The 71,595-nt window shown below is 41.1% G+C and overlaps 2 protein-coding genes and 3 long non-coding RNA genes across 6 annotated transcripts; 2 read left to right on the top strand and 3 right to left on the bottom strand.

The window, feature by feature from the left end:
• Positions 1–3,430: 3,430 nt before the first annotated feature.
• Positions 3,431–16,494, top strand: LOC137851088 (uncharacterized). Its single transcript, XR_011092992.1, has 2 exons — positions 3,431–4,037; positions 12,925–16,494. It is a non-coding gene; the product is annotated as an uncharacterized lncRNA (long non-coding RNA).
• LOC137851087 (uncharacterized) lies at positions 11,988–15,286 on the bottom strand. Of its 2 annotated transcripts, XR_011092991.1 has the most exons (4): positions 15,143–15,286; positions 14,382–14,675; positions 14,182–14,267; positions 11,988–13,964 (listed from the first exon to the last, which is right to left on the bottom strand). It is a non-coding gene; the product is annotated as an uncharacterized lncRNA (long non-coding RNA). The 2 variants fall into 2 exon arrangements; XR_011092990.1 differs by lacking the exon at positions 11,988–13,964 and having other exon boundaries at positions 14,133–14,267.
• LOC137851089 (uncharacterized) lies at positions 15,302–23,926 on the bottom strand. Its single transcript, XR_011092993.1, has 3 exons — positions 22,901–23,926; positions 17,761–17,952; positions 15,302–15,437 (listed from the first exon to the last, which is right to left on the bottom strand). It is a non-coding gene; the product is annotated as an uncharacterized lncRNA (long non-coding RNA).
• Positions 23,927–40,251: 16,325 nt separating this feature from the next.
• MRPL15 (mitochondrial ribosomal protein L15) lies at positions 40,252–48,744 on the bottom strand. The gene is made up of 5 exons (XM_068671866.1): positions 48,586–48,744; positions 45,246–45,403; positions 42,737–42,902; positions 42,104–42,227; positions 40,252–40,831 (listed from the first exon to the last, which is right to left on the bottom strand). The coding sequence occupies exons 1-5, from the start codon at positions 48,682–48,684 to the stop codon at positions 40,494–40,496; spliced, it is 885 nt and encodes a 294-aa protein (XP_068527967.1). The 5' UTR covers positions 48,685–48,744; the 3' UTR covers positions 40,252–40,493.
• Positions 48,745–51,741: 2,997 nt separating this feature from the next.
• Positions 51,742–65,655, top strand: LYPLA1 (lysophospholipase 1). Its single transcript, XM_068671864.1, has 9 exons — positions 51,742–51,882; positions 52,168–52,199; positions 55,314–55,379; positions 56,773–56,820; positions 57,921–57,991; positions 58,599–58,672; positions 59,415–59,516; positions 60,150–60,326; positions 61,828–65,655. Exons 1-9 carry the CDS (start codon positions 51,814–51,816, stop codon positions 61,879–61,881), a joined length of 693 nt encoding a protein of 230 aa, XP_068527965.1. The 5' UTR covers positions 51,742–51,813; the 3' UTR covers positions 61,882–65,655.
• The last annotated feature ends 5,940 nt before the right edge of the window (positions 65,656–71,595 follow it).

Below are 71,595 nucleotides of genomic sequence, written 5' to 3'. Positions count from 1 at the left end.
AAACAAACTAACAGACAACAACAACCTGCCTCTAGGCTTGTTGTAGTACCCTGGGCCCTCCTTCTCACTCCAGCTCAGTTTGAATTGCACCAGAGATTTCTAGCACTCACAGAACCAGCAATGGGGTATTTCACCTGGATGCCTCTAACCCTACTCCTAGCTCTGCAGCTGTTGCAAGATGCAGCAATAAAGTAAGCTCCTCTTTGCCCCCTGTCCTGAAGGAAAACACTTTCCCCAGACAAAATGCTGGCCTTGACTTTCAACAGTGACTCACAGCACTAACAATAAGTCAGTCACCTCCGCCTTTTCTGGCCCTTATCCTCATGGTGCCAGTCTTGCTGTTAGATCCATTCTCCAATACAGAAATAGTTCTCACAGTAGGTTGTGATTTCTCATGAAGAGACCTGAATCAGACCACGGACTACAAGAGAAATACTGAACACTTCCTTTGTTTTCTAAGGGATACATGAAAGAAGCAACAGGAGGCTGTGAGGTGCTCGGGTAGAATTGTTGGCGATGCTACAACCATGAACCAGCCAATACAGTTTACTTCAGTGTATGAGAAGGTTGACTAGCCCTAACAAATAACAGACATCAATATCAGATAATTTTAACCAAAAAGCTCACCAAGGCTTTTGCAATTTTGGTGCAGAAATTATTTAGAACACTTAAATTTTAATTTCCACTGCTTCTACTCACATATAGTACTGAAAAACATGAGCCATAAAGCCCAAGATATATATTTCTGTAGTGATACTCCATTCTGCTACCAAGTGATTCTTTCGCAAAGGAGATATCAGACAAGCTGTTGTTTACACTAGTGCTCTGATAATTCAGGCAGACTTATCCCAGTTGCCTTTGATAGCCAGCGTGGGGTGAAAGTACTGCAAAACCTGGTCGTAGTAAGTTCTGGGTCCCTCTATACCAGTTTGTACCAGGAGAGGGGAAGGCAAAGATGGGTGCTGAGATTTGCATCCCTGTTAGAAGGTGCCATAGAGCTGGTGAAACCCTGCAGAGGTGGCTGAGATTTATGCTCAAAGCCTTGGCAAGGATCTCCCTTAACCTTTAGGAAACCAGGTCTGAAAACACTGTGCAAACAACACAATCAGAAGGCAAATTCCCATTCAGCTAACTAATTCTCTAAAAATAAACATACATCAGTGCTTGGTCTCATGCTAGCTAGGTGCAATTGTACTTGTCCTATGGATCTATAAGAAAGATGTTTAAGATATGTATTTGACAGGAAGGATGGCCTAATTTCCAGTAATATTTTCCTTGGCTTGAAAAGGGATGTGGCCAGACACCATAGAGAAACAAGTCCCTTCCAGTGGGACTTTAAGCCTCCCAGGCAAAGCAGATGAGTCACAGTGTCCCCACTCTGGTCTCCACCTTGCTGGCTGTGCGTGCCAATCCACAGACCCTATGTCTGCCACCTTTCCAAGCACCTAATTTACATGCAAAATTGTCTTCAATCACAGGCAATCAGGCTGCCTGGTAACAGAAAGGGGTGGCCATTTAAAAGGCAGACCTATATTTTTCACTATTGAAAATGTAAATACCCAATGTCATTTTAAAGCGCTGTAGAAGGGGAGGGATAAGTGGGAGTTATCAAAGGACTCAGAAATAACTGTAAAACCTGGGACAGTCTATCTCTAGATCAGCCCATAGCACCCAAATTAGCAGTGAATGTGAGCAATGATAGGGATCCCAAGAGCCAAATGAAATCTCAGCTGTTCCAATTTTGAGCTAAGTTTCTCATTTTCATTTCCTGATGGCTAAAAGGCAACAGATTTGCTTCCTGGAGTTTCCACAACTTCTACTTTTAATTTACATCTATTGCATTAACAGTTAGACAAGGGACATGTGCAAATACACTACTTCCTCCTCACCCTTACGCTTGATCAAACCACGGTCACGCTGAAGGGCTTTGTAGATCATTCTGATGGTCACTTGGCCCATCACACACGCAATTAATTACTCCTACTGCACAAGTTCCCCTCCTTGAAAGGTCAGCCTCCTGTTCCTGCTTTAAGCACCATGCAAACCATCTTGTTAGGGTAGCAAGAACAGGCTTGTCCAAAGGACAAGCATGAACTTGTTCGCTCAGTAGCCCTTCCTTTCTTCTTCTCCCCTACCATTAGCATTGCAACTTTACTGCAGCAGACAGAAGTGTGAATCATGATCCACTCAGCCTCTGGGAAGATTTGTGTCAGATGAGCTCAGTAGCATTTGCCTTTGATTAGACCCATTACTGCTACAAGGTACTGCCTGGCCACACGATGGGTTTTACTCTTTGGAACTGCAGCACCCCAACACCTCAGCCAGGTATGAAGTATTTTTCCAGCTGAATGAGTCCCCAGAAATTGCTATAAACAGCTACAATTTAAACACATATTTTATATTAAAATCACCACTGACGTTTTTTGTTTTGGAAAATTTTCTTTAGATTTTGAAAAAAAAAATAAAATAGAAAATCTAAAATCAGCTGGAAAAATGGACAAACAAACCTCTACAGATTTTGGTGCCTTGAAATTTCTATTTTCAGTGTATGAAATGTTAAAAGGTTACCCATTTTCAAATGGTCAGTTTTGTTCAGGTGTTGCAGGGGGAGCTTGCACACTTTGAAACAACAGGCATGTTTGTTAAAGCAGCTACTTTGTTTGTGAGACATTTCCAAGACCAGAATCCAAGGCAGAACAGACCATTTCTGGTGAAAACCTTTGCTATTTTTTGTCACCTTCATGTGCCATAGTCGTACAGGAATGCCAGCTGTACACGAGTTTGCTCACTGAGGAAAATCTGTTCAGGTAGCAGAGTACACTATGTACAGTTGGGATATTGTGTCCTGCTTTTTCTTACCTCTTCCAGACCTGCAAGCTTGGCTATCAGCCCACAGCAATAGGAGGTGCCTAACTGATTGCTAACAACAAACAGTACTTTTGGATCTTTAATCACTGGTAGACCAAGTACAGCATGTGCTGTAAGCTGCACTTTTTATTCACAGGGAGAAACTGTCCAAACAGGGCATATAAGGTATGCACAAAAAGCAACTAGACAAAACCAGGTTGTGCTCACAGAGCTCCAAGCTTTAATCTCACCTCAACATTATTTCAGGGAAGCATCTGACAGTGACAGTTTCGAAAGCTACCAGCTATCAATAGGACCGCTTCAAGAACCCATAACAACCTCAGCTTTACAGCAGACAGTAGGTAAGCTGGTCAGTGATCTAAATAAAGTAGATGAATGAATGCAACCGTCTGTCACATGTGCATTGTGTGCAACAAAGGTAAATTTAAGTTGAGCTAAGGATGTTTTAAGAGCAAGTGTGCAAAGCTGAGCTTCTGAATAGGTATTATGTCCTATCAAGGACTCATTGTTTAGCAGATCCTATATCTAACAATGCCTCATTGTGAAGGCTCCAAAGATCAGTGCATTAAATACCAGTTTTTCAGACCCCTTCACATTTTCAGTGTCTTCCAGTGCTGCAAACACTTGGATATTCTTGCTACATTCGTACCTGTATGGGCATTTATTAGCTGTGTCTGCATTATCCTGTGAGTGGGGGAAATAGCTCAAAACAATGGGTTTAATTCTGCAAGAATTTTATTCTATCCCATTCCACAAAAATCTCCTTTTTGGGATACTGGAAAGCTACTTCACATGTGAGAAAAGAAATCTGGATTTCACAAATGATTCCACCTGGATGGCTGCTTCAGACAGAGACGCTGTGGAAGGCCCTGCGATCAACATGCATTTGGGTGTCCAGGCTCTGTGCATGTGACTGGAGGGAGGATATGGCCTTCCACGCGAGGAAAGATTCCGGTTCATTATTCTCTGTGTAGGAAGTGGATTTATGTGATGCCGTCATGAGCAAGGGAGGCAATCACTACTTCCTTGCTGATGACTGAATCTACGTGTATACGCTGTAATCTGATTACTGAAATGGGGTAGAAGGCTGGTGATGGGATCAGCAATGGAGCAGCACCGTGGTTCAGGAGTGCCAGCCGAGACATCTCCACGCCGCTGCTTTGGAGAAGGTGAGACCAAGCTCTGGATTTGTAAAACCAACGTGATGAATTGCAGCAAATGTTTTATTCCCAATACTTCCAACACGAGGCATTTCTCAGATCTCTGACAGGTAGGAAGAGGGTGTATCAATAGCCCTTCCAGGCTTTATGGTAAATTAAAATACAGATTTGCACTTTTCTTCTGGCACAGCTTTCAGCAAGGGAGCCCTTGGAGGCAGGTTGGAGGAGGAGAAAGGTGGAGTGAAGGGGGAGGAGATCCTTGAAACTAGTCCTTGGGGATTGTGTGGGGATGTTTCCATGGCTCCAGCAGCTCTCTCACCTCTGCACAGGTACAGGGAATCTGATGGGTTTCAGAGAAAAATAAAACCACTGCTGCTTTTCCAGGCAAAGAAAGGTGAAAGAGGACAGCTATAAATGCCCCTTCCCTGCCACTAAAAAATATTAGTTAAACGTTGTGCAGCAAGTTTCCCTGGGTTTGTCTTTCATGCTAGTTATTTTCAGTTTTGCACCCCAGACTTTGTGAACCTCTGCTCCAGCTGTGTGCCACCAGCACCACAAGCGCAGAGCATGCAATCAGCCACCAACACTATAACCAGAAGAAATGCTACAATCCAGTTTTGTCACGGGACAGCCATCAGTTTGCTGGCAGTTTGAGCTAATAGCTCTGCTGGCTTCCCGAGCAGCATGCACTACACTCAGCATTTCCCTCATAGCAAAGGCATCCACTTGAAATCTGTGCATTTTATGCATGCCTGAAGCTCTTCCAAAAAAGCTGAAACCAGTGAATTAATTATCACATTTTTTTTACATGTGCTAGATTTGCCATTTTCAAGAACCTTTAGAGTGTAAAGGGAGTCGGGATGTGTATAAGGACACACACATATAAGGATAAATTTAAGTTCAAAAGGTACGTCTGTAAAACACTGGAAGTCAGTGCAGAATGTGGTCACATCAGCTGTGATATCAGCTGTATCAAAGCACAATTAAGGTTAAGGATGTTTTCTTCATCTGTGTCTTCTAACGTTTTTGTCAGTGTGTTAACTCACTGCGTTACTGTGTTAATACAGTAATTAATTACAGTGTTACAGTGTTAGTACTGTGTTACTGTGTCATTGTGTTAATTTAGAAAGCTCCTCCCTTGTAGAAAATATCCCCATTTTGGAAAATCAGTGTGGGAGAACTATGGCCAATTTCACCCTTTCTCCACTTCCAATAGCCTAACATTAGTGTGAAGAAGGGAAAAAAAAAAAAAAAAAAAGTATGAACATGTCTGTGTTCAAAGGTATCAATCCCCAGTACTCAATTGTTTCAGACCAGATTTTGCTCCCAGGTTAGTACCGGTGAGAGATATGAGATATCGAGCCCAGTGCAATGTAACATTTAAGTTCGGCATCAATTCTGAACTTTGGTTTGAAATGAAATGGCAGTCCTTCAGAGCTGCTCCACGCTGTAAGTCAGCCAAGGTTTTTTCCAGCCTGGGCTGGCTTAGAACAGCTGTGACTGTGATTTAAATTTAGTCAACACAGAAATGCTCTCCACCATGTCTTCCCATGGCAGTCAGTGGCCCTGAATTTCTGGCACCCTCCCTCTTTCCCTCAAAATTGCAGTGTTTTTATCTGATTAGCTCTAAGTGATCTTGATAACTACTCAGATCTAGTTATTTCTTGAGTTCATTGCTTGGAGATCAAACATTACATCACAAGAACTTAATCCTGTTCCAAATGAAGCCAAGGACAAAACTCCCACTGACTTCAGTGTGTGCAGGGTAAGGTCATAAATCGTTGAAACATTGAGTGTCCAATTTTCAAATTAAAACATAATGAGCTTAATAGTCATGGATTTAAAGGCTGATACATTTTGTGTCTTGTACAAGATTCTACAGCTGGGTTGTAAACTCTTTTTAAACTTCAGTGCTTTTGAGGGAGGGTCGTTTTCTAGGAGCTCACATCATTATCTATCCAGGCCAGTACACAAAACACACAATGGAAGTGATACTGCCCTGACTGCAAACAATGTCTTTGGAAAGCTTCAAACAATTTCTTAGTAAACAACTGATCAGGGTAATTACATTTTCTAATCTGAAATGGGGCTGTGACATTGTTTCAGGTAACACATGAATCATTCTAAAGGGTTTTCCTCTGCTAGAGCTGGCTAGCTTATCTGAGCAAGCACTGGTCTGAGGATGGGGACCTAAGCCTGATGAAGTATTGTACTGGCACTGCAGGTAGTGGCTCCGCCACCTGCCTCCAAGACCCCTCCAATCTGCTGCTACTGTTGGGCAGACAACTCGCCAGGTAATTAAAGGAAATTAAGAAATAGTGGAGCTGTGCCTAATGCCTCATGATCCCAACTCATTCTCTCTAGATGAGGCGTCAGATGGGACAGCCTTGCTGCATATCTGGATGATGCTGAGTCCAGGTGAGAGAGCTGTAGCCTCGCTTAGCAGGAGAAGGCAAACATGGCTTTGATGGCTTTGTGCTTGCTAATGAACACAAATTACCTAAAACACAATGAGTGCGTCTCCCACCATCCTTAAGCCAAGTTGCAATGTAATGAAGTGGCTGTCAAATCCTCACCACTACATGGGATTGTGTTAACAAACTAGTCCAACGTTACTACACAAAGCATGATTAAATACTTGCAGAAGAAGCAGCTCTAGCTTTCTGCCTTGTTTGGGTTTGTTTTTAACAGTAGTTACAGTAGAAAAACTGCACTATGACCTGCCCCTGCAGTATTCTTTTATTCTTCAATCTCTTATAGATGCAATCTGTCCACTGCTTAATTTTATTTATCATTGGCTTGGATATCTACCAGCTATGATTGTCATGATTAAATCAGTATTAACTTAATTACAAAGGGCTTTACTTAAGATAAACAATAAAGAAGTGATCCAGAACAGTGAGAACTGCAGTGCTGAGAACGTCTGGCAAACGCCCTTCAAACACTTTAAGCTACCTTTTTTTTCCCTCACATATTTTGTTTTTAATGCAGATGTGTTGTTTTTGTCAAATCCCAGAAATTAGGTCAGTCTGTCACCTCGGAGTCTGATCCTTGAAGCCAGCCTCAGCAATGCCTTTGACCGCGATTTCTCTTTGCTGCCTTAGGCAACTATAATTTTTGCTTCACTCCAAACTTGATGCCACTGATGGTCTGCCATGAGTCAGACACTGAGGGTTTTCCTTATTTCCTCTTTGTGGTGAAATGAACAAAGGGCTTCAGGACTTGGCATGCTTCCCATGTACATCTCCTGCTCTGAGGTATTCCCATTCTGCAGGATGGGCACACAATCAGATATAACTGTGATGATGGGAACAGTTTCATCTCCACTCACCTCTGTTATTTGGCCTTGAAGGAGTTTAGTTATGATTTGGATACTGAATCTGTCCCAGCTGAATTCAAAAGCAGAACTCCCATAGATTTTAATAAGTATACCAGGCCTTTTCTAATTAGTACAGTAACCACATATTCCTGACACAACAACTGATGACCTAGCCTTTTAAGAAGCCTTTAAAAAAATTTCAAACACTTCCACACACTTTTAGAAAGTACTGCATGAGATGCATGTCACATTTAAATAGACAGCAAGGGACATATCAGAATTTCAATCAAAAAGTTAAGAGTTTTCCACAAACTATACAAAATTTGCCTAAGAATTTAGGAGACAAGCTAAGTTTTTCAGAGACCATGGTCTGTGTATTCAGCTGTTTGATTCTCAGTCTGTGGCCAACCACTATCTGTTCTCCAGGGAGAAGCCTAGAAGAAATTCCACTAGGGGAAGTGTAAAAGCCCTGGTTTCACTCAAAATCCTACCTTCCCAAAAGACTACATTAGCATTCTCCTGAATACTATCAACAGAAAAAGAGACATGGCATTCAGTAAGAAATTCAGACCAATGTGTTTATTTTCTGCCACCTGTGCTAAAAAAAACAAACAACTTCTAGACAAATAGTTTCCTAAATTCCCATGTGTATAGGCCCAGAAATTTCTCTTGTTCTCCAAAGCACAAGAAAGAGAGATTCTCACACCCTATCGAGAGCTGGAATAAGGTCCTGTTTCTGGCACATTTCCATGGAATGATATCAGAAAGGTCAGGAGGAACTAATTTGTCCATTATGATGACAATGTCTTATACGTCAACTCTTCTGTCTAGTTCACCTAACTATTAAATACATTCTTCAGAGGATTGAAAATAGTTTGTTTAGGGTTGTGTCCTTCATATTCCCTGTTATTTTCCTCATTTTGCCCAATGAGACAACCACTCACAATATTCTGCTCCTTTTTGACCTGACACAACACAGTATGCCCAGCCCCATCTGTAGAGCATCAGATAAATCCTGTCTGACACTACACACTTGTGTACAGGTTGATTATAAAGCACTGTGATGCTGTGATGCTGTGATGCAGGTCTGTTTGAGAACCAGTTTTATGGGATGTAGGTTAGTTTCTCATCTATGGGCTCCTGTAAAGAGTGAGAAAGCCGAGACCTTTGCTCTGGAGAAAAGGATGATGGATTTGCTGATGTTGCGTAACACTGTACATCCTTTCTGGGTGACAGAAGCTTCATAAACTTCAGCAGAACAAATGCAATGTCCTTCACATGGTACAGAAGAAGCCCCTGAAAGAGTGCAAGCTGGAGAAGGGCTGGGGAGGGTGCAGCTCTGCAGGGCAGGACCTGGGGTGGTGATGTTGAACACGAATCAGCAGTGCGCCCTTGAGGCAATGAAAGCTAACCACATGCCAGGCTGCATTAGCAAGAGAGCAGCCAGCAGTTGGAGAACAGTGGTTATTCCCCTCCAACTGGCATTTTTGAGGCCACATTTGGTGTACTGTGTCATGTCCAGTTTTGAGTTCCCCTGTAAAAGGCATTGGCAAGCTAGGCTTAGACCAATGGAGGGCCACCAGGACTGTGGTGCAGGGCAGTCAAGGATGGGATGGGGAAACTGGGTTTGGCTAGAAAAGGGTTTGGAAGAAAAGGCTGGGGGCTGGGAGGGGGACCTGATGGTAATCTTCAACTACTTGAAAGGGTGCTACAGAGAAGATGGAGCCAGACTTCTCTCAGAGGTGTGCAGCCAAAGGAGAAATGTCAAATGGTCACAAGGTGCTGCCAGGGAAATTCTCAACAAGTATAAGAAGGAAATATAAAGAAAGAAATAAAAACAGAAAACCAAACCAAACCAATCAATCAACCATAAATAAATAAATAAATAGAACAGGTAAGAGTGGTTAAACACATCCAGAAAGTTTTGGAATCTCCATCTGCAGAGAATTTCAAAACTTGAGTAGACAAGGCTATGAACAACCTCATCTGACTTTTAAGTTAGCCCTGCTTTGAGCAGAGAGTCAGACAAGATGACCTCCAGAGGTCCTTTCCAATGTAAATTATTCTGTTATTCTATAAATAAGGTAGAGATTGTAAGGAAAAGGACCTAAATCAGATTCAGGAGTGGCATGAGTCTTTCCTGTGGTGAGAGGACAGGCCTGCAGGCTGTTGCTACTGCTGACCTCTTCGGAGCTGAATGATTGAAAACCACTCTTGGATGCAGCAGAGCGTGTGTTCCTGGCAGAGCCCTTGCACTGAGCCATTCCCAAGTTTCTGTAAGCAGTGGCCTTATCTGGGTGGAGTGCTGTCAGTCAGGTATTTTTTCCTTCATTTTTCCCTCACCCCTTGTCATCACAGTGTGTTAAAACTAGTCTGTTGCAAGGATTCACCAAACATCCACATTCCAAGACCAGGAGTGTGATTTTTGCAATAATTTTGATTTTTTAAAACATTCTCTTTTCTTGGAAAGTCATGTGTACCTTTGATGAAAGCAGTGTTGCACAAGTAAAATGTACCAATTACACACAAATTCATAGTTCCAACCTGAAATAACACCAGTCAGCAAGAGGGGAAAGAAAAAAAAAAAAAAAAAAAAAGAGAGAGAGAGAGAGAGAAAGAAAAAGAAGGACTCAGACTAGAAATATTCTCATCTATTTCTTTTAGCTTAAATTCTACAATTCTATAATAAATAAAAGGCTATATTTATAGATAAATAAAAAGCTAAAAAGCTATATTTTAACTATTCAGATGACTTCAGAAAGTAATAGGTTGGAGTGACAACATTGTTCATGTTGGTTGATTTAAACTGGTGGAATATATGCTCTAATTACTAACAAAAAAGACCATGACTATTAAATTAATTAGACTGTTTAGGATTTTATCTTATAAAGTTTGTCACTCAGTTGTTTAAAGTCCATGAATTTTCACATTTTTAAGAAGTTCCTCATTTTTGTTTTTCCATTATAGAAATGTCATTTTTTGTTAAGAGTCTCACATTTCCCTAAGTTCAGAATTTGACATTGACATGCCACAGTTAGTCATTTTCACTTGTGGGAGAAAAGACAAGACAAGCATTTACACTATAAAATCAACAGCAGCCTCAAATATAGGCTCACGATGGGAAACTCCACAGTCCTGGACCATACTCAGTCTGAACTGCTGCCTATTAGTCCAGATGGAGCTCAAACTCCCTTAAAATATCTTCTGGGGACCATCATATCACATTTGATCTGTCCAGACGGTGGGAAAGGAAGCTCAGGTCAGATCACAGTGCAGGTGTGATTGGGCTTTCCCCTTAGCAAACCACAGCTGAAGCAAGCCCATGGCCAGTGAGAGCATGGGCATAAACCATGTGGATGGTTGACATTCTGAGACTAAGGTAGGGTCATGGAAATGGCCTTAGCTGGCAGTAAAAGAATCTGGTCAAAATTTCAAATGAGAAATGTGTCCTCTGTTAAAATGTTTTCTACTTCATCAATTTTGGCTTCAGCTTTATTTGGGGTTTGGTTCCTCCTTAGCCCTTACACTTTTTCCTTATATTCAAGTGCCTTCTCTCTGAAGTCCACTAAGGTGAGCACATTCAGATCAAAAACAGCCTTGATTTGCAAGGGGGCCAAACTCTAAGCAATTTCTTAGCCTTTAAAACAGGTAACTCAAAAGACATGAGGACATTACATATAATAAGACTCACAATGAAAAGACGGCTAAAGTTAGCTCATATGTCCTCAACTCATCTGTAAGTAGCCTGTGGTGTTGAGCAAGTCACACACATTTTAGTGCATGCTGCTGCATCCCAGCCCTTTTTCAATGCATGGCAAAAACTCCCAGAGATTTCAGTAGGAGTACGTTTCAATTCAAAGTTGGCAAGATTGGAAAAAATACAATAAGGCAAACATATTTTAAAGTCTTTGAGTTAGAACAAAAAGCATCTTAGAGGATCTATATCAAAAGTGAAAACTGAGGCTGAAAGTTAACTCCAGCTTCATGCGTACTTCTAACCTTTACACCAGTATACGGACCAGTTTCTTTAAATACAATAGAAACTCTGCCACTTTGAAGATAAGCCCTCACAGTTTGCTTAAAACAATAATTCTGTACTTTCTTTCCTGTTTCTAGATTTATTTTAAGTATTAGTATAAAATGTCAGAGTCTGATAGCAGCCAGATCAGTTTGTATAAAAATCGACTGCCTGTTTGTAGTATATTACAGGCTATATTTGACACAGGAAAGCACTTAATCATGAATGCTATCAGCACACCACACCCATCTTTGTAAGTGCCTTATAAGCTAGATTTATCACTGTGAACTTGAACTGGATAGAGACAAGTAATAAGGAAAAACGCAAAGCCCTTCTGTGGAGGTAGGGTTAAAAGTGTGTTATCCACGATACACACACTCAGAAGGCGTGCTCGTGCCTGTCAGCTGCACTGAAACATCAGGCTATTTCACTTTGTATTGATGGACTTCTACTGGAGTCATCAGTCCCAGGTAAACAGCGTGCAAATAAAAGAAGAAAAAGTCTGTCTCAAACAGATGATTACACAGTTTCTGCCATTTTAGGTATCTTACACCTTTTGGCTCATTTTATTTGCACAACAGAATAGACAGACCTTCAAGGACTTAAATAAACAACACAATCCTTTGCCAAGTGTCAAGTATCTTTTTATTTCACAAATCTAAACTTTCATCTTTATTTTAAACTTTGTTCTCTACCATACCACTTTTTGGATGTGCACACTCCAACGAGAGAGGGAGCTGAGCTCGGGAGGCTGAAGAGCTTGGAGAGGGGAAGGACTCAGGAGGCCACAGGGGCTGCCTCAGCTGCTCTGCTGCTCCTCTGGCTGCTGTTGGACCCCCGCTCACTTTGTCCTGCTGGCCAGCATGCTTTACACCAGCCAGATTGCTGGGGCCAGAGCGTAGAGTGATGCAGCTGCAGCCCCATGGGGCTGGGGCTGGACCAGAGATATCCTTCTCCCCTTGGCAGGACTTGTCAAGAAATCAAAGTCATTGTGAGAGAAGCAAGTAAAGATGCCACCAAAGATTACAGCATTTGCAAAAGCTAACTGGAGAGTAAGCTGTGATAATTACTTTGAGATATGCTGTGTACATTCACATTTTCTGCACAGGCTCACTATGGAACACATTTGGGCGCATGAAAAGGAGCTCGGTGAGCTATTTATGGTATTTATCCTCAGCAGCCCAGTTAGGAGCCACATTTTCAAATCTGGGGGTATTGCACTGGGGTATTGTCTTGATTAAAAGAGAGGACTTTGGGCTGGGTTTTATTAGTATATTAGTTAAACGTGAACTCAAACATTTTTCCTTGAAGAGTAAAACAAAACGTTTTTAAACTATATATCCTCAGAACTTAAACAATGCTTAGTGAAATAATGCTAAACCCTTGAATGTTTTGCTAGTAACTGCACCTGCAGGAGTGCTACACATTTGTTTCTCCGGTGAATCACATCACACTTTATGCCTCTATGCCTGAATAGGAAAGCTACTGAACAGCACACTAACATCTATTTCAGCAGTACAAGAGAGATGCTAACAGCAAAACTCATACATATTCCTTAGGCAGAACACTGCTTTCTCTCTGATGAGAAAACACCCTGGATTTTCCATCGGCCAGTGTTGTGTCTCTTCTGAAAGATGACTCTCTTCATGCCCCATGGCCTGGTGAAGGCCTTGCTGCAGTGACTCAGCAGGCAGCGTGCCACCCACCGCGCTCAACCACCCACGCTTCCTGGAGTGCCCATGACCCAGGTGGAGTCCCCAGGTGGCCCGACCTTGCCAGCATGGGATGAGGTAATTCAGCTGCAAACTAAATAACCACTGAATCAAATTCCAAGGGATATAGCAGAGGGACATATTTGGGATTTTGATAAATGAAGGTCATTCTCATTTAAGACATGATTCTTACCCCACCACACAGGGCAGACACCCATCCATGCAAAAACTTCTTCATGGACGTTGCAAATAATCAATTTTTATTAAATTTGTGAAGACATCTTGTACCCCTAATGATAAGTGTGAGCACTGAAAACCAGCATGACACTAGGAAGCGTGTCCTAGGAAGTATGTCACTTACCTCATCACTCTAGCCCTAACTTTTGTAGTCACAAAAGTCATTAGTGAGCACACAACTGATTAACATCTTAAAAAAATACAGATATGTTGCTGGCTGAATCTGTCAACAAAGACTGTGGACTGCCAATTCATCCATTAGCAGCAGCCATCCACATTTATTAGATCTAAATACAAAACAAAGTACAGGAAGGAAAAAAATCCATTAATGAGACACCATTGGTATTCAGCGCTGCACATTACATCAGACACTAAATCAGAAAGAAAGAAAATCAGGATAAGGTGGATGTAGAGCTGTCAGCATCCTCACTCAACTCACTCCAGGTCAGTGGCAGTAACAATTAGCTTTGGGAAGAGCTGGGCTAAGATGTGGAAAACCTCATAGCCAAAATACCTAGAAAGCTCAAGCAGAGGTTAAATACAAAGATTTTGAAAGTTTGAGAATTCAATGGTAGGTCTCACCTTTCAGGTTATATCTAAGCTTCCCCAGAGCATTGTTTAGAAAATAATTCAGTAGTGACACATGATACCTGGAGGTACACAAAACAGCAAAATCACAGACAACTAACAGAAAAATAAAGGCAGTACTTATGTAGGACAGCTTAAATTAGCTATTAAACCAGCAGCACATAGATGGCCACCAGATGAAATGGCAAAGGTCTATTTGTTTCATACAGGTAACATTAGAAAGAAGGATTAATCAATGCTAACTTAGGAAATTGCTGAGCCAGCTCAGCTACTACTTACTCTTGGATTCCTAAACCCACCACCCCTGCTGCAAGCTGCTTTTCAGGGTTTTGTGGAAAGATTTATCCTTAAGAGTACATTGTGACCTGCAGTTAATGACACAGAAACAAACAAACAAGAAAAGATTACATCTAATAATCATTCCTAAGGTTACAGGGATTGATTGGTCTTTTTTTTTTTTTTTTTTTTTTCTTTCTTACTTTAAAGTGAGCTTGCATCATCTTTTTATCTAATCTCTTCTGGTGTGGAAAGCCAATATTCAAAATGCTTCTGCTTTCATTACAGAGAAACTGAAAATCAGCTGGAAAGGGACTTTACGATATGGATACGTGGGAAATCAGGAGCCTGAAATGAAGGCCTAAGAAGTTCTTCACCTTCTACCTACTGCTCTTACCTTCTTCCATCTTGCCATGCAATACTTCAAAGAGCAAAAGCCTCACCCATATCCGGAGCTCTTACTCTAAAATTCAGGAGATAAAGTAGCAGTGATGCCCCTAAAAGAGAAACACAGGGCTGTTGAAAGACATCTTCATTGGTGCATGTACCAAACCAGGCTCCAAAACCCACATAAGCCCTGAATCCACATCACTACTTCAACACTGATGCTCTGCACCCTGTTTGGTGCTACAGACCCTGGTGCCTACCCCAGGCTGCAGTGCACCAGCATCAGCTGCTGGGTGTGCCGAGGAATTTGTTCTTCACGTGAGGTTGTCAGGCACTTACAGGAGGACTGCTTGTTCCTGCTGCTCTGGCACACACACTTCTATCCAGCTAACCTTTTAAATCCCTCCCAGGAGCAGAGGCAGCTCACTGAACTGCAGAAGCCTGCAACCACTCCTCTGATGGCACTCACTAACCCATAGCTGCAGGAAGCAAAACAACAGCAGAGGTCCCTCTTTGACGTTACCTTTCTCTCTGGAGATGGTGGCAGCTTCTCTGCAGACCACCCACGTCTGCTCACCCTTCTTATGGAGGCAGCCTGGGTCCCAGGGATCAGAGACACCCGGTGGCACCTCCACAAAGAGCCCACAAGAAGAGTATGTGGTTGGGTGTCTGCACAGGTTCATGGCCAAGTAATTCAGTGCTCAGCAGTCAGTACGGTGTTAGCGATGGCAGAGGCTGCTAAGTCCTTTTGGAGAATGCTGGGGCTGCCCCATTTGCAGAAATCCTTCCCACTCCATTTCTCAGCTTTCACTCCCATATTGTTATTTCTGTTTAGCCACAGAGTCTTCCAGGGACAGGCAAAGTCCAAAGTCCTGATGTTAAAAAACAAACAAACAAACAGAAGAAATGCAAATAGAAGGTGGGGGGGGAGCAAAAGGGGGTGTAAAAAAAAAAAAAAAAAAGAAGAAAATATTTGGAGGAAAACTAGATCTTTCTGCCCTACAACACAGTCAAAACAAACCACACCCAAGTCCCCCTCTACTTTGTAGTTCTCTTTTAAGTAGAGCCATGCCCAGCAGCTGGAAGCTGTCTGGCTGTTTGGACTTCATGCAGGGATGTGCCAGAGATTCCCTCTTACTCCCCTGGGTGGGATGTAAAGAATTCCTCTTTTCATTGCTGGCATTCCTACGGCACTGAGTCACTTTATAACCCAGACAATAATGTCCAAGTCTTGTCCAGACACTCTGGGATAGACACTATGATTTTTTTCTAATGATACAATTATGAGAGTGTCCATTGGCTATGAAGCTTCCTGGCCAAAACCTGCATTAAAAATAGCATAACCCATGATCTCCACCTGCAGATAAGGGACATACTTTGGTGTCCCACCTTTCCAACAATAATTAATCAAGACCGAGGAAGGGCACTCAAATTCACAGCATAGCTGTCAAAGCAAATGAGCTCCTGAAAGACTTGGCAGTGAGCAACACAGTTGGTCAGTTGTTCATTCCTCCCAGTAGCAATCAGCATAAGCACTGAAGTTTGTTGTGTTTATTGTTCTTAATTGTAAGCACACAAAATCCTTTACCAGCAGTTTTAGAAGAACATCTCATCTAGTGTGTTTGTGCTGCAGTGGCAGGGTAGAAATAGATTTTATTTATGTATTTATTTGTTTTTATTGAGGCCATTAGTTGGAAATACAAACATTAGTCAAAACCAAACATGGGTCACAAGCTCCCAAAGTTGTACTTCTACTTTGAAGACATTACTAGATAGCTGAAAACAAATATCACTATTGTTGTTATAGTGTGAGACCCTGATTGAAGCAAATGTAAACAAGACGAGGAGGGGAAAAAAGAAGTGGCTATGAGCTTAAGTTTTGAATTTAGGTTCTGTTTATTAAAAAATAAAAGAGAAATAAAAAAGTGGGATGTTTGTGATTCTGGAGCAAACTACAAAATTAGGGTTTGAATTTTTTACCACTTTCCCTCTGTGAAAAACCAGGCTGAGGTTGTCGAATTTGGTTCACGTTGATGACTGTTGTTCATCTGGGTTATGGGTCTGTATCTAACCTGGGAGAGTGTCAGAGCTCTGTGTATGCCGGAGGCACACAGGGTGTCAGACCTGTTTCGCAGTGTGAAGTCGTCAGCCATGATTGAGTTATGGTTTATTACACTACAAAGATCTCAGCAAACTTCTTTCCATACCTTTGCTCACCCAAAGCTTTCTCCTTTCTCTACAGCCTAATAGAAAAACCCTTTCTCCTCTCAAGATTGATTAAATATGTGCCAGCTTTTCAATAACCTGGGTTTTAGATATTTCAGTCAGCAATTTATAGTTTCCTTTTTACCCCCAAACTCTGATGAAGAAAATTTGGAATTACAGGACAGGAGATCAAATGTAGCTTGCAATCTGTGCTGACTAAGGCTATCTTGCATTCAAAAGTAGATCGAAGGAAAATAAGATAACTAATTTCTCCACAATGTAAATTTTTATTTAAAGTAGTTTACCAGTGTTGTAGCCCGTGAGTGAGTGAGAGCTTCTCTACAGAGCAATGAGTACTCTGATGATCAAGTCAGACTTTGATTAGTACTTAAATTCCTGGTCTTAGGTCTCAGGACTACTTCAAAGTGCCTAAGTCTCTCTGGTTTTACAAACGCACACACACACACACACACACACAGAGAGAGAAATAAATAAATAAAAATAAAATTTAAACAAATAAAAACCACCCCATTCACCAAAGGTCTTGGTTTCATCAGTGCAGAACAGGAATCTTTTAAAACTGCCAGAAAGTTTAGCAGAAAGCAAAGATAAATTTTGTTCCACCTATCCAATCCCTATCCTACCCTGCAAAAATTTCCTGGAGATCCTACCACATTTCTGTGCAGGAGTTTGGATTCTGGGTCACTGGGAATGTATCTGCATATTTCACACACTGATAAGAGCTCTGCTTTCTGCAAGAAAACTAGGTGCAGAGTGTCTATGGGATAAAATTTGGAAGCTATTTTACTATAAAAAGATTTGTTTCTGAGTGCATCAGCACGTGCTAAAAGGATGTGGTGCATGGCATGAGCTGACTTTCACAGCAGGCATCGCTGGTGTCCAGCGTGTTTCTAAGCAAACCATTGGCTTTTAGCCAGGTAAGAGCACATTTAAAACACAAGAAAAATGAAATCACTTACTGGAACTAACCTACGGATTCATTTTCGGTCACTTTTACCAACTCGGCCCAATGTTCAGGCAACAAATGACTCCTTTTCCTGAGCCGGCCGGGATGACGAAGTGGCAGCTGAGGCCAGAGGCAGCCAGATCTGCAGAGCTGGGGGAGCAGGGGGAGCAGGTCGCGAGGGAAGGTGAGGAGCTTGCTGCAGAGTGGGGCTGGTCCTGCTGAAGGAAGAACTGTTTATTTATCTATCCAACCTCCCAATAAAGCACACAAAAGATAAGCCAATTGTTTAAATAATGTTTACTCAGCTAATGCAAAATAATTTTTATATGTACCTTTAGAAAATCCTAAATACATTCTTGCTGTAAAAGATACTACTGCATGCAGCTAAGATAACCCTTTCTTTGTACATCAGTATCACATTTGTTTGATTTTTTATTTTCAGAAAAATAAAATCAAAAGCCAGAGTGCAATCCTATCAGAAATGCAAGAAGGGGTTGTATACAATATATATAACAAACCTGTGTCCTTCACACAAACTTTTCCTGCAATTCTAAGCAGCTCTATGCACCAAACCTGGAGGTGCCATCACTGTTGACAGGTCTAGGACATCTGATTCCACTGGTGACAATTTCAAAAGTCATTATACAAAGCCTCTGTCTCGTCACACTTCACAATGTATAAAATATAAAATAATAATAAAATAAAATAAATAAAGAAAAGAAAAGAAAAGAAAAGAAAAGAAAAGAAAAGAAAAGAAAAGAAAAGAAAAGAAAAGAAAAGAAAAGAAAAGAAAAGAAAAGAAAAGAAAAGAAATAATAAAAGAAAAAAATAAAAAGAAAGATCTTGTTGTTGTTGTTGTTGCTTTTCTTCTTTCTTTCTAGTGAATTTCCTAGTACCATTACACTGAGCATGTATTTGATCTGGTATTATTGTATTTGATCATCTATTAATGATCAAGGGGCTGGAGCTCCTCTCCTAGAAAGGTTGAGAGAGCTGGGGCTGTTAAGCGTAAAGAAGAGAAGGCTCCAGGGAGATATCACTGCAGCTTTTCAATACTTAGAGGGGGGCTTATAAAAAAGATGGAGAGTGACTTTTTGCTCAGATAATGACATGACAAGGGGGAATGGTTTTAAACAAAAACGGGAGATTTAGGTTAGATATAAGGAAAAAATTTTCACTCAGAGTGTGGTGAGGCCCTGGCACAGGCTGCCCAGAGAGCCTGTGGATGCCCCATCCCTGGAGGTGTTCAAGGCCAGGTTGGATGGGGCCCTGGGCAACCTGATCTAGCGGGTGGCATCCCTGCCCATGGCAGTGGGGTTGGAACTAGATGGTCTTTGAGGTCCCTTCTAAACTAAGCCATTCTCTGATTAAGGGAGAGGTTTGTATTGGTAGATTCAGAATTATGCAGCTCAGATACTCAAAATGCTCCACCATAATTACTGCTACTATACTGATAGCATCTGTCCACCAATATTCAAATGTAATAAATAAATACCGGTTTCATTTTTTCTCAGACACAGAGGTAATATGTTACACCAGTGACCCCATTCCATAGGGAAAATGTGATTCATGGCTATAGCCTGCTTGTATTTCCTCCAGTTTCTCCTCTCTGTCTCTGTATGTTCACATTTGATTTTGATGCACCAGCCAACATTGTTGTCATTAAAATTCAGCTAGGCTTTCCCATGAAAGCCCTCTATTAAAAAAAAATAATAATAAAATATTTTTTTTTATTATATGTATGTAAAGATTGTGAAGATGCTGTCCCACTATTTTTATTTATTTATTTATTTATTTCTCTTATTCCTATCTGATAACAGCATACATTCTTGCTGTAAAACTCTCAAGGCAACTCCAGACAAATGTTGAAGAGTGGCTGGCTCAGAAATCGTGTCTCCTTCATGGATTTTGTGAGCTCACAAAATCTGAGTAAATTGTGCCTGAGCTGAGAGCTGGCCAGGCGAGGGTCTAGGTGCTTCACCCACAGCACTGTCATTCTCATGGAAATGCAGAGCAGTGCCTCAGCAAGAGGCTGCAAGAAACCCTAGATTTCTTTGATCAGGCTCTGATGCATTTAGTGCTGACAGCAGCCTTAATGCTGGGCGTTGCTCTAAACACTTTGCAGCACTTTACCAGGATGGTGGTTGCAGTCCTGTCCCCTGAAGGATCTCTTTTAGTCAGGTGACGTGGTGTTTCTGTGGGAGTCAACACCTCCTATATGCACTCATCCCCTGATAGCCAAAACAGTTATACCTGTTATATACTTCTAACCACAGCAATTTCTGCAGGCTATCGTTGCAGCCTTTATGTGACTCGGTGCTGGCTTCAGGTTGCTCTATAGACAATACCATAGGAGCATCAGTGGACATTGCACTGAGGACATGTTGCACTAGAGTCCTCCTCTGTTGGTAATGAAGATCACAGTCTCACAGAATCATAGAATGGTTTGGGTTGGAAGGGGACTTAAAGATCTGGCCACTATATTCAAAACAACAGAGAAAAACTGATAAATCATGTTTTGAAATGGAAATCCAATTTTTGCAATCACTGGAATATTTCTCCAGTCCCCAACTTCTCCTTTCTAGAGATGAGTTTTTTGTGAAGCTCCTCCATGTAAGCACTTTAAAGACAGCTCTACCTGTATTTTGCTTTGTAGCTCTGTCATGCTTGCTTCTCCCCCCTTTCTTGCGCATGTGTGTGTGCTTTTGTTACTTGTATTGTATAAGGTGCCTTGGGATATTCGCATCCTGTGCATTGTGTGGCATTGTGTTGAATAGGAGGTACAGAAATTAAAAGCAGGTCTCCTCCTACCCACATATGCCTTTTCTTTGCAGGTTTTCCTGGAAGTTTTGTGCGGGGAGGGAAGGGAAGAGGTAAAATATGACTTGGCTGAGACTGCCGGATGCTGAATCAGCTGCGATTGCCTCACGTTTTCCTTTCTTTTAAAATAAGGGGCACAGTTTTCAAAAATGCCCATCTGATTTCTCTGCAGGTTCTGCCGAGTCCATCATCTCTCAGTAAGTCACTTTTTAAAAACTGTGCATATGCTTCTCAGTCACATGGGCACCCTCTGGAAACAGCTTTATAATCCCTTGCTTGTAGGTCTGGAGACTACGTGCTCTGGGGTTGCAATAACCTGGTGCAGCCACTGCAGGCTGGCACAATGCTGGTGTTCACCTTCTAAATAGTTCCTTCAAAAGAGGAGAAGATAGTCACGCTCATTAACTCAATAAAAAACCCCAAACCCACCGAATCCCCAAAACACACAACCTCTTTGAACATAGTTGTACCCCTCTGCAAGGAGCTGATGCCTCCAGTGCTGACTCCCTGCTACTCATGCCTACACACACAGTGTGCCCTAACGAGGGTGGTAGTGACAGCTGCTTGTCATCACTGAATAGAGAGCACTGCAGGAACAGCAAATGTGCACAGCATCAGAATCCTATGGGGACCCAAAACAAGCCCTTTTGGCAAGATTTAGACATCCTGGGGATTGGGATAGTTGGAAAATGCTGTGAGAAGTGAATATTTAAATGAGAAGAGAAGAGAAGAGAAGAGAAGAGAAGAGAAGAGAAGAGAAAAGAGAAGAGAAGAGAAGAGAAGAGAAGAGAAGAGAAGAGAAGAGAAGAGAAGAGAAGAGAAGAGAAGAGAAGAGAAGAGAAGAGAAGAGAAGAGAAGAGAAGAGAAGAGAAGAGAAGAGAAGAGAAGAGAAGAGAAGAGAAGAGAAGAGAAGAGAAGAGAAGAGAAGAGAAGAGAAGAGAAGAGAAGAGAAGAGAAGAGAAGAGAAGAGAAGAGAAGAGAAGAGAAGAGAAGAAACAGTTTAACTTCTTGTTGATTATGAGTGGAACAGCTTATATTTGGGTCAATTCTTGTTTTGTTCAAATTCTGTCTTATAGTAAAGGTACTGCTGATTTAGAGACAGAAATCAGACATTGGTAAAAAGTTAACAGCAGCTCTCTGGAAGGATGCAGTCTGCTTTTAGCAGGTGCCAGTTAGCATTTTCTTTCCAAAGCATCCCTATCTTTAAAAGAAAGGAGGAGTCTGCTTTTTAGTCAAGGAAACTGCAGTCTTGTAGCGTCCATCCACATGGTGTTCACCCTTTGACTGCTTCCCCATCATGCAGTAACTCACTCAGATAAAGGTTCATGCAGTCTTGCTCGCTTGCTGAGGTAGCTATTGTGATCCCCTGTTGAAACCCCAGCAGAAGAGCAGAGACAAGTGATGTGCCCGTGAGGACTCCGCACCCTGAGGTATATAAGGAGAACAAGTGCCTGACAAGCAAGGTGAGAACAGCAATTGCCAGTTGGTATCTTCCTTCTTTTTAATCAGGGAGATGACAGGACAAGGGGGAATGGTTTTAAACTTAAAGAGGGTACATTTAGAATAAAGGAGGAAATTCTTTACTACAAGGGTGGCACTGGCACAGGCTGCCCAGAGAAGCTGTGGATGCCCCATCCCTGGAGGTGTTCAAGGCCAGGTTGGATGGGGCCCTGGGCAACCTGATCTAGTGGGTGGCATCCCTGCCCATGGCAGTGGGGTTGGAACTAGATGGCCTTTGAGGTCCCTTCCAACCTGAGCCATTCTGTGATTCTGTGATTCTTTCTGCTTTGCAGAGATGTATATGAGATGTATATGTACATGTATATCCATCTCACACGTATCCATCTCATATGTATCTATCTCATACAACCAGCATTCGAGGCTTCAGTATCTGGATTTATAGGCTCTCCTAAAGGTTATTAATTCTTCCTACACTGTTCCCAGTAAGTTGGAGTACCTTATGATATAACTTCCTCATTAACATCAAGAGCTGTGATTATACAGTTGTGTTACCAAGGGCTTCAAAGCCACGAAGCCTAAATATAATCTTACAGTACCTTGTTACAATACAAAGCACATCCTCTAATACATTTTTTTTTGTTTGCATAAAATGCAGCACAATAATGGTTCGCGTGACCTTTGCCCCCCTGTATAGCTCACTGGAACATTGTTTGAAGAGCACACAGTCTGCGTTTTGCAGGGCACAGGTGCTCGGTTGCACCCTGGCCGCCGCGGCTCAGCCCCACGGCGCAGCGCACCGCTTCTCCCCCCCAGCAGCTGCACTCAGGGGACTGCTTTTGTGGTCCACCAGGAATTTCCTGTGATAGAATATCAGAAACCTACTGGTGACTGGTAGGAGGTGACTTCACAGGGCAAAAGTTCTCCCTCCACAATAAACATTCTCCGTGTCGCTGTGTGGATTTCCTACACGGGCCTGACAGCAGTGAGCTGCTTGTCATCGTGACAGAGAGAGGCTCGGGGAAGGGATCGTGGCTGCTTGCAAGGTTTTATCTCCAGAGAGGTGAAGCTGAGCCTTCACTCTCATTTTTGCAGTACCTCCTGGAGAAGAGAAAGAAATAATAATTGAAAATCTACTGAAAAGACTATATAAAATATAGATATCTACAATCAAATGCAGAGCATATACTCCACATCCCATACCCTGGCACTGTGATATACATACTACCATATATGTCCTATCTACATACTATACAATTATATATACTATAGATAGTCAAAGAAGCAACACAACAATTAATTATTATTAATTAACAATTAATCTCTATACACAGTTTTCCTTGAGAAACAAACAAACAAAAACAACACACAGGGATGTTTGGCTACCAGACCGTGCTGTGAGCTGTCACCTGGTAGCTGGCAGCCTGAAGCTGTCACAACTCTCTTGGCCAAAACCAGTCAGAGGACCGAACGACGGCACCCAATTCATCTGGCTGGCTGAAGTAACGTGCGACTTGGTCAGGCTGCAGTGAAGTTTACTGACTGAAATAGCTTTGGGGAAACAATACATTAATTTCCTGTGGAAAATACATCTATTAAAATTGGACAGTCGCCTTAGTTGAGTCCAACATGGTAAAACAGCACACTGTAGGGCTTGAAAGAGAACACAGCTCTGTGTTGGCTTCAAAGTCAGAAAATAGTGAAAAGCACTATCATCCTCAAAATCAGGGCCATGGCAAAGACTTTCTTAGTACAGGCAGTGATAGAGAGCAAAGATTTCCAGAAAATATCTTTAAGCTGTCTCTCCTGCTCTGCAGCATACTTCAACACTTGCACACATGGTCTCCAGCTTCACTATGGATTTTCCAAGCCAGTTTTGTGTCCACTGAACAGGATTTTACACAAAGCCAGTTTTGTGTCCACTGAACAGGATTTTACACAAGGCAATGTGTGTTGATTTTGCTTCTGAAATCTCATCATCAACTAATGGCCGTGACCCTGGTCAGCCCTTTCACTGGGGCTGGACAGAACAAGGCACTTACCTGTCTCACATCCCGTCTTGCTCTGCAGCACTGCATCAGGAAGAGGGTGAGGAAAGGTGGTGAGAAATCTGTAGGAATGCCCAGCGACACTGGAGATGTTGATGTCACACTCTGTGTTTGCTGCTCCTGTAGCACTTCTACATTCAATAGTATTTATTTGCAGCATCACACAAAACACTGACTGGTCTCATCAGAGCAATCTGTGCTTGTATTTGTGGGTGTGAGGACAGGGAGTCAGCACTTCAGCTCCAGTAAATGTAGCCATGCAGTGGAAAAAAGCCCTGCTGTTAAGAGTTATTTCTCTTTATATTCTCAAATAAACTTTTCTTTTCCCCCAGCCATGTACACCCTTCCAAATAGCATGATTTCTACCAGAGCACTGAACATTCCCCCCAGAGAGCTCAATTCAAAGAAATAATATCCGCCTCATGCCACAGTCTGTTAATGATGGATTAAGAGAAGAGATCCCATTATTCGGCTTCAATATACTAACCAAACTTTTAGCGGCAAATAGATGTTCATGCTGAGGGAAGACTAAATCCATCTGTCAAGTGCTTTTTTCTTTTTGTGATCAAGGCTGATACTTTTAGTCTCAGTGACTGAACTTCAAATCAGTCACTATGTACTCAGGAGGAAGGAACCAGTTTGGTTAGCTTTTTTTCTATTTCACAGCAAGCAGAACACTGTATTCCATTTCTGTGGACCGTGACATCCCATGGCATATTAAAAGCCTTATTCAAACTGCAAGACAGCCATATTTTACACTCAGCAGGAGACGGTAGCAAGAAGTATGAGGCCAGGGTTATTCTGACTCTGGACAGCTTGTCAACCTGGGTGCTAGGAACAAAGCTTAGGACATTCTCTGCTTGCTCATATGATCCTGAAATAAATAAGTAGAAGATTGTCTCAGCAGGGATTTTCTTTATGTTACAAGAGTCTCTGCATAGATGCAGGGTTGAATTCAGAATGACTGAATCTGCTCTTGTGCTTTTGTTCTAAGTCCCCATCCGTTGTGCAGTATTGCAAAATCCGTGGAAGTGCTGAGGTTACCTTTGAAATAAACATAATCTTATTTTCTTAAACAGAGCAATTAAACAGTAAGATCTCAGTTAAGTTCAAGGACCAGGCTTCCTGATACCTGGGAACTCCTCTTTTAATTTGGGCCACATCTCACTTGGTGATTCATAGTGCTACCTAAAAAAAAACTATATAAAATTCATTTGGTCATGGAAAAGCTTGGGAATTCCTTTATTACTCTGTTCAGATTTTATTCTGATTGATCTTTTTAAAGAGATGATGATTTCTTTGATAGAAACTAGAAGAATCTCTTCCAAAACAATAAATTGCATTCATTGTACTCAAACACAAAAATCTCCTGCATCACTCACCATGTAAGAGCATAGTACCTTATATTTCTAATGCCTACCCATTTCCACTGTGCTGAAGATAGGGCTTATGTATTTCCACATGTCAAGAGCTCTTTCTCTTCTTTCACAGTCATTTAAGATAAACAGAAATTGAAAAAATCTCTACAAGTCTCTCCTTGCACTTTGACTTTAAGCTTTTAAGGCTGGATTTAAGCAGGGCAGAATCTGCTCTGAACATGCTGAACAGCATCAGTTTCTAGGTACTATTGCTCATGTGTATGTCATGTAAATTAGAGCTATAATCTGTAAGAAATAGAATCATCCAAGCTTGGTTATGCATTTGAGATTCACACTTAAGATTCATACACGGTAAAGGGATTTCCTGGGCAACTTGGTTCACCTTATTCCAGAATGCTCCAGGATGTTTTTTTGTGTCCTAAAGCTCATTGCAATTGGTAGAGCACAAGCAATCAACAAACTTTGCAGTGATGTTAGCCTTTAAACATGACAAAAAAAAAAAAAAAGGAGTCTGTTATTTATGCCATGCAGAAGATGAATCCCATAGATGCTGATTCCCTGCTTGTACTAGCAAAATTCAGTCACAAACCTTCCACTGAAGTTCCAAGATAAACTTAAGGACAAAGCTTTTATGCAGTGAATGTGTAGAAAAGAGGTCTTGTGTTGGAGCTGGGCTCATCACTCCCTGGATATGTTATTGGAGAAAATAAAGCAAAAATGAATAGAATAAACTGTATTTTTTCTCTTGATTGGTGCTCCTACTATGCTCTGTCTGCATATGGAGGAATACCAAAACCAAATAAAATGGCTCCTGCTTTGGAACATTTTTAAAATTAGCAAACTTAATCTGGTTTTGCCGTGTGTGGAACTTCTCTTTAGTGAGAGGGCTCTGGAACATCACAGGTGCCTCATCCTGTGGGAGAGCATGGGGAAGACAACTGTGACTGTTGTCAGATCTTAGCAGCCCATGTTGTCTCATTTCTGCATGGCTCTAACTGGAAGAGCTGCAGCCCTTAGTGTGCCTTAAGGAAGAAAATGGAAAGCATGGACTTGGCATTGTAGTTCCCCTCTGACAAGATATCTGACCATAGTGGAATTTGGGAAAGCAACAGAGCTTGTGGAAATATCAGGTTGCCAAAACCCAGAAGACAAAATCTTGTCCTCAGCAGAGCTAAGAACACAACAGTCCTCCAACACACTTATATTGCAGTACTATGATAAAAAATATCCTGAGTTTGGGGAAAATCTCAAGATATAATTTCACTATCCATTCAGATCTTTGCTGAACACCATATGAAAATGAAATAGATGATACTTTAATGATGGTAAAGGCAAAATACATAGCTTTCTGTCCTAGCTTAACACTGACTACTGACAACCAGAAGGTGACACAGCTGTATTCCAGAAATATGCTGCTCTGACTGTTTGTGATACTGGAGACCTCAGAATTGGTCACTTTGTGCCTGGGGCCACAGGATGCATTACTTGACTGTAAGGTGAAAGGGAGAATAGACACATTTCCCCTACCATTGGGGTACTTAGAGTGTCTCTTGCCGTATTACAGACACTGAACACACATCACAGAACTCGTTTCCCATGGTACTTCAGTTGTAGAAATGCACATGAAAATAAATGCTGTTCGTTTGTGTTGCATCTGATTCCTCAAGGCTACACTGCTTTCCCACCTGGAAGACTAAACCACAGCATACCTTTAGTTCTCCAGTTTGTAAGCGGAGCTCTAGGGGAATAAATTTATTCCCACAAAACAGTAATCGCAGAAGAAATTCACTGGGACCGTGTATCATGAAATGCAGCATAACATACTTCTAGACACCTCGAGATCTGATCCAAACTTAATATGTTTAATAAACACTTTTAATTGCCATTTAAATGTTGCAGAAGAAAAAAAAACATATCTTTACAAGGTACCTTTGCATACTGCCTTGTTCCTGCTTCTTTTCCTGACAAACTGAAGTTTACCACAGCTCAGTTATTTCATTGTAACAGGAGTATTCATCTTTCCCCTTTTGACTCACAGATATCCTCAAAGATCGCAGTTTTTAACACCAGGAAATGCAAAGGTAATAGAGCAGCAGCTTCCCCATTTACTAACCATTATCTTTTAAAACTCTCCTTGCCGTCCCCTGAAGTTGTTGCCTCATTAATCTCCATGCATGACTGAAAGTGTTAAAAGCTTTTATGATCAATTAATTACAAAAAGACACTTCAGGGCATTTCTGACTTTTTAAGCAGCACTCTCTGCTTTGGTGCAGAGCACATTTTAAAGTATTAAAGCTTGGGAAAACCTAAAGCAAGCAAATTTTCCTCTCAGTGCCTTACCCCAAAGTGCACTAAGCACTTGCAGCCGGGAGCTGCAGCCGGCCCAGGATCACCGGGATAACACCTCCCCCCAGCGGTCCTGGCACTTGTTTTTTCCAACTTATTTTTTTCCATGTTAAATTATGGGGAAAAACAAACAAACGAACCAAAAAAACACCCAAACCAACCATACATAGTTCAACCTTAGTTCTCATTTCTTGTGAAACAGTGGAGTTCACGGGTATAGTTCTCATTTCTTGTGAAACAATAGAGTTCATGGGTATATCTCCTGCTGCATAACTTCATGGATCTTCCTGTAAACAGGGATTGCTGACACTATATTTGCACAGCCCTGCAGAAGCCTGGGACAGGCTTTGGGGCAGGATTTCAGAGTGATCGCCTCATTCCCTGGTGGCACAAACCCCACGGAAGCTGGAGGCTGCTGCCCACCCCCTGCTTCCTCCTCACCCCTTGCCTCTGCTCCCCAGACCCCCACCTCTGTCATGCTGGTGTTTTAGGAACAAGCACATTTCAGTGGCTACATCCCCAAGGGACACACTGGGAAGTCACCAACATTGCGGCCAGCCCCTTCCTTGAAACACTCTGGCCCCTGCAGAGCTGCTTCACCTCCTCGCAGCCAGCTGGGCAAGGAAGGCAGGTGCATGCTCCCTGCCCCGGCCAGGGCAGGAAAGGAGCTGGTTCCTCTCCCAGGGAAAATTAGTAGCAAAGTGAGAGAGATGTATTTAGGTGATCTGGAAACAGTCTGCATCTGCAAAATGCGCTTACACAAAGCATTATTTATGTTCGCCTGGGTAACCAGTAAAAGTCACCACCGAGTCAAACACAGCACGCTAGTAAAAAGTGAATGTTCTTCTCAGAAAATTAGGGCATTATCTTGTTATCAAAATCTTCCCCTGGGCTAATAGCAGCTACCAATCTTTCTCATTCTCTGTTAAGTTTGTGCTCTACAGATGTTTCCGATATTAATCAACAAGATCTCTCTTGCCGAAGTGGCAATGAGAAAAAATGCAGTCAGACCATCAGTGGAGGCAGGTACAAAACCGGAACAAAGCAGTGTGTAATAATTCAGTGTGCTGAACTGAGTTTGTAATTAAATACACTATGAACTGCTTTGAAAGGTGTGGACTCGATTATGTGAAAACAAGTTTCCAATTATCATTTTTTTTAGCCCCTTAAAGGGCTGCCAAGTTTGTATAAGTCATACTGCAACCACAAGTTCTGTTTTTGCTACTGTTACAAGCAATATTAAGATTGAAACTGAAAGATATTTGGAAAAAGGATAATTTCAATTTTTACTTTTGATGGGATTTTTTGGTGGATTTGATTGCATCATCCCCCTCTCCATTCAGTATGTTTGTGTGCATCTTTCAAACAGCACTGGGGATGGGAGACACTTGGCTTCTGGGCAGCAGCCGTGCTGCAGACCAGCTTCTCTAGGTTAAGCCTGGGGCTACGTTTGCTGGTGTCTGATGAGAAGAATTCACATTTCAGCCTCAGTATCAGTGGGGGCACGCTGGCCTCTGCTCCTGTCTGGCTGCTCGTCTTCATGGGGCTTGGTGGAGCTCCCTCTCTTTGACACCTCCACTCCTCTGTCAGGCAAAACCAGAATTGCTCAAGAGGTAGGCCAAGGCCCCATCCAGCCTGGCCTTGAACACCTCCAGGTATGGGGCATCTGGTATTAGCTACTGAAGTGTATTTCCTTTCTTTTGTGGGTGGATCTGCAGCTGAGAGCATTGCTGCCCATCAAACAAATGGCTCTGCAGACATCGCCAGCTCTTGCTTTATCTGTGCCTCCCAAACATTGTGACCAATGGACCTCCACCTGTCTTCCAGAAGTACTGTAGGCTATCCAGGTCAAAGTTTTACTTGAAACTCCGTAATGTTTGTATATAGGGGTGGTGCCTTTATGTTCTCCAGGCCAAACCTTGACAAAATCATTGGTTTATGTGCACTGGGCTTTTACCAAAACAAAATTTTGATCATCAGTCAATATGTAACAATGATATTTTCATAGGAAATAATGGACCCTGATGTAGATGTGTTTTCATATTGGATGTAGAAAACAAACAAATGAAAAACAACAAAGAAGTTGTGTAATCTAAATAATCCAAAAAAAAAAAAAAAACAGCATGCAGGGACTAGTCAGAACTGAACTGTGTTGTGAGCCAGATGGCTTGTGCCCCGTGGGATCCACAGACATACCTCTCATGTGGCCAGAGGCTTTAGCTTTCTAGGAAGGATGGCACTGAAGAGGTGGAAATGGGTGAAGAAAAATAAAAAGCCTCTAAAAATCTTTCCATGTCATAACGACTTTTTTCATCCATATGAGACCTTTATATTCTCTTTTTGACCTCTCTGTCTTTTAGTAAGTGTGTTTCTGTTGATAATAATTTGAACATGTTGCTCAACTACACAAAAAGACATTCATGGAGCTCTTTGGTATGATGTTAGTTCATCATATTAGCAGGCAGAGGTAGGCCTGTGGTTGTTTGGGTGGGTTTGCCATTATTTGACAAAAGGAAATGTAACTCTTGACCATTGCAGGGTGGCAGCTAATACTGGGATCCTTGCAGGTGAGCTTTGTTGGAGGAGAAATTTGAGCGTGACCTCAGGATAATGCATGACCAAAATGTCCTGTGTTTGCAGGAGCTTCAGACTTTAGACAGGTAGACAAATAGTGAACAGACAAGTCACTGTCTCTGTCCCCACAGGGCAACATTATCTCAGTAGCTGATTGGAAAATATTAGAAGAGGAAGCCAACTCTCTTTAGAAGCTATCCCTTCTCAGAATCTGCCCCAGTTTTAACCATACAGCTTTCCTCCAGAAAGGGAACAGTGCCTCCACTGCTGAGCTTGTTGATGTTCAGGCAGGACAATAGGATGGGGATTTCCATGCCAAACATACATGAGATCTGCCTGCTGTTGCTTTAACCCATCCTGGGAAGGCCATCCTTTTGGCTCCCAGCCCAGCAAGAGGCAAATGGGTTTAACCCAGTGAGCTGGGGGGGCACCCAAGCTGATCCCCATCCAGGTGACAACAGCATGAGGAGGATATGGTAGCACATGCCTGGGTCGTGGGGCTGTCTGTGCACCCTCACCTGTACCCACGCTGCTGTAGCTGCATGCTGCGTGGTATTTCAGAGCAGATGTATGGATAGCTCTTCACTAGGACAACTGCTCTGAGAGGAGTACTGCAAGAGAGCGGTGACCTGCACCTGCCTGTGGAGATGCAGCTGTGGTAGATGTCCTCCCTTGCTCCCTGTAGTCACAAAATGCTACTTTGATACCAAAGAACTTCACTCTTCCCCATGACACTGCTCTGAACAGGGGCAGGAATCCTGTGCTAGCAGTTTGAAATAAGGAAAACAACTGGGTTATTCTGATCAACTAACTCACCTCCCAGAAAAGGGGGTGGGGGCATTCAATAAACACTGCATTTCCTCTAAACTCAAAGACAACATTCAAAGTTACCAATATTTAGCTTTCACATTAAGAATTAGTACTCTTTTCATTACTTATAATGGGTTGAAGTTACATTTTACCTATTCTGTGAGTCACAGTTCATCACAGCTCATGAGGTCTTCAGTGTGAATGAAGTTACGTTGTCAATTTTCATGAATTTTTAAAATAATTATGCATGCTGATGGTGCAGATGAATTATTTTTCAGCCTGCTTTGTTTTTGAGCTCCTTCTGGAGAGAAACCAAGGCCAGTTGCAAACATCAGTGGAAAAGCACACCAAATTTTTGCTCAGGCACATATTGCTGGGTGAAAGTTTTAGGACGCCCACCAAGTTGTACAAACAGTGCCCTGACACTAGGAGTATAAACAGCAAGCCTGCCCAAACAAACACGTATAACACCGTTCTTTCCCCTCTGAAAAAAAAAAAAATGCGAGTGCCATTTGGATTGCTTGGAGGTTCGTGTTGCCTGGGGACTGGATTCTGCTGCCTTTGGCAGAGACTTCTGCCTTGGGAATTTGTTAGCACTCTCTCCAGAGATACATCCTATCAGAAACAGTTAGTGGATGAAAACTGAGTGGATTTTAACATACGGAACCTTTATATTTTTCACAGGCTAATTAGAAACACACCACAGATACAGAATCTGAGCTGCCTGTAAAGTTCTGAGTCAGATACAAGAGATTATCTGAAGGAAAAGAAGCCTGCTTTTTCCGTTCAACAACACAGGGCTTGTGCAAGTTCCTAGTTATTTCATTCAGGAAGAATCAAAGTTTCCTTTCAGCCACAGAAAAACATTGAGCTCTGACTCCCTGTATAGCCAAATACAGTGCTATGAGCAAAGAGTCATGCTGAATCAACCAAAATGTTTATTTCCAACATTTGAAGAAACACTTAAAAGACATTTAAAAAATAAAAATTCCTCCCGTCCCAAGGATTACTCCAAAAAGGCTACTTCGGGGCTACAGTTTATGGTTTCATGTGAAACCCATTAACTTGGGGAACCACTGAGAACCTCTGCATTCTCCTTTTGGACTCAATTCTTTTTCTTACACAGAAGAGACTACTTTGGTTCACACTGAGGGGAACTGTTTCCCCAGATTCATATGGCTGCTTCTTTTCATAAAGGTCGCACACAATTCTTAGAAGTATGCTATGCTTCCAAAATTTTAATCTAGGTAAGAAAAAAAAAGATCAGAAACATTCTGGAAGCTCCTTTTAGCAGATTTTACTTTTTGTCTTCAGCATGCAGTTTGCTAAGGAACAGATCTCACATTATTTCCAGCAGAATCTGCAGTGATGATTAGACAGGTTGTGATTTTCAGGTGGCGGTGTCATTGTAAGATGCTATCCTTGGTCAGCAGACATCAGCGAACAGGAAATTTTGCAACCCAGAGAATATCCCATCATGATTGATTTTGGATTCATTGCAACAGGAAGAACAAAGAGAATCCAAACCCCAAAATCAGCCATGATTTCACTGAGGAAAAAAAAAACATGACTGAACTTACCACTGATTGCTATCAGCCATCTCCCAGTTGCTTTGGGCAGCCGCAGGGTACCACTCTCAGAACACACACAAAACCTTCATGGCTCCAATACTTAAACAAGCTTTCAAGCCACCTTAACGTGACCTTTAGCAGAGTACACTAGAAACACTGAAAACCAAGTCCAAAAGTGATGATGAAACAAATGAACTACCCACTTTGAAGTTTAAACCTTCTGGATTTAGAAATCACTGAACAGTCACTGAACCAGGACTCGGTGAATCCCCTTAGGAATAAATCCATCCCGTCACTAGGTGTCAGCCTTGTCTGTCCAGAAGGACACGGGACCTTCTCCCTGTCCCAGTGAGCAGATGCAACTCTCGGCACTACAAATCATCCTAGCAGTCTTGTAATTTGGGGAAGGGGAGCCGTTTGTGTGGGATGGTTATGCACCAGGTCATATAGCATGTGTTGCCCTCAGGTTTGGATGCTGGAAACAAAAGGTGAGCGTTGAATGTTACTTCCATGCTGAGGGGATGTGACCAGTGGTCAACTGTGTATACAGCAGTGGAGTTATGCTCCCAGGCAATTAATAAAATCAGCAGGGTATAAGCAATGAATCAGTAACTGTTTTGCAAGCCCTACAATATTTACTGTTTATCCTAAAGCACCAGTTCCTGGAATAATGCCATCACATAAAAATGCTGGCTCCCACTTCTTAAATTTGTTTCTAGCCTTGTTGGATACAGGAACAATGCTTGGAAACAAGAGTCCTGCGGGGCTGAAAACTGTAAGAACAATAAAGAAAACCTCAAATGTATTCTTTAAATGATTTCTTGAACACTCACAGTCCGTAGCAGTATAGTCAGCAAAAATAAAGGGTAATTAAGCAGGCAGCAGAGTTTGAGTAGGGCTTGCAGAATAGTAGGATATTTTCTGATTTTGGAATCTCTTCAGATGGAGAATTTCATACCTTGTTTCTCGTGTTCCCAAGCCTGTGAAAATGATCTTTTCTTCTACTAGGGCCAACCAGAGTGCCATAGCTGCAAGTCAATGCCCATAGTGATCTGGGACCATTGCAGGTTCTGTGCATGGCTTCCTAATATGCTGCAGGCAAAGTCATTCAACCTCATTGAGAGCAATAGTTTGAAGTGGGAAAACATGCACTTTTCACATGGTGCAACAAAAATTACTTAACAGATCTTTGCCTTCTATTTTCTTCCTAGGTTCTCTTAATGGACAGAGAAGCTTTTCCACAATTAATAAAGACAAAATTAAAGCATCCCAGTGCTTTGATTCCCTCAGATACACACAAATGATTGCAGAAAAACTGGCATGGGTAGAATTTTGCAACATGTTCACATCCACACTATGATGATTCATTTCATGATCATTCCCTAGTACATACCTGTCCTTAATGATGAACGTGTGATTGCTGGAGCCTTCCTACAATGACAAAAAAAAAAAAAAAAAAAAAAAAAAAAGCAACAAAATCACAATAAAAACAGGCATTTCACCAGTACTAGAAGTCAGGGCAGCAGAAAAGTCATGCCAGCCAAGCCCAACATAAAACAAGTAGAACAATATTTTGACTGGAGCAGTCTCAAGTCTACTACATGGCCCATACCCAGACTGCTTGCTGTGGTGATTAGTGCTGTTTACATTGGGGAAAGAAAAAAAAAAAAAAGGAAAAAGAAGGGATAAACGATTGCCTATGCACTGAAAAACAAGCCTGTCTTTGGGGTGCCGGGGACCCAGAAATCATTGGAAATGGAAGAAATGGCAAGTCAAAGTCTGTACCAAATGTGTGTTTTATACTGACATCACAACCCATCACAGCAGTTATAGGGGGTCCCTAAGAGACACACTGGGCTGTATGTTCTGAGACCTGTGTCTAAATGGCTGTCAGCTCTGACAGCTACAAATACCACTTGCTGAAGCAGACTCCTTGGAAGGGCACCATCCTCCTCTCCCATTTTTTCTGATTCACACGTTCAGGTGGCTTTAATTTCCGTGCTTTGCTTACAGAGGAAACACATCCATTAGAGTTAGCACAAACATCAGCAACCTATTACACAGGGGGGCCAAGAAGATAAGCAACTTTTGAATGGCAATACCACTGCAGATCTGGGAATGGGGAGCCCTGAAAGAGTCAGAGACTTCTAGGAAGGGATTGTCAATGGTTTCTGTAACTCAGAAAAGCTGCCGTCTCCCATAACTGCAAAATAACACACATCATATGACTTCCAGCATTTCACCTCTTGTGGCATTACGATGTCCTCTGACTTGCTTTTTAAATCAGCATGTTTATTTTCAAAGACAAATACGTCATCAGGCTTCAGAAGTTCCCAATGCTGAGCTAGACATGGGATCCTTAAGGAGATCTTCCAAGCTCACACTTCAAGCATCATGGGTCACTGAAGACACAGAGAGTGGGATTCAGCTCCAAATACCTCAGGTTTGGCTGTATACAAGTGTGCTGTATGTTAGATCTACCGCTGCAGACAGTGGAGCCTAGAGAGCAATTTAGCAGCTCAGGTGCCTGCTTCATGCTAAACGCAGTGATTCTCCAGGCTCCATTGATTCTAGCAAGATTTCAAGTCAGATTTCTACTGACTACAAAATTAAACAATCATCTGCTTGTGAGCGATATAAAATTAGACTTGCATTAATTTTGAAATTAAAAAAGTATCTCATAATATTCACTATAAAGGGGACTTAGATGCTACCATTTGAAGCTCTGAACCACCGCTACAGTCAAGCAAGTAACGAAAGCATCTTCCTTTTTTAGATATTAAGACTGAATTTATTTTCTTAATTTTAAGTATTCCAGCATTGGGAGCAAGACAAACTATACTAGCATTGAAAAAAAATAAATAAATCCAAAAGTCCTCACAGAACTTCTTTATTGTAAATTAACTTATCAACTTATTTTTCATAGACTGTTCTAGCTGTCATTACCCTGCCCAGGGAAGAACAATAAAAATATTTGCACCAAGAAATGGCAGGCTCTCTGGCAAATCTGCCCATGTTTATAGATTAGATACCAGACTGGGCAATCCTAACAAGAGACTAGTATGAACCTTACAGAGGCTGGGTTTCCAAAAGCACAAGGAGGGACTGATTTGGGCATTGATGTGTTGAATTGCAGAAGTGCTTCCCCATTAAGACTTACACCTAGTGTGTGTAATTTTGAGTTAAGTGTACAGATACCCTTCTAGGAGTGCTCTTTGACTCTCAATAAGCTCCAAATCCATTGCTGAAAGGGCCCCACACACCGGCCAGCATGTGTCTTTGAATCTACAAGGTTAACAAGTAAACAACTTCGCTGTTGACATTTTTAACAACAAAAGCAACACCAGTCCAGGAAACTCAAGCCACGAAAAACCCCCTCGTATAAACAGATGCAGGAATGATCAACACTTTTCCTGCTCCAGAGGCACATAAAACAACCAGATTTTCAAACTTGGAGTGGGCCAGACAGGATGACACTGTGAGAATGATTGAGCCCTGTAGTTCCCACAACTACAAGAGGAGAAGTGGGAAGAGGCGGCTGAAAGGCGCAGATGCAACAGAGGGAGCGTAGCTGAAGGAGACAGAATAGATCAGAGGACAGTTCGCTTCCACCGAGAAACTGGTAGTTCTTTAGACAATGCCAGACATTTCTGCAACAAAAGACCAAGGTGGCCACTTGGGCTAGGAGATGAAGGAGCTTAACGTTCATAACCTTCCTCTGCTGGGTAAGAATTCTGGCACACCAGGACTTCCAAGTACAACTTCTCACATATTAAACCACAACACAATAGACTGAAATACAGATTGGGAGTTCTATAAAACTATTCCCATCTGATCTCTGATTGGGAAAACTTAAGAAAGAAATCTGCATCTGGAATACTAAACTGTCCATTTCAGACAGTTCTGAAGTTCTGAGAGACAGCATCTCTCTTATTTTAGAGATACATAAGAATAACATTATATAAAATAACACAAAACTTGTGCAATTATCTCAAATTAATACAAAGACATTTTTACAGAACTTGTGAGTGCTCAACAGTACAAAATTAGCTTTGAATCAGCATTTAAAAACTGAAATAGAAATGAAATAGAAAACAATAAAATAGCAATGGGAAGCTATCTTCATAATTGATCACTTTTATATGACTTCCTGGAGCACTGACATCAATTACACTTGTATGTCAAAACAATGTTGGCGCTCTGCCAGCGAAGATCCAGATCAGGGCCACCAACTTATTTATTTCTTACTTTTTGGAAATCAGCAAATGTTTTCGTCATCTGTTGGCTGTTCAACACAAATACTATAGTATGCACTATAGTGAATAAAAAGTCAGTAGCTCTTTGAAGTATTTTGTTGTACATATAAATGGAAGGGAAAATACATTTATTTGGCCTTCAAGTCTGCAGTCAACCACCTGCAAGTACAATACTGACTAGCTACTCTTAGTAGGGTCCATCTCATAACAAATACAGTTTCTAATTATGTAGCCATGTACTTGCTCAGAGGCCTTTCTTTTGATTTCAGTCTCACATATATGGTCAGTTTTATCAAGGAACAATTTAAGAGTATGATGCTATTGCTAAAATTAACGTGACTTTCAGTATTTTACAGCACAAATATGTTTTTTTCCTCAGGTATTTGATGATGTTTTTCCAGTTATGGAAAATGCTTCTTGCTGTTTAACACATTCTTGCATAAGGAAAAAAAATAATAATATCAGAACAGGATATCCAAAGCAATCGTTTATCTTATGAACATGAGAACATGGTACAAATTCCTGGGTAAAGAGATTGGCCTTAGATGCCAGTGCATCAAAGAGCCTGACCATCATGTAAGCAACAGTCCATTGGGAGGTTGTTTATTGTGCATTTATTAAAAACCTTGTCAATAACTTACTCACGCTTTTGATAATTCTGTGTTAGGTTGCTGGGAGACTTGTGTTCCTGACGAGATAAAATGAACAGGAAATCCTCTATAGCCTTGTCACTTTTTTCACTAGTAAATAAAATCAGAACAAGTGTTATAAAATGCTAGCTACTGTAAACAGAAAGGGGAAAAAAAAAAAAAAAAGACAAGCATTGCATATTTTAAATAAAGCAACATACAGCCCTTTTTGCCCTCTCCAATTATACGATGATAAAAGATCACCTTTATAAAGTAGAATGACCGGATTTTGTGGAACGTGGCTGTTTTGGCTCCAAGGTACTTGGAGCATTATAGTATCAGAGCCAGGATACAGCTGCCTTGTGACTAAGACGTCGTTCACTGAATAAGTGCTATCCAATCACTCGACGTCACCAGACATCTGTTTCCTGTTTTCATTCTTTCTTTCACTGTTATCATTTTATCCAAGTTACCCTTTCACCTGAAAACCATTTAGAAACCTACAGTAACCAGCGTGTGTGTATCAAAGAAGTTGATTTAGAAAAAAAAAAAAATTGCTCTCAGCAATTTGTGAATTTTAATACAAAGAGCAGGAGTGGAAACACAGTTGCCTTCCCCCCTCTTCTCCTCCCAAAAATACACAATGATACATAAACACTTTTGTCTTCTGGTCTTCACTTATATGACTAACTTCCTTCTTTGCTTCCAGTTAAGTAGCTTTCCTGTTGAGTACCACCACCTCTACATAACACAATTGTGAATTGATTCATAAAAACAGAAACATTATGGCACAAATAAGGGAAGGCAATAAATACTCTTCCCCCCTCCCCCCCCTCCAACTCCTTCCAAATGGAGGCAGTAGTATTGTAATAACAGAAGAAAAAAAAATAAAGGCCAAAAAAAAAAAAGAGTATTGCTTGTCATTTAAGTTTCCAAACCAACAATCATCAGGATGCAGAACAGGATACATCTAAAGTGAGAAAGTTATTTACTTCACATTCAAGTTAACACTACCTATACGTGTTTTGGCACAGGGTATTAGTCTTAATGTGCCAAAAAAGCATTGTGTACCTTAAAAAATACTGATGTTAATGCCACTAAAACCAAAATCCTCCTATTCACAATCCAATTTTGTATCGGTGTTGTTTTGCTATGCTTCACCTATACCTAAAACCACAAGCCAGGTCCCATTATTAATAGCATCTTGCACACATTAACAACAGAAGCTGAAGAGTAAATTCTCAAAAAGTTAGTTATATTTCATTGTTAATCTCTGGATTCCATCCTAGTTTATCAGCAATGGGATGGAAGATATTTTACTTTGCTTTGGGTTACAGATGCTCATACTAATTGTACATGCCATTTGTTGACTGATGCAACAACCTGGGTTGGCTTGACAAACACCAAGAAAAAAATTAATCTGCTTCATGTTATTCTCTGAAAGAAAACGCAGATGATTTTTTTCTTGGGGCACACAACTGGTTTGCAGGTGTTACACAGGAGAAGCAGATTCTGGCACTTGGACGGCTTTCCCGAGGAGATGGGACGGTTTGGCAGCTACAGGAAACTATAAGCAGCATTTCCAAAGGCACATAAAAAATTGGAAAGCAAGACTTATTCTTGTGTTCTGGTCTTCCGGACCATTTCCTGCATCCTGAGATCCAAATTATCCCCATTTTAAAGCCAAATTCAGCTTCCATTAAAGGTTCAAGACATTATGAAGCATCTCATTAACCTGTGAGGAGTCAGATCAAGTTCTTACGCATGAACTTAGACTCATCTTTCAATTTACTGCTTGGTTTATTTCACATAAATGAAACCTACGATAGGAATAATATAGTACTATGGACAGTTTGATGAAACAAACACTTGTTGGAAAATTTATTTACCCAGATTGATAATTGACACTATCAATAAATTGATACTATGTCCCATAAAAGTAATTTGTTGATAATTTTTTACATCACCTAAATTCATTGCCACTGACAGTCTATGACCAATCTGAAAACTGAACACTTACTGGGTGTTTTGCCCATTACGATCTAATGTCATCAGATGCACAGACATTCATTGACATTGGCTTCTGCTATGCATTTTTATTAGTGACAATACATTTGTGCCTGGATAAGTTTTAAGTGCTGTTTGAATAAAGGTACCTATTGATTTAGGACAGCTATCCTTTTTTAAACTGCACACCATGACTTCCTCAATTCCACATGAAGGGATGAGTAAAAGACAATAAGTAAATAAAGATCTCTCAACCACTTCTGCATTTTGCCACTGCCATCAATAGCAAAACATTGCTGTCTGTGGACTTGAAGAGGTTAATAAATTCTTCCGTACTTTGATATTTTCAATTGTTCCTAATTTTCCCCAACCAAAAAATAATGGTTTACTTCTCAGAGGTATTCAAGATGCTATTTCAATTAATATTGTAGAAAATTTTATGCACCACTTTTAAAACTTAATACTGTTTTTTACAACCCTGTTTTGGATTTTATTTTGAAGGGAGAAGAATACAAACTAATTATGAAGTCCAGCTACTCTTTGGAATCATCCCCTGAAACAGATGAAGCACTGGAATATTTTTTTCTGAAAAAGTAAATGGCAAATCATAGCAAGAGAAAGTGTCCAAACACACTTTATTTATGTCAGACTCTACACAGTTGCCAAACATTAAGATTTTTTTATGGACAGTATTGTGACAATAAAAAAATTGAGAGCCACACCAGTAGATTACATAAACAATAATTTTTGTTTTGTCTGGTGTAACAGGAGTCTTAAAAAAAAACAAACACCACTTTGTATCCATTATTTCATACCCAGATGTTTCCTGTACACCTGCAGTTGTCTCTAGTCCTGAATTCATGAGCTATAGTATTTTAGCAGCCTCTCATCGGTTGGTTTCAGAATTTTCTTGTCTGCCATGTTTACGATCCATCCTGGAGCAAGACCAAAAAATATCTGCCTGGGATCCTTGCGCGTGCTTAACATTTTGAAGAGCTCATCCTTAGTTATGTCTGGTAGGGAATAACCATATTTCTTGGCAAGTTCAAGCCGGGCTTCTTCAACCTTGGACGGATCTGCCAGATACCCCCGATTATTGGCATCCGTGTAGTAACGAACTAGATCTTCAGGTGGAAGCATCCGCTTTGGAATAGGCTGGCCACGCAGAAAAAACACTACTGGCTTAATTAAGATTTCTGTGTGCAGAGAAGAGACAAAATTAGATATGACACTTTACAATCAATATTTAGAGACATTACACTTTTTGAGTATTTTGTGCTAAATAACAAACTCATTTATACATTTAGAATGCCTACTTTTGAAACAAAAGATACAATAACTAAGCCAGAAGATGGCATTTTATTCCAAAGACAGACTTCCAGGTTAGAAGTGGCTATTTACACAGTCAACAATTTACAAAAATTTGTTTACAAAGTCAACAAAACGCGGAAACAATTTCATGTTTCTGTAAGTATTTTAAATAAAGAATCAACAGTATGTACACCTATTTAGGCTGGATATAGGAAATAAATTCTTCACTCAGAAGGCAGTGAGGCACTGGCACAGGTTGTCCAGAGATGCCCCATCCCTGGAGGTGTTCAAGGTCAGGCTGGATGGGGCTTTGGGCAGCCTGGTGTGGTGGGAGGTGTCCCTGCCCATGGCAGGGGGTTGGAACCAGATGCCTTTAAGGTCCCTTCCAACCCAAACTATTCTGTGATTCTTTTTAGACTTTTGTGAGAGTATCCTCTCCTCAAATTTTGCTACAGTTAGCAAGTTACTTTGAGACCCTTTTAAATTCAATATTTAGATCATTTTCTGGATCAGAAAACAAACAAACTTGTATCAATCCAGGGTAACATTTTGCACACTGGAAAATATCTGTTCCTCTTGTGCTCAGCTTCATTCACACATGAGATCTCCATTATGGCCAATAAAAAGTGCATGAATGAATATTAGGCAGGATGCAGCCTCAAGCAAAGCAAAGCCACATTCTTCAGTGAAAGTGTTCTCAAAACAATAGCCATTTTGACTGGAACGATTCTGACCTTCTCTAGCTTAGTTACTTCCTCACTTTAAGTGGAAAAGTATTTTAAATAAAAAAAATATCAACAACCAATTGTTATTTAAGTCCATTTTTTCCCCTTGAATTTTCCTAGGGTTATTAAATGTGTGGAAAAGTTGAAATACAAAAATTCAAAGAAACAATCCTTTATTAGTTCCTCTACCTACAGAGCTACTTAGATTTCTTTAACTGGCTGATTGGTAAATAACTATAAACACTAGGAGGGCTAAACAGGTGAATAGTTTAAAAAACAGTTAAACAAAGACATAGTGTTATATATATAACATTTATATATGTTGCTGGATGTCTCAGAAGATAGAAAGGGGAGGATCATCCAGTAAAAACTGTTTGGAGAGATTTGGATGATTTCATCTTCTCACAGACAGAAGAAACTAGAAATCCTTACCCAAGCTCCTTGGATCGTAGAATGATGTTGTAATAACACCTCCATTTTTTTCTATGGCTGCAATTGCTAATTCAGATGCCCTTTGTACTTCAATATTTACTTTTGCTGAAAAAATATCAGCACCCTGTAAGTTTCAAAAAACAGAGTAATATTAAAATGACTATTTTAAGGCACACATTCATTCCTCTCTGCAAAGTTACAAGAAACATTAAGTCCTGTGACATATTATGATTTGTCTGTTTGCCACACCAAGAACAGTAAACGTATTGTTCTCATTCAGTCACTTGGGTTCAAGTAAAAAAGCTTGCTTGTCCAAAATTTTCAGACATTTCTTTTAGTACATTCTAGTCTTCTGTTCTAAGATACTTTTTAGACTTCTCATTATATGTCCCTTAACTATTATTTTTGTACAGTCTCTCTGGTCTTGAAACACCATCCTATTATTTTGCTAACACACAGTGCCCTCTAGTGGATTTAATATCGCAAAAAAATCCACAGAAAACTAATTTAGAAAAACAAGGATGCTTCCAAAAACAGAGGAAGGAGAAAGACATTTGGATAGCCTGGTGTGGAAAAATTGAGAACTCAAGGCTTTACACTGCCTAAAACAATAGATCTGTTTTGTATGCATACCTCCTCCACGAGCTGGACGCCATAATCTCGTTTGAGAGGTTGGACTGTTACACCTCTGGCATTAGTAAGCTGTGTCAAGTCAATCGGTTGTGTGGGGTCAACTCTACCCAGATCAATCAGGTACTGCAGCTTCTGAAGACTGAGTGGTTGATACTGACGTCTGAAGCTGGGGAGAGAAAAAAAAAGGAACAAAGATATCTATGAAGCTCTAATAGCACATAATCCATTTTCTACCCAGTCCTAAAACAACCGAGAAAATGCTTGAAACAGTCATCCATAAGCCAAAATCATATTTGCATTATACTGAACTTACAAGCCCCAGTTAGAGTTCAAGACTGCACTACACATTCAGTTCCCACCCCTGATATGACATTAATCCTTTTGTTGAGCTGCATTTACTCCAGAATACCTCTCTACCTGCTGACTTTAAGGACACAGCAAGACATGAAGAAGTTGAAGCATCAGCATTTCTTGGTAAGTCAACAAGATTCTAAATAACTATCAGCTTCAAAGTGAATCCATCTTGGTAGCCTCAGTGATGCATTTGGAAAATCTGACCAAAAAAAAAAGTCCAACCAACTGCCTTTCCATAGAAATTTAGCCAGAATAGCAGCCAAGCCCAGTACATGCTCCTGCACAGCTTGCCTCTATCCAACAAGTTTTTTTTAGTTCATTACCACTGCACCTGACATCTAACAAGTAGTAAATGGAATCTTCCTCAACATCCTCCAAGACAGAGAAATATTAAGAATGTCTACATTAATCTATATCCCCAAAGGAGAATGGAATATTTTGTCAGTAGCTATCACCTTCAGCAGAATCTGCTGCTGCATTTTATGAAGTTCTAACTTTATTGCACAAACCAATCCTCTCGGTAGTCCTTCCTGGTTCTACGCCTCCTGCATACCAGTTATGCTGCTGCTCAGAACTTCCTCAAATTATCTATTTCACCACCAATACTGGAAATCTGTGTTAGTAGAAAAAATGAAAAGCTTCTCTCTGTTAATGGTATGCTAAGCAAAACAAAACAGAAAACAACTGAGCAGCAGAATTACCCATCAGACAGTTCCTAACAGAGCAAGAGTTCAAAAAGCAGAGAAACAGCACTGCAGACAGGAGGAAAAAAAAGAAAAGAACAATGTGAAGATAAACAGATAGAGACACTGTTCAGCATGTTCCTATCCCACCACAACAGTCTCTCGATTGCACTTACATATTCACCAGAAAAACTTCTATAGTAGTCTCACACTGGAGTTTTGAAAACATTGAAAAATTATGAATATTTTATTTGTTGTTTCCACGTGTGCCAGATGTGGTTAAAAAGCAGCAAAACATTGTTAATTTTTTTCATTGCAGAGGCTTGGATTTGTGTTGTTTATGAATAAACTTGGGATTGCTGTTAACATAAGATCAGCATCTGCATTCTGCAGATCATCCTCTGTGTATCAAAAGTGCTTCTTGTTTACTATTATAATAAATTAAGAGGGAGAAATGGCAGTAATTGGAAATACAGTTTAAAAAACTTCAAAACTAACAAGACCTGCAAAGAAAACCTTCAATAATGAGGACAGGTCTGTAAGTTATACTTCATGTATAAATTGGAACTATAAAAATGTGCAGGTATTTGCTGAAGTTATATCAGCAAATGAAACATGCAATCAAACCGCAAGGTTAACAATTGATGAATAAATACACATCGGTACTTTCATTTTTGAACTGTCTGCTAGATGTGGCACATTTTTTTTACTGTAGCAGCATTGTATGGATATATAGGAGTTTGAGAACATATGTAAAGGCAACAAGATGGTTAGTGGCCAAGGCAACATGCAAGCTATCTTAGGAAACAAAAAACAGATTTAAACAAAAATAGACAATTAAAAAATAATAATAATAATAATAAAAAAAAAAACACAGAAAGGGAAAACACTAGGGAAAAGACATGTTAGGACAATCATTTTAAAAAGCTGGAAGATGGACAATTACACAAGCAAGCACAATGTGAAAAGGGGACAGAAGTGACAGCCAAGGCAGAATGCCTGAGAACAACGGCAGAAGATGACTTAATGGACTGTTACAACAGATTTGGTATTAAACAGTTTGTTAAGATACTAGGTGGAACTGATGGAGCCCAGACAAAGAGAGCAGCTTCGCATGGCTAAAATGTACAGTAATGAAGAGAAGCAGGTTTGTTTGGCTGGCAGCAGATCAGGGCTTCAAGTGAATAAAGCAAAATGAAATAAAGACAGACAAAGGAATGTGCTCAGCTATAGGAGCATGGGCACATGCAACATATGAAGAATTATGCAAATAAAACAACAAAAAATAACTAAAATAAATTTTAAAATCTCACAAGAAATGAGAGATTGCGCTGACAGGCAAGCTAACGATCACAGAGGAATACCTCACCTTCAGTTAGCCCTGCTTTGGCATATTAGAGAGATTCTGGCTTCAGGAGAACACTTAAGACACTCAGAAATTAATCAGCCTGCTTATATGTGAAGAAACTTACCTATGACCCTCATTAAACCCATACTTTGGTATGGCCAAATAAAATGGAGTTTGGCCACCCTCAAAGCCTAATCGGGGACGATTTCCTCTTTGTCTTTCTCCTTTGTGACCCCTGCCACACTTTCTACCTCCGTATCTTCCGCGGCCACGTCTTTTCTCCTTGAAAACAAACAACAGCACAGTTAGTCAATGACTTTGTAGGTAAGTATTTATAAAACAGAAGATTTCAGAGGTATAACCAACTTAAAATGCTGATTCTTGGAGAAAAGAAAAAAAAAATAACTCTTTTCTAAAGGGAAAAATACTCAGAAGAGCAGTCAATGTCATTTTTGCACACAGCTCTAGGCAGGTGTTGCACAAAAGAAATACCAGTACTTAATCCTACCTCTTAATATCCTGCACTCTCCACGTTTGATTATTCCTCTGAATTAACCTTTGATATTTCCTGCTATTTCATAAGGAAGTTGCTCAGTGCTCAGAAATTTCTGAGCACTAAAAACGAAAACACATCAAAGGAACAGACTACACATGCTACACATACATATAGCTCTTTTCATGGACTCAGACTTGTTAGCAAGTCTGCAACCACTGGCTACAAATCAGAAGAGAGGATTATATTTCAGAACTTTATTACTGCTTAAATTAAGACCGTGAAACTAAGCAATTAGTTTACTGAGCGCTTTAAATTAGAATTGCAGCTCTAAGTACAGCATTTCAGCAATCCTCTTGCACTCACCTCCTGTTTGTGGTAGGAAAAGCACTTGCATAGCTAAATGGTGAACAGGATCAAAGATAAAGGTAAAAACACCTCCCTTCCCCTCCCAAATTTAGATCAGTTGCACCACTCAGTACAACACAGGTATGCCAGTATCCGTGGCATTACAAGACAGGCGGTAAACAATGGTGGGAACGAGCACCTGGGAGCACCAGATATTAAATGAAGCGGTGCCAGCACACACTGAGCTAGCTATCAGAAGCCTCCTGTGTCAGTCAGACAGCTGTAGTTCATGTACTGAGGATCACTTTAATTTCCTCACGCTTTGTTGGGGATAAGCCACAAGCTGCAGATTCCTCACTGCTGTGCTGAACGCAGTAAGGGATCTCTGCTCAGCTCCAAGAGGCACGACCATACCTGTGCACCACTCTGAAGCATCCGTTTGGCCTCGCAAAGTTTTCCCATTTAAGCTAACGTTCACTGGACTGCAAGCACACGTGGAAGGAGCAGTGCCATATCGCTAAGCCTTGTATCTCCACAACAGAATACACACACTTGCTATTTTCCATTGTGTTCCTCAACTTGAATTGATAAAGAAACACATTTTAAATAGCATTTGTGATTACAAGCTAACCTTGATTAAGTCCCTGCTGGATCAATAATAATTTAAAGAAGTCATTATTGAAGAGACAGACTACAGCCAGTTTCTTCACATTCTATTCTTCTGTGTCCAACACTCAGCCAAACTGCGGGCACCCCATACCCTGCCATTCTTGCTGTGCAGTAACACTGCAGCACAGCACATTTGGTGAGATTAAGGTCTTAAAACTGCTCAGTGCAACACGGTACCTGATTATTTGCCTGCCACCACCGACACAAAGTTTGATGTTTTATGCTTTCTATTGTGCAAGTTTTCCAAAGTTACCAACCACCTACTACACAGACATATTGATAAGAAGGCCAATGTGGACTTGCATCAAAAAAAAAATGCATGGATATGCTTGGAACACCTGATCTAAGATGCACAGCTTCCCTGTATTAATGCTGAGTAGCGTAAAGGTCAAGTGAAGCTTTACGCTTGACCAGACTACTCCTGCCACCAAAGGAAGCTGTCTCGTCCCTCACCCACATTCTGCTGCTTTACTTGCAGGATCCCTCGCGCCGTGTGCCTCTGCGTTGCACCAGGGAATCAAAATGGATGAAAATTAACTTTTGGCCTAATTAGTTTTCATCAGGTTTGGTTCCGTAACCTGGCTCCCTGCGCTCGGAGGCAGAGGGAGGGCACAACCTGCCCACAGCGCCGTGTACACAGTGACTTCATTTAACACAAACACACGGGTGATTTGGGGTCAAAACCAGAGTGCAACTGGTATATTGCCCAGGCTGTCAGTGAAGTCAATCCAAACATCTGGGTTGTTTCGGCAACTTGTTTGTGAAGTAAAATGCTCTTAAACCCAGTCACATGGGCAGAATAATCACAGATTAAAGCTGTCAGGTTCTGTGAGAAAGAGAGCTGAGGTCACCCGTCCAAGCTCTAACTGAAGTTTGTGCTAACATGGGGAAAAAAATGCAATTCATTTCCTATTTGAAGTTGCAAGTTACTTACGAAAGACCCAATGAGTATACAAGAAATCTCTACTTTCAAGTTAGGACCCTTTTCTTAAAAAAAAAAAAAAAAAAAAAAAAAAAAAGAACATGTTTTCCTAACAGGAAAGGAAGGAAGGGACCTCAAAGATCCCCTAGTTCCAATCCCCATGCCATGGGTGGGGACACCTCCCACCAGACCAGGCTGCCCAAAGCCCCATCCAGCCTGGCCTTGAACACCCCCAGGGATGGGGCATCCACAGCTTCTCTCAGCAATCTGTGCCAGGGGCTTACCACCCTCTGAGCAAAGAGCTTCCTCCTTATATCTAATCCAAGTCTCCCCTCTTTTAGTCTAAAACAATTCTTCCTTGATTGAACCGAGTTGCTCCCCTTCAAATACTGAAAGGTCACAATGAGGTCACCCCAGAGCCTTCTCTTCTCCAGGGTGAAAAATCCCAGCTCTCTCAGCCTTTCATCGTAGGAGAGGTGCCCCAGCCCTTGATCATCTTTGTGGCCCTCCTCTGGATCCACTCTAACAGCCCCGTGTCCTTCCTATGCTGGGGGCCCCAGACCTGGATGCAGCACTCCAGGTGGCGCCTCACAAGGGCAGGGCAGAGGGGCACAATCACCTCCCTCTCCCTGCTGGCCACTCCTCTGTTGGTGCAGCCCAGGATGCAGTTGCCCTTCTGGGCTGCAGGCACTGCTGGCTCGTGTCGAACTTTTCATCCACCAGAACCCCCAAGTCCTTCTCTGCAGGGCTGCTCTCAGTGAGTTCTTCTCCCAGTCTGTGCTCACATCTGGGATTGCCCTGACCCAGGTGCAGCACCTTGCGCTTGGACTTGTTGAACCTCATTAGGCTCACACGGGCCCACTTCTCCAGCCTGTCCAGGCCCCGTGGATGTCATCCCTTCCTTCCGTTGTACCAGCTGCACCACCCAGCCACCCACCGCCCAGCTTCCCACGGGGACAGCTCAGAGGACACGGGACAAGGCACAACGCCGACACCCCCCACACTCCTCCCCGGCCCTCCGCAGGCACTCACCTTCTTTTTGGAGCCGGGGCTGGGCCTCAGGTTGGCCAGGCTGACCTTGGGCAGCGCCCGCAGCAGCTCCAGGGCCCTGCTCCCGCCGGGGCCGCTCATCCCGGCCCGAGGGCGGCAGCGCCGCTGCCTGGGGAGCTGCTTTACGGCAGCAGCCGCAAAGCGCGCCGCGCAGCACTGTCGCGCTTCCCCCCCTCCCCCTTCCTCCAAGGCGGGAGCGCGCGCGGGGCAGCGCGGCCCCGACATGGCGGCTGGGAGGGGAGGCAGGGAGGGGGGGGAGGAGGGGTTGTTATAAAGTGTGAGGGGGTCAGCAGGGTGAAATCTGAAGTTTTTTGTGCAAAACAGCTGTATGGAGTGCTATGGGGAACCATCTCAGTGCATTTCAGCCACTAGGGCAGCGAAAATACTTTTTTTTTTTTTTTTTTTTTTTTACTATAATACCTAGTGTTTTGCCTCATAAAGCTTGCACTGCCTCAGGCTACCTAGAAAACACTCATCTGCAGACCCCTATAAAGAGATACCCAACTCACAAGGCTGTAAAGATTCACAACCCAGATGTTGTCACCGATTCCTTTGGGATTTTAGGAGCTAAGTCCCCCCACCGTCTGCCCTTAGGGTGCCCCGTTGGCCATCCTGCTTTCTGCATCTCCTGTATGGCCGGTCTGCACAGAGCTTGTGTGCCTGCGGCAGCCCTGACCACGCTGTGAGATCGCTCCGACTGAAAGCTTGCTCCAGTTATGAGCCGACTGCTGACCTTCGAAGCAGGAGGTGCACCAGCAGGCCGCCTCGTGACATTTCCATATACTAAATATGTGACAGTGTAGTCAATGCTGGGGTGGAAAGGGAAGACTATTTTTTCACCTCTTCTACGGAAAGCATCAGGTTTATCCTGCTTGATAAGCAGCTGACACAGCGTGAAGCTCCTAATCTTTTAGGAATCTTTTATTCATGAACTACATTTTTGTAACACATTTGGATTGGGTACATCACAGAACCATAGAATCATAGAACGGCTCATGTCGGAAGGGACCTTAAAGGTCACTTAGTTCCACACTCCTGCCACGGGCAGGGATGCCACCCACTAGATCAGGTCAACATTTCTAGGGATGGGGCATCCACAGCTTCTCTGCACAACCTGTGCCAGTGCCTCACCACCCTCTGAGTGAGAAATTTCCTCCTAACCTCTAATCTAAATCTCCCCTCTTTTAATTTAAAACCTTTCCCCCTCGTCCTATCACTATCTGCCTGTATAAGTCATTCTCCATCTTTTTTATAAGCTCCCTTTAAGTACTGAAAAGCTGCAATGAGGTCAACCTGGAGCCTTCTCTTCTCCAGGCTGAACACCTCGAGCTCTCTCAGCCTTTCTTCATAGGAGAGGTGCTCCAGCCCTCTGAGCATCTTTGTGGCCCTCCTCTGGACCTGCTCTAACAGCCCCATATCCTTCTCGTGCTGGGGGCCCCAGGCCTGGATGCAGCACTCCAGTTGGGGCCTCACAAGGGCAGAGCAGAGGGGCACAATCCCCTCCTTTGATCTGTTGGCCACTCCTCTGTCAATGCAGCTCAGGATGCAGTTGCCCTTCTGCACAGTGAGCTCACACTGCTGGCTCATGTCGAGCTTTTCATCCACCAGAACCCCCAAGTCCTTCTCTGCTGGGCTGCTCTCAGTGAGTTATTCTCCCAGTCTGTGCTCGTCTTGACCCAGGTGCAGCACCTTGCATTTTCATAGCATCATAGAATCATATCCCGAGTTGGGATGGACCCACAAGATTCATCGAGTCCAACTCCTGGCACCACACAGGTCAAAACAAAAATTCAGACCATGTGACTAAGTGCACAGTCCAAACACTTCTTAAACTCCGACAGACTTGGTGCAGTGAGCACTTCCCTGGGGAGCCTGTTCCAGTGTGCGACCACCCTCTCAGTGAAGAACCTCTTCCTGATGTCCAGCCCGAACCTCTCATGCCGCAGCTTGACACTATTCCTGCAGGTCCTATCACTGGTCACTTTCTGACTTCTCATTACACATGGTCCCACTTTTCTAGCTTGTCCAGGTCCCTTTGGATGTCTTCCCTTCCTTCTGTTGTATTGGCTGCACCACTCAGCTTGGTGTCACCTGCAAACTTGCTGAGGGTGCACTTGGTCCCACTGTCTATGTCACTGATAAAGATATTAAACAGCACTAGTCACAAGGCATGAGGCAAGAACACACACTAAAGTGCAGAGATAAAACACTAAAAAGCCTTCCATTAAAATAATCCAATCTCAGCAATAACAGGACCACTTGGCACCAGTACTATATGTCAAAGCAATATAACAGTCATGGCAAAAGAGGTCATGTATTTAAAGTTACTTGGTGCAAAGTCTTCTCTCATATATTTTATGCAGCCACGCTGACAAAAATATTAACACTGTTGAGCACAATTTGCTCTCTGCAGAAAACCACCCCTGCCTGGTATGGGGTGTGCCAGTGGGAAGGATGTGCTTTCACATAATACAGCGAGCGTTCAGCTGCTGCTTGAGTTGCCAAAATAGCGTCCGTGTTAGCCAGATCGCAGCCTGCAGAACACAATGAGCGGATTGACTTTCTGGGAGGAAGCATCTGACAAAGATGCATGGAGTAGAGGACAAAGAACCGAGTGTTTCGTTCGGGCAGAAATGTGTTTGCCGTACTTATCCAGAGCTGGTCTAAGTGTTAAAAATGGACTGGGACGGTGCAGCAGCTCGGCAGGCAGTGCCTGAGCAGCCTGATGCGTGTCAGGGTGAGTAAGAGCCACTCACGCTTTGGCCGTAAGCCAGATTTAATTTGGCGATGGAGGCACCTGATCTGATGGGGACAAATGAGTTCCGTCTAACGATGCCCTTTGCCATATTCGTATTTTCGCTCTTTCTTGTGACCATTTTACATCGACTGCATGATGAGTATGGGGACTTCCCTTCACCCCCGAGCTCTGTACAACATCAGGAAAGCCATTTTGAGAAGAAACGAACCATAAACTGAGGGGGGCTGAGGGGGACTGAGGGGCGCTGAGGGGAGCTGAGGGGGGGCTGAGGGCGGCTGAGGGGAAGCTGAGGGGAGCTGAGAGGGAGCTGGGGGGTGGTGGGCGGCCGCCCCTTCCCCTCCGCGCCCCCACCGGCCGCGCCTCACGGCCGGCTGTGGGCGGGCCGTGCCCGCCCCGCGCCCCGCCTCGCCGCTGCTGGCCGGCGCCCCGCTGGCCGCCCGGCAGCGCCGTGCATGTGCGGCAACAACATGTCGGCGCCGCTGCCCGCCATCGTCCCGGCCGCCAGGAAGGCGACGGCCGCCGTGAGTGCGGGCGGGGGCACTGGGGCGGGTTGGGCAGGCAGGCGGCTCCTTCTCCCTCTATTTCTCCCCCTCCCTCTCCGTCTCTCCCCCCGTCCTTCGCCGCTTTGTTCCCGGCCCCGGGGAAGGTCGGCGGGGTCGGGTGGCTGGGTAGACCGTGCGGCCCTGGCCGCGGCTGTGGCGGCTCCCTCATGGCGGATGGGGCTGGGTGGGGAGGGGAAGGGGAGGGGAAGGGGAGGGGGGCGCTCGTCATTAGGGCTCTAACGCCGCTCTGTTTCTCTTCTCCAGGTGATTTTTCTTCACGGATTGGGGGATACCGGGTGCGTATGCCGGTCTGGTAGCGCGGGTAGTGATAAGGGTTTGGGTGCAACTTGAAGGGATTTAAACTTTTTTTTTTTTTTTTTTGGTGTTTTACCTGTAACTTCACGTATGCTGCAACGACGCTGGCAACCATTTGGTGTAAAGAGTCAGAAAGAACCTCAAAAGCTTCCTCTACCGCCTTTCAAACGCGTAGTTTGGTCTGAACGGGACGCTTTGGGATTCAAATTTGGTGGAAAAAGAAGCCCCGTGTGTTTCTGACGTTTCTCTTTCCGGAGAGTAGTTCCTGGTCATTCCTGTGTTTGTCTAAATTTAGAATTATTTTTTTTCCTTTTTTTTTTTTTTTCTAGACTTGTGGACTGCCGGTTTGCTAGTAGGTGCAGTTAGTTCACGGGTTCTTCAGTATGTGACACTGAAATCAAGAAAGCCTGAATTTTAACACCTCTGAGCAAACTCCTAGGCAGTCACCTCCTGCCTACAGGTTTCTCTATCTGATATATGGTCTTAACACTCTTAGAAGAAAAAAACAAAAAGCACCACCAATAAAACCCTTCACCCTGAACAACAAGCAGGCTGTGAAATAAAACACCTTGTTTCCTTTGCCCCTGGAAATTCCATGCTGGAATGGAAATAAGAAGAGCAGGGAATCCTTGGGAGGAGTCTAGCAGTGGTGTAATGTTCCTGCTTGAGGCTTGTGTGTGGCAGGATACAAGCATGCATTCATTCTTCTCTAGTGTTAAAGCCATTGAATTAACATGCTATTGAAACTTTTTGTGTTTTTCTAGAAGATTTTAAAGGAATAAGTACCTAGGAACCAGAAATAGTTACTGTGAATACTGTGTCTATTATGCTCCTTTATGGACAAAACTACATAGTATTTTTTTGAAGAACTCCATGTTTGTTACCCAGAACTTCAATGTCACCTCTAGGTTGAAACTGAGTGTTTAAATTTAAAAAATAAGCTTTTTTAAAAGAAAAAAAAAAAAAGTCCAGTCAACTGTCAGAACTGAAACTTATGTAACTTGGACACTTAGTAACTTGAAAAGAGTTAAGTCCGTGCATTTGGCAATATTTTACAAGCGGAGATGTTTGCTCTCATTTATTGTGCTGACTGGTAATTCGTCACCGGGTTTGAATTATCCCTCTTCCTCTTTGCTGGTCGGACGCAGCTGAGGCTGGAGTTACTTCCTGCATCTTGGCTCCAAATGTTCGGCAAGGGGTTGCAGAATCTTCTGGGTCTTCTGGCTTAGAGTCCTTGCGAATTGGTTTGATGATTTTGGCAAGGGGAGAAAAATCATAAAAGTTTGCCCCTTAACATAAATAGTTTTCCTCATGCAAATGTGATGTTTCTGTGTTAGTTACAAAGCTGCCACACAGCCTCCAGCTTGCAAATGCTCTAAGTGTACCAGAAGGTACTCCTGAAGTTGTAACACCTCTGTGGAAATAGGGTGACTTGCTGTGTTGTTCCTCTAGACTGCTGCAGGTTAGATTAGCTAAAGCTGCCTTGAACACGCTGCCATTTTTTCCCCAGAAAAGTCATAGGACATAAAAAATAATAATAATAATAATAATAATTGTTTGAAAAGACATATTAAAGATTTTTAAAATTCCCACAGTTTAAACTGACCTGTATTTTTTCATGTGAATTTTTAAATTGTTGAATTCAATTTTACCAACTTTATTTTTCTTGCTCTGAGATGTATGACATGTTAGAGGTTGTATTCTTTCGTTTCTACGTAAGTGGCACAAGGATTTGTACATACTCATCATAATCTGAAGAAAATGTGCAACATAGAAGATTGTTCTAAAGAGTGTAAATGTGTATACAGTGTAGTTTTTCAAATTTGTCACAATAATCTTCATACTTGGCTAAAGGAAAAAAGTTCCCAAATTCTTATCTACCTAGTTCTTCTCAGTCATATATCTCCTTTAGATTCTTATTTGGTTATTTTGTGGTTTATTGAACATACTATGCAAGTAAGATCATCGCCCACTATTTGTTACTAGTATATGTAAAAGCATTGGTAGGGAGAAGGTTGACAGGCACAGCCAGAGCTTCAAATGCCCACGCTCTCCATGTGTTTGAAACCTCGTTACCTTCATGTAGTCTACGTTGACTTCTTAGGCTGATACTAAAATTAAAAGATGATGTTATGGCTTGTCTGCTGTTGGACAGGTTAGTTCAGCTATGTCACTGATGAATTTGTTACAGATGTGTGCTGCTTAGAATCAACTTTCTGTTACCTAGTTTACTGCATGAGTTAGGAATACTATAAAATGAGAAGAATCAGGAAATAAGGAAATATGGGTACTACTAAACGTTTGGGAAAGCTGTGTGGATTCAGGTTTGGTTCCAGTGTAGTTGAAGTCTAGATGAGCCCTGGCATGAGTCTTGCTGAGCTCTTTATTTAAATTATGAGTTCCAGTTTCCTGGTTTGTAGGAAGCTTGACAGCTCATGTCCTATGCAAATCCCAGGCTCTGTGCACTCATGCAGCACATGCTAGAGATTTGAAAACCTACCTGGGATGTGGAGTGTTGTTCAGGGCTGCCTGAATCTGAGAGTGTTCCAGCTAAGCCAAAGTTAATGTGTTTGATTCCGTTAGGTGACTCCGTAAGGAGCTAGGTTACGTGTCAATCTGCTATCCTGCCACACCAAGAGATGTGATTCAGAAATGGCAAATCTGCCTGTGAAAAAAACTGCCTTAGCTCTACAGCAGCAGCACAGTGGCCTGTGGGCCAGCACTGAGTCCAGAAGCAGCACATAACCATGCTTGTATGTTTTAGTGCCAAAGTTGTTAAACCTTGCCAGGTGAGGAGCAGGCTCTGCATAGTGCCAGAGTGGCATTTCTGCAGCAGTGCCACAGCTCTGGTACTCAAATTAGATAGTGTCCCTGGTTGTATATATGCAACAAATACTCAGAGACAGAGTAAACCTTTTTAGTATTGTAAGATATCTGTAGCACACTGTACTATGTGTAATTTTTTTCTAAAAATACTGACCTAATTCAGCATATCTCGTACTTGCTCTGTGCTGTTGCAGCAACATAGAAGTAAGAGCTAAGCTAAAACATAAATGACATTTAACATGCTTTTTTTTTTGTTTTGTCATTAACAGGCATGGGTGGTCAGAAGCACTTGCAGGTATCAAAAGCCCCCATGTAAAATACATTTGCCCACATGCGTAAGTTTGTGACTTTTATTGTTTTGCCTTTTCTGTAGAGTTACATCTTAAGATGCTTGCACAGATGATGAAGTCAAATGGGATTTGTATGTCTCTACTTTTCTTTTTTAACTAATAACATTTAAAATAATTCTGATGCTGTTAATTTTAGGAACTGCCAGGTTATTTACTTCAGGACAAAATTGCATTTTTATTCATATTTTCCTTTTGTTACTAATTGAGGGTGAAAAAATAATTGGACAGTTTTATGTATAAAGTAGAATTGTTTTTGACTTTATGCTTTCACTGGATTGAGTGAAATGACCCCTCCCCCACGGTCATTTGTTAAAAGCCATTCTGAACAAGGAGTAATTTTCTATATTTTATTGACCTTTAGAAATGCTTCACATTATGCAAATGCAAATCTTAGACTCAAGTGTGTGGATAGAAGATGCAATTTGCATATGATGTACAGCACTTTTCAAAGATTAACAGGCTATTCGTATTCATATTTTCAGCAAATAATGCAGTTTGAGAAGTGAAATACTTCTGAGCAGGGTCAGGAGTCAGTAAACAAAGCATTAAGATCTATCTGTCCTCTGAATTTATTTTAACACAAAATTTACATCGTCTTCTGCTCTAACAGTCTTAGGAGATGCGGAGCAGGAGTGATAGGGAGGATAGGTAAATGATATTTCAGTGTGTATCAGTTGATTACTGGGCTGTAAATTATTTATATATTTTACTGCATGACCAGGCTTTAGTGAGCTGTTCCAAAAGGGCTCAGCAGTCTCTGCTGTTCTCTTCCCTTGCCCTTTGTCATCTTCTAGTCTTCCCCACAGAATTTACTTTCCTCCCTTTCAGTAGATTAAAAGTGCAGCCGGTATTGATCCCTGGCATGAAGTTGTCTGAGATGATGCCATGCAGCAGCACGAGGGTGGGAAGGAGCCTTGCAGCAGAGGCAGGCGTTGCTTAAGTAGCTTCTACTGTTGAGAGAAGCAAATATGGCCAGACTTGGCGTTTTGTGCTGCATTTCGCTGCTTCTGTAGGTTTGCTGCTGTGTAAGGTACCTTCATCCACTGAGAATGTCTGTGCAACTGCAAAAAATACTTAGAAATAATTAAAAGGCATATATATGTGTGGATTTTACGTGTGTATGTATACATATATAAAGGAGCCCATCAGTGTTTTGCTTCCTCTCCATTGAGGGTGATAAGTCAGCCCTGAGTAATAAATGCTTGGAGTCACTAATTTCAAGGGAGATCTATTGAAGAGATGCTACAGGGTAGCTAATGTTAATTATGGTTTAAAAGTAAGACAGAATTAGAGAGATGTAATTTAATGACGTAACTGCATTTGTATTATCAACTTCCAGTGTATACCTGATGTCACTTTTGTCTGTTCTTACTTTTAGGCCAGTTATGCCAGTTTCTTTAAACATGAACATGGCTATGCCATCGTGGTAAGTACTTGTTAAACTGCAGACAACTCTCGAGGTTTAAACTCATAGTTCTTAATTAAAAATCCTGAACAATCTAAATGTCTAGTTTTAATTCGATATAAGTATCAAATTTTTTTGGTTCAGTTCCCTTCTTTAAAAAGGCTTTCATGAGGACACTTAATTCCCTGTGTGGTAGTGGTTACTCCTCAGGACTAACTTGCATGTCTTAAGCAAACAGCCGAAAACCATTTTATTTTAGAAGTATAATCTATAGTCTGTATTGTGTGTAGTCAACGGTAGTGGAGATTTGGAATGAAAATGCTATTGCTACTTAGTGAGCAATATTTGGTGTGGCAGTAGAACATCTAGAAAATCTAGATCATCCACTCTCAATAGAAAGCGGAAAAACTTTGATAGATTTAAATAGTCTTAAACCAGTCCTTGTTTGACTTTTTTTTTTGTGTTTTTTTCTCAAATAACTTGTGTTTGGTTTTTGTATATATCTCCAATCAGTATTTTAATTTTGTACATAAAACTGTGAAGTTGTACACAGACCTGTTAAATCTGCATCAACAGAGGAGTGGCCAGCAGGTCAAGGGAGGTGATTGGAGGAAATTTGTCACTCAGAGGGTGGTAAGGCACTGTCACACATTGCCCAGAGAGGTTGTGGATGCCCCATATCTGGAAGGTGTTCAAGGCCAGGTTAGATGAGGCCCTGACCAACCTGATCTAGTGGGTGGCATCCCTGTCCATGGCAGAGGGGTTGGAGCTAGATGGTCTTTGAGGTCCCTTCCAACCCAAGCCATTTTGTGATGATTCAGTGATTCTATTAAATTGAAATGACTGCTGATATATTTGGAACAAAACCAAAATTGAGCTGCTGAACCTGCAGTAAATTACAGAAGGTAGCAAAACTCTGAACAACTTTGACTACATCTAGCATTTTATCTACATCCACAGATTGTCCATAATTTCTTGTGAACTATGGACGATTCTTAGGAAATAAGTTTGTTAGATATTTTCCAAACTAAAATGCTTTTTTCCTAATTTTTACTATTTGTGTTTTAAGGAAGTGGAATGGATGCTCTAATGAGTAATGCTCTTGTTGATGTTTTTGTAAGGTTTGATATCATTGGACTTTCTCCAGATTCACAAGAAGATGAAGCTGGGATCAAGCAGGCAGCAGAGAATGGTATGTTTAGGAACGCGCTTTAGGTCTTAAAAGTACTACTTTATATTCTGAAACTGATCATTAGTCCGAAAAAGTCTACCGATTCACAAAGTCAAAATCATTGGGGAAGGTAATATGATGTGTTGCGTTACTGCTGATTTGAGTTTAGGTAACTGCATGGTTTTTTTTAAACTTCATGAGTGAGTAGGTAGTTCATCAGTATAAACACTTCATACACTTCATATTCTTGATGATAAAATGTACGTGGGAGCTAGCGTGCTGTTTTTTTGTTATTTTTAAGAGCCTCTGGATAGCATAGCAAGTTAGAACAGTCTTCCGTGTGTGCTGATGGGTAGTTAGAAGAGGATGCTATTTCCCTAGCAGGGAAACTTGCAAGACTTCCTTGCATGTTTTCCTCTTTGGAAATTGTATAGCTGCACTGGATTTTTTTTTTATCATGTCCTAGATTTTTTGATACTTCTTACTGCAAATCAGATGAAAGTTTCCTTTCGTTAGCTTTCTGTTGTCATCAGTGAGATGCCAACTTGTAGACTGTCTTGTAGCCTCTCTTGTAGACTTCCTACGGAGTGGAATGCATTTTCACTACTGGCCTTTATTTATGTTGCAGTTAAAGCACTGATAGATCAAGAAGTAAAAAATGGGATTCCTTCTAATCGAATTATTCTGGGAGGCTTTTCTCAGGTAAGGTATGGTTGGAAAGAACTGTGTCTCTTTCTAGGGAAATAACCTAGCTATCCTAATGTGGGATATCCAAACTCAAACTAAAAAGCTGATGATAGGTGTTTCTGAAATTTTAAAGTGTCAGTTTCTCTTTGCCTGAAAAAATTAATTTGTTCATGTTAAGCAAATAATTACTGTTCACTGAAAAATGAACGTATGGGAAAAAGCTCCTAAAATGAATAGGCTATTTAAAGTCTTTTGTAGTGTTGCCTGAAAATCTCTTTTCTTGAACATCTTGGTAGTATTTTTAATTTAACTTTAATTTGGTAGGTATTTCATGGTCTTTTGACCATTGTGGTTTGTAAAATATCATAATAGGCCAATGTCCTGTAGACCAATCGGGTCTATATGCCAACTGTCTATGTGAAAGTGAATTAAAATATCAAAATAATGATGATATTGTCGTGAGTGGTAGTGCTTTTTATTCATGTCTAGCTTTGAAGTCTAAGTTTTATCTGTTAGTTCTGGTAAATTTGCCGTTTTACTTGTGAATTGATCACATGGACTTGGAAGTGGGGGGAAAATACAATAAGTGTATTGTATATCAGTATATTTGTGTATAAGAATACTTGATATTGCTCTTACTATTGGTTCTGAGGAATTGGAATGGAAAAAGTTCTTTAAAGGAGAAACTGAAGATCTTGAAAGAAACATGAAAAGGAACGTTACCTTCACCATAGTAATACTAATCTTTTTGTCTTAGGGAGGTGCTTTATCATTATACACAGCTCTTACAACACAACAAAAATTAGCAGGTGTCGTAGCCCTCAGCTGTTGGCTTCCTCTACGAACTTCCTTTGCTCAGGTATTTATGTTTCTTTCTTAAGGTGTTCTGCAGTTGTGAAATTAGTATATCTGAAGATTGTATCTTGTGCAGGAATTAGTGGCTGTCATTACTGAGTATTGCCTGCACTTAGATAGCTCCGAAGTTTGTGAAATAGGGCACTGCAGGTTTAGAGTTAGGCATTGGGAAAATGAGGAAGAACTCAGTAGCTACCTCTGCTTAAAATAACATTCGGAGGAAACGTACAGGATATGGCAAGATTTTCCTTGAAGATGAATTTTCTATTTGCCACTAGTTCCATCTGCAAGTCTTATTAAAGACTAGGTATTTTTAAAAAGTATCAGTTTGTTTTACTAGTCCAGAAATCACATTTTTTGAAGAAATTTTCTGAAATGAGTGCCAAAATCTTACTTGCAGGTGTGTTTTTCCTGTTTTTTGTTGTTGTTGTTTAAATTAATGGGTGGGTGGTCAGGCATAGAATGTATTTCATGGGGAACTTGCATGCTATTCATAATGTTCTTCCTTGAGAATTCATCTTGCTTTGTCATGCCACAGGGAGTAGTGCCCTGGGGTAATTTTATCTCAAATATGTTAGTTGTACTTCATTTACTGTCTCCTTCTTCTCTTCCCCCCTTTAAATCTCACCCCGGACAGGGCACTATCAGTGGTGTCAACAAGGAGATTCCCGTTCTTCAGTGCCATGGGGACTGTGACCCACTTGTTCCTTTAATGTTTGGTTCTCTTACTGTTGAGAAGCTAAAGAGTATGATAAATCCAGCCAATGTAACCTTCAGGACTTACTCTGGCATGATGCATAGCTCATGTATTGAGGTAATTTTCTTAAAGTACAATATTTTAGTTGTGCGTTTTATTTTTCCCTCCAAACAATTTTTTGTTTGTTTTATTTTTATTTTTATTTTTGATTAAAAGTGCATGGTGCTATTGACTTATTTTACTGAATAAGTTAATGCCTGGCTGAAAAAAAAAATCCAAGGGAAATGTTTATATGACTGTTGGGGATTTCATTGGAAGACTTCATTTTTGGGTCTAGGCTGGTTGGTCTATAAAATACTTTTTTTCCTAATTTTTATTGCTTGCTTATTAAAGTAATCACCACAATGGAATGCAGATTGAATTCTCACAGCATCAGTACAGCTTGGCATTCTGGGGAGAAGTGCATGTTCTGTGGATGGTTTTGGAGACATCAGAGGAATTTGGAGGGGGGTGTTGCAATTTTGAAAGAGGCAGCCTCAAAATCTTTGCTTATGGTTCTGGCCCAGCAAGCAGTTGAGCTGATGTAATGGCTTGCTGCTGCCAGAAAGGGGTGGGCTAGTTTCCTCTGCTCTTGACCTTGTGGCCCTCTCTTCCTGCACCAGCTCTGGAGCTGATCAGAAACTTCTTTGAACCATCTGAGTTTGCTAAAATGGTAAAAGCTGCTGGCTTAAGTTTTGCTGCCTTAGTGAGTTGAAGCATCTGAACCCGCACAATGGTAGGAGCAAAAAACAGAATAGGCAGCAACGAACAGGTCTTCCATTTTTCAGCAGCAGTAACTTTGTAAATTTGGATTGCTGCATCTCTTTGGGATATTTATGCAGTTTTATTACATTTAGACAGTAATAGCATGGGGTTGTCATGCAAATGTGTGTGTTCTTTCTTATGACAATTAGTACTTTGTGATGTGTTTTTTTCATAATTTTTTGTGGGGTCATAACTTAATGCATGTTCTAAACTTCCATAAAGTGCTACTGTCATTTACTCTCCTATTGTGTGTTCCTATGAAGAAGCTTCTCTGGTTTAGGAAAAAATAATAATAAAAATTAAATTATTTCTTATGTGGATTGGTTTCCCAGTCTGTTTCACAGTGTTGCTTTTCCTTCCTTAAGATAGGAAGTATCATGAAGGTAAAATTGTTTGGCTAGGAAGAGGTGCTGCTGGGTTTTTGCACCACTGTTAACTTGCAAAGGTTTAACGTATGCATGAACCTACTGCCTTAGCTACATTCAAATCCAGTCCATTTTCAGCCTGGTGCTGTTCACATTACTTGATGATTAATATGTAGATTGTTTGTTCAACTTCACAGAGAAAAAAGGTGACCTTTGTCCTTTTCCTTTGGCTTTAACCTCTTCCAAGCAAAGCTATATCTATTGCCTTGAAGTTACCTGCTTTGATTTGCTGTGTGCAAAGTGGTAAAAACATATCAAGTAACTAATTGAATATTCAGTGTTTCTAGCCCAGCTGCTCACAATAACTGATTTTTTGAAACCTTATTTCGTGTAGCTGAATATATATTAGTAGTGAACTTCAACTAATGCATACCTTTCTCTTTGAACAGGAGATGATGGATGTAAAACAGTTCATAGACAAACATCTACCTCCTGTAGACTGAAATGATACGTGAGAAGCCTTCTACATAAAATACACCAGCATCAACTGTGGTAGAGCGTTAATCTTTTCACATGCCTGATAGGAAGCATTACTCCTGTACCTACAGTGTTACTACTGTGTTGCAAATTTATACTTAGGACAAGGATTAAATAATACACACGTGCAAGAAATGATAATCTTTTTAGTATTGATCATCCACTGATGAAATTGTAAGAATGAGGCAGCTAGGTAACAATGATAGAATGCAAACTGAGCATACTATTTTAAGACATGCCTGACTTTTGATTGCAAAATTTTGAACCATTTGTACAAGTAATTAAAGACTAAATTTATGTGAACAACATAAATGTGACCAGTTTAGTATGTTTGAGACATGTTTGTTCTTAATACTCTTTGAAAATAAATTAAAACATTTTGTTTATGTAATGGATGCATAAAGTACACAACAAATGTTGTATAAAAGTATGTAACAGTGGGCATATGGTGGTAGAATAAATGTTACTGAGGACAAACCTTGAAATGTTAAATGTTAATTCTTACGCCAGATAGAAGGGTGGTTCTCCTAGAAAGACTTAGTCAGTAGAGGTATATCCTGTATTTGAAACACCACCATTTTTAACTGTTTTCATACAAGTATATACTGATAGTTATATCATTATGAAGGGACTCAGTACTTGTTACACCATCATTCGTTGCTGTCTTGTTGCCAGTTGTTTTAGATTACTATAAAATTATGTCAAATACTGACTTGGAACAGAATTCTGAAGAAGTGCATAAGGTTAATACGAGTTTCATTTAAAAAAATCCTGTTTTGATCTTGAACATTCATCTTATGCTTTAATCATTGTAGCTTTCATTTATGTAGAAATGTTCATGATGTATTTTACATGAGCGATTCCAGCATACAGTTTTGATTTTTCTGGCTGCCTTGGACTAACTAACTGAAAACAGTGCAGCCATGTAGTTTTTAGTTTTGTGTATTGTTGAAGTCTCATTTGTAACATAGACATTGACCAGTTTAGATTCTCTTTTGTGAAACTACCAGTGGAATTGGGATAACTTTAAATTATTGTCTAATACTTTCTTTTATTTCATTTCAAAACTTGAGATTTTTCTGGAAAAGAAAACAGAATGTTATTTTCAAATATATGATTGTATGTTTCCCTGGATCAATGTAGCCTAAGAATATGGAGACCTACTGCAGGCAAAAAACTGTTCAAGATATAGAATGTCTCTTATTTTAGAAGCATAAAATTCTAGAACACACTGGATTACAGAAATCGATGCATGCTTTTTGTAGTTAAGAGCTGTAATTCACTTTCTGGAAGTAGCTGTTCTTCTGTAGCATTTAGAGGCCATCACCACACTAGAGATTAAAAAAATATACTATGCTTTTTACTACATAATAAGCTGCTTAACAATCTTCTATACTGAAATATGTTTGCAAGCAAAGAATATTCCTGTTTTGGATGCATCTGTGTTGTCAGCATTGTGATTCATACCTGTAGATAAGGTACTTTCTACTCACCCAGCTTAATCAGGCAGTCCTCTTGCAATATTTTTGGATTTACATCACAGGAACCTGCCAGTACAAATGTATAAATCAGGAATTATGTATGTATATTCCTCTGACATAGCTGCTGCCAGAAATCTGGCTTGTTCACCTGGTCTGAGTTCTCAGTTTTCATTACTTTTCTTCATAAGTAGTGCACTTCATTTTGAGGAAGCTATTTTTCTTTTCTAATCCTGTTTCTCTGGATTATTAAATATCTCAATTGAAAAGGATTTTTTTTTTTTTCTGAACAGTATTGGGACACTTCTAGAAATTCTGTCTGCTTGGCTGAGGAGTCTATTAACTTTGAAGTTTAATTATTTTTTTTGGTCTCAGTCACTGTTCTATGTATTTGCCAATTTGTCTTTCAGTTAATTTCTTTCACTGAAGAAACCATAATATTCTTGTAGTTGTGCCAAAGTTGTGTTCAGAAAACTGTATTTCCTAGCTTGGAGTCATTCCCAAATTGCATTAGCTAATTTTGCAGTCCCGCTGAATTGCAAACTTCTTAGTCAAGCAGTATGTTATTTCCCTTAGTTTTCAGATTGATTCCTACTCCCCTGTTGTCTAAGTTACTCCCCAAATACTGTCTTGTTTCCAAACTTCTGCATAACCTTCTGATCTCTTTATTATTTTCTTGTCCTGTTTGTGAATTGATAACAATGTCCAGCTGCTGTTGTTCATCTTCTTATTTAGTCTGCACGTTTCACATTTTTTTCTTATGTTGTGATTAGTTTAAAAAGAAATATTCCTAAGATGTTAAAATGAGATTGGTCTTAGCTTTATTCTGTGTTAGCTTAACTCTTTTCTCAGTTTTATGCACAGGCTTCACAGCTCAAAGTCAGCTTCTAGCAATTCTGCATTTTAAACTTAGATCAGCTTCAGCTATTGTCTCCATGATGCTTTGAAATGTTCTTTTAGAAACGCTTTATATGATAACTTTGTTTAAATACTCAGCTAGCATAACAATGTGGTTTTTTTTTTTTTCATACTGTTTTGCTGCTTACTTTATCCACAAAGAGCTGTGTTACCAAAGTAAATGTAAGCAAATGTCGTGACTTAATTCTGAATTCCTATTCTGAGAAGAGTCCTTCCTCATGCTTTTTTTTGCAGGGCAGATGTGTATGTTGTAGATGGGGTTTTCTAAAGAGCCCAGAAACCAGAGGAAACTTCATGGATGTATTTGAAGCCTGCCCCATTTCTTCCCATAGCAGTGTGTGTATGCTGAGCTCTTGTCTTTTAACTTCCCGGCTCCTTGGAAAGCTGTGTGTAATCTCTTAGCTGAACTTAGTCACTACCTGACGTGATTTGATGCTGGGGTTGTTGCATGATGTCCTTGCTGGCATGTGTTTTTAGGCTGAATGATAGCTTGTCCCAGTGTGTTTATTTTCACAATAGTCTATTAAAATGGAGAAGTTGGGCTGTCAGTGCTCTAAATATGAAGATCCTGTTCTCGGAAACTACAACTTGAAAATCTCCAAGAATTAATTTTATTTTTGCATTGCTAAACTTCATTGAAATGGGATGATGCCTTAAAAATACCTGTTTAAGCATTGATGTGAAAATGTCCTGCTTGCAGATCAGTTTATTTCAGTGGGTATTGAGCTCCCCAATACATTTTAATTTCACATTCAAAATTAAGTTTGACTGCAGTTTCGTGACATCAGAATTCTGACTTCTTGTTAGAAGATGTTCCCCATTTTTAACTAAATACATGGAATCATGTATTGTGAGCCAAATCTTCCAGCCATTCCTGAAGTAAATGTACTGTGGTGAGGGCTGTATGATTTGGTCTCTTCCTATTGTGTACAATTACAACACAGTAGATTGGTAAAAAGTACTGTACACTGTCACCGGTATTAGAATTGTTAATTAAAACATATTCTCTCTAATGGGGTATACTGAACTTCATTAAAATTATTAGGATGAATCCTTGAAGTAGGGGCACTGTTTCTGTTAATGGATATGACTAATAACAAACTGTATATGTTAATGAAGCCATATGTACAAGGCCTGCATATCTTAAATTTTATAAAGAAATACTGAACACTTGCTCTTTGTGTTATGAGGTATAAGCCATTTATATTTAATATAAACATTTAACATGTAATTTAGTTTATGATAAGGACACAACTTTGAAAATTACTTCTGTAGTAGGGAAGATGTAAAATCTTTCAGTTTTTATCATTGTGAAATAAATATCAACCAGTGTTTGGGAAAGTACTAACGAGTTTTTCCGTACATACCTGAAAGAAGTCGAGCTTTCGTATGCTGTGAAACAGGCACTTGGAGACCTCTTGCAAATGTATTGCAGAGTAATGGATGCATGATTCTGTAATACAAAAGGATGATTCATAGTTACTGAAAACAAACAAACAAACAAAACACGTTATGATTTGCTTTTGAGAAGAATGCTAAGCATGAATTATTTTTTTTTTCATATTCTAGGTTATTGATTTTATTTCAGCTTGCTTCCTTGGAATCTGCAGTAATTTTGAAAGGTAGAGGAAATTAAAATATTTTCCAGTGCCCTTATTGTAGGACACTGAGGAGCCAAAGTCTTCTCTCTGTGTGCTGTTAAACCATTCCCTGGGGCTTCTGCAGTGTCAGGGAACCCTTCAAAGTTATGTTAGGTTTAGCCTACGTACCACTCTATATATTTGTTAAAGAATCAGTTTTCTGGTCAGGGGTTACATGCTCCTTAGGCTGACTGTGAAATCTGAGGCAGAACAGCGGTATATGCAGTGTGAGGCACTCCCACGAGAAAACATGGAGGTTATCTGGGAAGAAATACTGTGAAGTGTTTAGCTGAAGAAACATGAGAAGGAATGGGGTCTTCATGTGGTAAAAGTAGACCTCCCTCAAGCAGCTTAAAGAAATGAAACGTCTGCTTGTCTGTGTATGTGGTGGTTTTCATCTCCCTTGTCCTTAGGAGGAGCTTCCCTTACTAAACAAGCTTACTTCGTTTCCCTTGTTTTTGTCTTGACTGTAGGGGTGACTGATACCATAGCTGGTTGGTCCTTTGGGGTGGTCATAGTGTGTGTTATCTCGTCATCGAATTCAGGAACTTCCCTGTCCCCTTGAGGGTGCTGGGCAGTGTTAATTGACATTTGAGAGGTATAAGCCAGACCCCAGTGGAGTGCAGCAAGCTGGTGGAGTTCTCTGGTATTGCCAGGGTCAGGGCATACGTCTTTCAAATCCTCTACCACTTTTCTTGGATTTTGTACTTGTTCCGGGGTGAAGTTAATAACCATCAGAGGAGAACACTGTGACAGGTACCTGCCCAAATCCCCCCACACACCTTGCCACCCACAACTACTTTGTCTCGGGGCAGATCCTTGGATGATAATAAATTGTTTGACCTCAGGGAGGAAGACGAACACTAGAACTAGAAATAGGATAACATCTGACCAAGGGTAGCCAAAATACTCAAAGGCTGCTGCAATTAGCCCCCAAGGAGAAAAGAAGTCACCACCCCTGATATTATTCATGGATTGACTGCTGGGGAGAAAAAAAGAAGGCAGTGTAATTCTTAATATTTCCAAAAAGATAATCTCCAGGAGCCTAGAATGATAACAATGCAAGGCCTGAGTACCAGATGAAACTGAAGGCTGATACAGTACAGCATGATAAAGAAACCAAACACAGATTTCAACATGTTCTCCAATCAGATGTAGAGGAAAAAAGAGAACAGAGAACGGACTACATACAGCATAGTCACACAAAAATATTAACAGAAAACCCAATATTGTGACTGGCATTATATTAGTTGTAGATACTTTAATCAATTCGTCGCTTAGTGTGACATCAGGTGTTATGGAATATCCCTTTGGTTGGTTTAGGGCAGCTCCCCTCCCCATCACTTGCCCACCCCCAGCCTGCTGGCTCTTGGGGGCTTGGAAGGAGTCCTGGTGCTGTGCCAGCACTACGCAGCAATAGACACAACACTGGAGTGATATCAGTGCTGTTCCAGCTACGAGTGCAGAGCACAGCGCTGTGTGGGCTGCTGCAGGGAAAGGTGACTCCAGCTCAGACAGACCCAACACAGCATGGAGTGATGCCAACACATTCACATGGGGTACATTGAAGTTAATGTATGGAAATGTGTATTAGATGCAGATATGTGAATAGTCAGTGGCAACTTATGGATATAAATACAGCTGATAACAATAAAAATGCAATAATACACAGTCATTTGTCAGTTTGTGAAAAATTTTGACTAGTTTTCAGTGCCCATTTGCTTTCAGCCGTGGCATACTTTTCAGTAGCGATACAGTTGTGAGGAGAAAAGTTGCCTAGAATTAGCATAGTAAAAAATTACAGTGTAGTATTGAATTAAACTTTATCCAATACGGTATGAGGCCATTGGTGTGGTAAATGAAGAAAGTGACAAAATTCTCAGCGTGACAACTCTTTAACCTGTAAATGGGATTTTCTGAAGACTAATTTTTTTTTTTTTTTGCTTGCCACTCTCATGTTACCACCAGTTGCCTTTAGGGTAGCAAGTTTTATTAATTCTCCTTGAGTGAAACATGCAATATGATATAACTTATTAAAGCTGATTTAAACGAAGTACTTGCATAATTTAATTGGCATCCACAAAGTAAATCAGTAGATAACAGTAGATAACGATTTTCTCTTAGTTCCATTTCTTGGAAAAGAGCAACCTCCTTTTTAATCTGCAAAACTTGTAAAACTTAAAACTCCTAGCCAGTTTGCAGAGGTGTAGTCAGCTTTACCTCAGGCATCAACGTGAGAGGTTTAGTTTCTCTGTGTAGGCAAGGTGGTTTTCCCTTGGGGACACATCAGAGTTTTTAAAAGGAATGTGGTATTGAGATTGTGAACCTGGATTACCCACTCAGTGGGGAAACAGGGGAGAGTTCTGTCATCAAAAAGTATATAAACCATGTTTTGGAACTAGTAGGGGCGCTTGGTCTAACTTCAGGTCACACCATTATAACCTTTGGCTAGTCCAAGGAATTAAAAAGGCCTATTTGTTGAAGAACAATAGAAATAACTACTCAAGATGCACATTACTGTTTCTGAAAGTTTGGAGGAAAATCTCACAGATAAGAGAAATCACAACTCCCACTTGCTACAGCTCCTGTTACGAATTGAATCTTGTACTAATCTTTTTTTTTTTTCCTCTGTGAAGAACAGGGTCAGTTGGCTGATGCAGACCGATTGCAGTTCTGTTTTGATAGACTGAAATCACTGTTTATGAAGCGTTCAAATAAAGAGGAGGGGCATAGTGAGTATGTTTTGTGGTTACATAAAACTTTTTGGAATGCTGTGAATTTTACATTTTCTGTAGATGTGCTAACAAAAATTAGAGGAGCTTTTCTCATATGAAATACTAGTCCTGAAAATGGAAGGCTTTAAAGTGCATCAGTAGGAATTTAGAGATCCTTAGCTACAAATTTTTTGTTGCTACTGTTGTGATCCTCCCCCTTAATTTCTGGCTATGTTGTATCATAGCAAAAGAGACTAGTTAGCAAAAGTCTGCAACATTTCACAGGTGCACCCTGTCTTTGGAGAACCATTTCTGTCTCTTAAATCTTCACATTGTGGAAGGTCCTGCAGTCCAGCAAATGAGAACCTCTACTGAATTAGGGACTGGCTCTTTGCAGCAGCATACATACAGTACTTTTTAGAGAATGTCACAAAAGAACTGTGAAAACATGCAGTTAAAATGCATTTACAGGTAAATGCATTGCAACAAGTGGTATGCTATTTCTTCTTTCCAATGTGTTATTTAGGAGAAAGAAGCTCTGAATGGAAAGGTTACATAGTTTTAACTTTTGATCTTTTTTTTTTTTTTTTCTTTTCCCTCTCCTATTCTTTGGAGTTAAAATGTTACATTATAGAAGAAATTGATGCTGTACAAAGCTTCTTGTTAAAGGGTCATCTAAAAGAACAACCATGGAGAGTGCCATGTTTTTCTTCTCAATAAAGAATCACTGTCAGTAAGGCTGACAGAGCAGCTAATATACAGAATCTTGTTAGCAGTGGTTCAGTTTATTTGTACTATGTGCTACAGAATCAGAATGATAATCAATTATATGAGCTGCATTTTTTTTTTTTTTAATGCAGATGCTTGCAGAAAAGGATATCCATTACCATCTGGTTAGTCTTTGATTTCCCTACTAAAATATTTCTCTGATGTTCCTTTCATTACTTTAGATGTTAAATGTATGATTTGCTTTCTCCTTACAGTCCTGCTGCAGCCCCTTGTAAGTGCTACATCACATTTGATTTACATTTATGATTTCCTTACCTGATACATTTTGAATGTTAATAGGGTTTAATCTGCATTTTAGAACTTTCCTTGCATTTCCAAAGAATAAGGTTTTGAAAGTTTTTGTTTGTTTGTTTTTAGATAGACTAATATGGGAAGACTTCATTTCAGAACTTAAATACATTTGAACTAAGCATACTGACAGATTTGAGATCTTTGGTTTTCTGATAGTGTTGTCTCTGACCTATTTTGCACGTACTATAGAACACATACAAGCTTGTTTACCATACAGCGTAGTGACAGCTCTCAGCTGCTAACACGCCATGTACTGTTTTTATCCTTGATACGGTAGTGAGAAAAACAGTAACACCTTTCATTTGAAGTTAGCATCTAATTTAACCTGAGTTAGTTATTACTTGTACTAGGCTAGTGCATCTAGACAAAATGAACTACACCTGAACTGTCACAAACCCTTAAATGTTGAGAGCATTGCTACATTTTTTTTTTCTTCTCCAAAATCTGTCCATGAAAGGAAAGGTAATCTTCTAAAGGATTATTGGTTACTTTGTTTTTTCCCTTGAGCATATAATAAAGGAAAAAGCTACAAGGTTTCTGTATGTTTGTCCAATTCACACCCTTGATCTACCAGCTGGGAAGATCCTGTCTAGCTCCCAAATTATTTTTATTGCTTCAAATGTCTGTGTATGTCTAGACCCTTCAACTGGCAGATGCTGCAACCACTGTGCATTCAGCATCATGCAGAAGTGCTTTAAAACCTCCTGTCTTTATGTGGCTTCAGAATTTAAGTCAGTCTTGCTGCAAAGTACATGACGTGTAATTGCAGTGTCAGTAGTCTTTGCTCTAACTGCTTTCCTGAGTGGCAGCTCAAGGAAAATGCCTATCTTACCTCTTCTCCAAAATGCTGGTGTTTTCCAGCCCTCACCCACAAATGCACCCACAGCATTTGACGGTTTACTAACAATAGTTTCCAGAAGCACACATAAGCACACTCCTGAATCTTAGTAGGGGATAATCTGCGTGTAATCTTTACATAACGTGTGGATACTATGATTGCTTTCTTGAGGTAAACACTTTGATTTTACAGTGAAAGTAGTTAAATAGTCACTAGTGGCATCCCCCAGGGCTCAGTATTGGGGCTAGTCCTCTTTAATATCTTTATTGATGATCTGGATGAGGGGATTGAGTACACCCTCAGTAAATTTGCAGATGACACCAAGTGTGTGTGTTGATCTGCTCAAGGGTAGGAAGGCTCTGTAGGAGGATCTGGCTAGGCTGGACCGATGGGCTGAGGTCAACTGCATGAAGTTCAACAAGGCCAAGTGCCGGGTCCTGCTCCTGGGGCATAATAACCCCAAGCAGAGCTACAGGCTGGGAGATGAGTGACTGGAAAGCTGCCAGGCAGAGAAGGACCTGGGAGTATTGGTTGGTAGTTGGCTGAATATGAGCCAGCAGTGTGCTCAGGTGCAACAGCATCCTGGCTTGTATAAGAAACAGTGTGACCAGCAGGGCTAGGGAGGTGATTGTCCCCCTGTACTCAGCTTTGGTGGGGCTGCACCTCAAGTACGGTGAGTTTTGGGCCCCTCACTACAAGAAGGACATCGAGGTGCTTGAGTGAGTCCAGAGAAGGGCGACAAAGCTGGTGAGGGGTCTGAAGAACAAGTCCTACAAGGAGGGGCTGAGGGAGCTGGGATTGTTCAGCCTGGAGAAAAGGAGGCTCAGGGGCTACCTTATCGCTCTCTACAGGTACCTTAAAGGAGGCTGTAGCGAGGTGGGGGTTGGTCTGTTCTCCCACGTGCCTGGTGACAGGACGAGGGGGAATGGGCTTAAGTTGTGCCAGGAGAGGTTTAGGTTGGATGTTAGGAAGAACTTCTTTACTGAGCGGGTTGTGAGGCATTGGAATGGGC

This window comes from Anas acuta, chromosome 2 (assembly GCF_963932015.1).
Source record: "Anas acuta chromosome 2, bAnaAcu1.1, whole genome shotgun sequence".
In the NCBI taxonomy this organism is placed as follows: Eukaryota; Metazoa; Chordata; class Aves; order Anseriformes; family Anatidae; genus Anas; species Anas acuta.
This window is presented reverse-complemented; position numbering and strand designations above follow the sequence as displayed.

Coding starts and splice junctions, on each gene's coding strand:
- MRPL15 (XM_068671866.1), bottom strand. CDS start 48,684: ATGAGCGGCCCCGGCGGGAGCAGGGCCCTGGAGCTGCTGCGGGCGCTG. Junction 42,903..45,245: donor GGGTTTAATGAGGGTCATAG/GTAAGTTTCTTC, acceptor TTCTCTCCCCAG/CTTCAGACGTCAGTATCAAC. Junction 40,832..42,103: donor CTACGATCCAAGGAGCTTGG/GTAAGGATTTCT, acceptor CTCTGCACACAG/AAATCTTAATTAAGCCAGTA.
- LYPLA1 (XM_068671864.1), top strand. CDS start 51,814: ATGTGCGGCAACAACATGTCGGCGCCGCTGCCCGCCATCGTCCCGGCC. Junction 52,200..55,313: donor CACGGATTGGGGGATACCGG/GTGCGTATGCCG, acceptor TGTCATTAACAG/GCATGGGTGGTCAGAAGCAC. Junction 56,821..57,920: donor AACATGGCTATGCCATCGTG/GTAAGTACTTGT, acceptor TGTTTTTGTAAG/GTTTGATATCATTGGACTTT.